Below are 72,089 nucleotides of genomic sequence, written 5' to 3' on the forward strand. Positions count from 1 at the left end.
GCGAGATTACCCCCCCCCACCGCGGTGTCAGAGGCATCCACCTCCACAATGAACGGAGCCTCTGTGTCGTGACGGATCAGTACAGGGGCGGAGGTAAATCGACGTTTGAGGTCGCAGAAGGCCGACTCTGCCCTAGGCGACCATTCAAAGCCAGGGAGAGAGGACTTAGTGAGAGCGGTTAATGGATTGACTAAGGCGCTAAAATTGCGAATAAAGCGCCTGTAAAAATGTGCAAAGCCCAAAAAACGTTGTAACTCCTTGAGCGACGAAGGCCGTGGCCAATCCAAGACTGCACTCACCTTGGCTGGATCCATGCGAAGATCGCCCTTCGTCAACACAAAGCCCAGGAAGGAAACGGTGTCAGTGTGAAACACACACTTCTCAGCCTTAACAAACAGTTGATGCTTAAGGAGACGTTAAAGCACCTCACGAACGTGCAGTTGGTGTTGCACCATATCGCGAGAAAAAATAAACAATATACAAACACTGACACCCCAATTAGATCCCGCAGCACGTCGTTGACCAGGACTTGGAAAACTGCTGGAGCATTAGCTAAACCAAAAGGCATGACCAAATACTCATAATGCCCATTAGGAGTATTAAATGCAGTTTTCCACTCGTCCCCTTCTCTAATCCTGACCAAGTTGTATGCATTACGTAAGTCAAGTTTAGAAAAGACCTGTGCCCCCTGTAAGCACTCAAAGGCGGTGTCCATGAGCGGTAAAGGATAACGGTTCTTGATGGAAACGTCATTCAACCCCCTATAATCTATGCACGGCCGCTGATCACCATCTTTTTTAGCCACAAAAAAGAAGCCAGCGCCTGCAGGGGATGTGGACGGTCGGATATGCCCCGCGGACAATGCCTCTCGAATGTAAGTGTTCATGGACACTGTCTCAGGGCGGGAGAGAGAGAACATCCGTCGGAGAAGCGCCGGGTAGAAGATCAATGGTGCAGTCGTAAGGTCTATGAGGCGGTAGTGCTTTAGCACGCGTTTTACTAAAAACGTCCGCCAGGTCACAATAGACCGCAGGAACACCTGCCAAATCGGGGTTGGGGGATAATAAAGAATCTGCAACGTCCACCGTCAACCTGGAGAGAGACAAAAGAGGGAGGGGGGGAGGGACGGATGAACTCACGCCAGCGTCAGCGCTGACGCCGCTTCCCATGGAGAGTTCACCCGTAGCCCAATTAATACGAGGATTATGCAGCACAAGCCAGGGGTGGCCTAAAACAATGTCGGAATGAGAAGACATAACAACAAAAAAATTCAAATATTCCCCCTCGCTACCTGCCACCCGAACCCACAGTTTCCCGGTGCGCTGGGTAATAAATCCACAACCAAGCGGTCGGCCGTCCAGCGAACGGACAGGGATGGGCACCTCTAGTGTCTCTAAAGGAAACCCCCCATTCTAGAGCCACCCCCACATGAATCAAGTTGCCCGCAGCCCCCGAATCCACTAAAGCCTTGGCCGTTTTAGAAGAATCCCCCCACCTGACAGTGACATCAAAAAAAGTATGTGAGTCGTGAACGTTTATGACCGGAGAGACATGCCCACCTGCTAGCACCTTCCCCAGGCCTAGCGGGCTCCTGCGTTTCCCGAGCCACGACAGGCGGCGAAGCGATGCCCCGTGCGGCCACAATGAAAACAGCGCTTCTCGTTGACCCGCCTCTGCTTCTCCGCTTCAGAGAGGTTCAACGCTCCCAGCTGCATGGGCTCGTCATCGCCCCGGTGCTCTCTCATTGGCTGGTATGCTGGCCGATCGACACTAGGAGAGGGACGGAAGAGTACCTGTGACGAAGCCTCCCTCTCGCGTCCCCTCTCCCGGTGACGATTATCCAACCGAATGGCCATGTTAATCAACAGATCCAGGCGTTCGGGTAGCTCCCGCGTAGCCAGCTCGTCCTGCATGCGAGTGGAGAGACCATGCAAAAAATGGACACAGCAGGGAGCCTCATGCCAGTCCGTCTCTCGAGCCACAATACGGAAATCAATGGCGTAGTCTGCTACGGCGCGAATGCCCTGCCGGCAGGACATAAGTCGACTGCCGGCCTCGTAAATGGAAATCACCCTGGAGGTATCGAATACACGACGTAACTCCAGGGTGAAGGCATCCGCGTCGCGGCAGACCACAGACCCACTCTCCCACTCCGCTGTGGCCCAAGAGAGAGCACGATCCGTAAGGAGAGTTATAATATAGGCTACCCGAGCCACATCACTGGGGAAAGTACGCGGCTGCAGTTGAAAAATGAGAGAGCACTGGGCGATAAACTCACGGCAGCCGGTTGGAGCCCCTCCATAGCGCTCCGGCGCCGGCAGACGTGGCTCTCGGTAGTCCTCCCGATCCACCGGATACCTCCGCTCGCCTTCCCCGCCGATCGATGATGCTCCGGCTGCGGATATCCTCGTTGATGTCGTCTCAGCGGCCGCAGATCGGGCCTGGTTCACCGCCGCCAACGCTGTCTCCGCCGTCTCCTGAGAAGCCAGGGAAACATCTCCCAGTCGACCCAGCTCGACACCGACTGCCATCTGCCGCTCCATCATGATCCTGAGCTGGTCCCGTAGGCTCACCATCTCGTCCCGTATCTCCTCGTTGGAAGTCATGATGGCTAGAGCTTCTGTTACGAACGGGTAAGTGACTTCCAAGTTGTCGAGAAGAAGAACGAGACGGAGAATGTTTTACTATTCCAAAACAGCTGTACTGTTTATTAACAGGGAAAAGCATACACTATAAACAGGGAGAAGACAATAGGTCTGTGCTTGTCCAGCTGTAGGTACGTCCGTAGGATTAGGTGAAGCTCTAGCAAAGAACAAGGAATAGAGCAAATGTTAAATAGGTCACATACTCAACATTCCACGCTGTCAATAAGTGACAGCAGTCTGACAGCCAATGACAGCACCCAGGTGTGACAGACAATTAGTGATGACAGCAATCAGTGGTGACATACAAGGTGAACCATAACAACAGGAGTGACCCAGGTAGACAGTGGGATACAATCCTAAGGATGATAGTCTCCCGAACGTTACAGCGTTTATTTGAAAATGATTCATAAATCAGCCGAAAAATTACAACGAGTTTTGTGTATTCCACTAAAGGGTTATTATCGCGTCTTTCTCTGGAATTACTAGAAATCTCCAAAATTATACTCGTATTCAAAACGGTATAAAGCGGAAATGTACTGATGAAAAAACAATCGGTTTTGTACATGTTGACTACAAGCCCTAATTTGGTAATATCCGGCCGGCTCTGAATGTGTTAATGGAATACATACAAACAGAAATAAACAACATTGCTCACCGCTTTGTAGCTGAGGTGCTGGAGATAAGAAACAATCAAGTATAGGCGGGAAATACTTTCTGACACAACTCTTTGCAAAAAAAATAGCTTTCTCCATTCAATGAATGCATAATGGATTATGAATCCTATACCATATTATTGTCCCACTAAATGTGTTTACCTACAGTATATATACCCACTTTGTACATATCAGTGTTAATTTTGGCAGCTATTTTCATTTTAGTTTTAGTCTTAGTCATGTGTCAAGTGCTCCTTTTTCGTTTTCATCATATTTAGTCATCTTCATTTATTTTTCGTTTAGTCAGTTTTAGTCAACTAAATGTCTGAGCATTTTAGTCTTAGTCAGTTTTTGTCTCAATTTTGTCTTTTTTGTTTTAGTCTAGATTTAGTCGACGAAAACGGATGACATTTTTGTCTATTTTTAGTTAATGTACAAAAAAAAGATTATATTATATAAATTATAAAACTTTTTTTTCTTTTCTTTTTTACAGCTACTGTTTTATATATACTGTTTTTTAGTAATAATTAGAAAGTAATGGTATTTATTCAACAACAGGTGACTGTATAGATTAGTATTAGTATCATTAAATGACAACTATGCTCAACTATGCTTCACCTATGGAAAGGTTGTTGGCACATTGGTTCCACATGGACATTATACGTTGTTGCACTTGCTTCCAGAAGGCTCCGTTTAGGTTAGCTTGTAGCAGAGGCTCTGTTGTGATTTTAAATGCACAATAAATATTCAACATTCTGTTTTGAGACTCCGCCTCAGACTCTTATCATTTGGTACTAAAAGCTAAACATTGTCACCGGTATGGCTGTCCGCAACATGTCATTAATTGTGTGCGAGAGGTCGATCAGTTAGCCACATTAGCGTGAGCTAGGTTAGCCACTAGTTAACGCAAGCTAGATGGAAATACAAACAATGTAACGTTACTGGTGAAAAAGTGATTTACCTTGGAATACTCCTTTGCCAACTTGCTGTACTTTGCTTGCAGGTCTGCAGCTGGATTATGAATAGTCCCAACTTTAGCCAAGGTAACGTTAAGCTAAAACTAGCTTTTCAAATAGCTCTTCAGCTAATGCTAATAACAGAGCTCCCCGTCACACTGCTCTACTCGGGACAAGGGCATTAAGAAAAGTTATAATTATTTTGTCTCGTCTTGTTTTAGTCAACAATATCAACATACATGAAGAGAAATTTCGTCCTGGTTTTTGTAAATTACATTTTTGTGTCCTCAGTTGTGGTCAACTATATTTGATAAACTATTTAGTCTCGTTAGCGTCACATGGTCTTCAATAACGTGACGTGTCTTGTTGTCGTCATGAATTTTTTTTAACACTGGTACATATGTACACCCCTGTCTCCCTATTCTTGCTTATTTCATTGTCAGAAAAAACAAAATTTTCCATAAGGGCAGCTTTTAGCCTTGTGGTTCCCTATTCTTAAATAATTTCACCTATAAACGAAATATAGATCTGTTTTACTGTAGTGTTTACAAGCATTTCCAGTGCAAACAAACCTTTTACCCCCACTAAATAAAGTGAATACAATTAGAACCTCATATTTAACTACTGTCTCTAGTGTTAGTCCTCCTCGTAGCAAGAGCTCAGTGAATCAACTAGACCAGTGGTTCCCAAACTGTGGAGCGCCCTCTAGGTGGTGCGTGACATGAAAAGGCTAATGGTGTAGTAAAAATATTGATTTTTTTTTTTTTTACAATAAAATGTCATCAAAATCTTAGTCAAACCTTTAGTATTATGGATATTAAACATGCTGGCAGAGTACATGCATCCATGTTGTCGTGAACATTTTAATTAAATAAAGAAATTCCCTATCCATAGTCACCGTGGGAAGAGATAAAATAAAAAATAAAATCTGTGCACGGAGACCAGCAACAATTGGGGGGTGCGTCAGCTAGGTCGGGAGGTGACAGGGGGTGCACGGCCAAAAAAGTTTGGGAACCGCTGTACTAGACAAACATGTCTCCATTCCTGTTGCCACCCGTTTGTTTCAATTTGGTCACCGATTGGGCCTTTATTAAATTGTGGGATGTACACACCGGCCATTCGTTCCCTCCTTCTTCTGTTGCTGAACTGAAACGGAAATGACAAAGAGAGGGCAAAACAGAACAAAACACAATAACCTCTCTGTGCTCTCCTTCTCTCTCCAGATGCCCCGCAGCCACACGTTATACAAAATGTGAAAAATAAAAAAATAAATAAAAAAACACACAACTAAGCGGTAAAAATGAGAAATGACATAATAGAGTGATTCTATTAAAAAGCAATCTGAACGTTAATAAAAGTAATGGTTTGATCGTAACATCCTATCTGAGACCCAGAGGTGCATGTTAAAATAGTTTTTATTTGTATGTCGCTCCGTTGTTAGCGGGGGGATGGGGGGGGGTGGATGAAAGAGTAGCGCAGGCAGGGTGGGAGAGAGGAAACATAAAAAACAATTTTCCCATCTCTGACTTAATGAGATTTGGTCCCCGTTGTTGATGTGTCCGAGGAAAATGCATTATTTGTTGTTGGAAATGATGGGGAGACGGGATAAAAAAACATCTCGGCACAGAGCGCCAGTGTTTTTCACATATTGTACAACCTCGCCTTCTTTCTCACTTAGCTTCATTTCCTCTCCTCGTGTGTTTGTGTGGAAACACTGTGGGCTAGGTACAAATATGTTTGATGGGTTCCATTCATATGTATAAAAGTATAAAATAAGTATAGCAGGTATAAAATAGAAGTCAAGTACGTGGACAAAAGTGTTCAATATATACATATATACAATGTACAATGCAGAGTAGAAGTAAGTGAGTTACAATACAATATACTATACAGTGCAAAGCAGAAATGGGATGAGGTACAATTTAGGTCCTAACCCAGTTGTACAGTAAATGACCAAGTATGGCCTTGTCAGTATTCCAATGTACAGTGTACAGTGTCCCCCACCCACCCCCTACCCAACCCCCCCCCCCCCCACGTACAGTCCCCCCAACCCCACCCCACCTACCCAACCTCCTCCAATGTACAGTTTCTACGTCAAATGTATATACACTCTTTTCTGGACACTTTTTGTATCACAAACAGTACTGTATTTGCAAATCTGGTATGTCATAAATGTATAGATGTAGCAGTACTGTCTATCTGTATGTCGTGTGTGTCATATATGTTATGATGAATTGAAAATGGGGGACCCTGATGTAAACAAGACGAAAGTCTTGCTCTGGTCTGCATCCCCTTAACAATTGTATGTATTTTGAGCTGTACTGTACTGTACCCATTCTGCAATCTGTTAATAAACTTTTCAATCAATAAATCAATCAATCAATCAATCAATCAATCAATCAATCAATCAATCAATCAATCAATCAATCAATCAATCAATCAATCAATCATTCAATCAATCAATCAATTAATCAGGTACAATTTACAGTAAGGTGTAATGAGGTATGGGTTGTAGTGCAAATTCTTTACCAATAAATATAAAGTGTGTTTAGGTGTTCTAAAGTGGGTAAAGTGGGTGCTGCAGTGAGTTGTTTGTTTAAAGTGAGTGTGTGCGTGTGGATGTGTGTGCTGTGCGTGCATTTGATGGTTGTTACATAGTGTTATTGTCATTTAGCATTCTGATGGCCTGAGGATAGAAGCTTCTTCTGAGTCTCTCTGTGCATGCCATGAGACTCCGGTATCGCTTGCCTGACCGCAGCAGTTCAAAGAGGCAGTTGTTTGGGTGGCTGGAGTCTTTGATAATTCTCTTAGCCTTACCCATGCACCGCTTGTTGTAAATGTCCTGGAGAGTGGGAAGCCCCCCTCCAATTGTGCGTTCGGCTGAACGGGCCACTCTCTGTAGTCTGCTACGGTCTTGTGCGGTGCTATTCCCAAACCAGGAGGTGATATTGCCAGTCAGGATGCTCTCTATTGTGCATGAGTAGAAGTTCTTAAGGATCTTCTGACTGACTTGGAACTTCCTTAGGCGCCTGAGGAAGTAGAGGCGTGCCTTATTCACAACACTGTCAATGTGTGTGGTCCATGTCAAGTCCTCGGATATGTGGACTCCGAGGTACTTGAAACTGTTCACTCTCTCAACCGGTGCCCCGTCGATGCTGAGGGGGCTGACCCCGACCTCCTGAAGTCCACAATCATCTCTTTTGTTTTGCTGACGTTCAGGGTGAGGCAGTTCTCCTGACACCACTGCGACAGATTCTCTACCTCTTCCAGGTAGGCCCTCTCGTCGTTGGCAAAGATCAGGCCCACCACTACTGTGTCATCAGCAAATTTGATGATTGTGTTGTTGTTCCGCTGTGCCACACAGTCATGTGTGTACAGGGAGTAGAGGAGGGGATTCAGAACACAGCCCTGGGGGGCCCCTATGTTGAGTGTGATGGATGAGGAGGTGCAGTTGCCTGCTCTCACCACCTGGGGTCTACCCGTCAGGAAGTCCAAGACCCACTGGCAGAGGTCATAGTTCAAGCCCAGGTCCCTGACAGTATATATAACGGATACAACTTTGCTACTTACTCTATTGTTCAGTATTTGTAAAGGACAGATGGATGAAAACATTGCATTTCCAAAAGAGTCAGAAGAGTTAAGAAAAACAACCTACAGTAATTTTCCGATTGACATCTGTGTATTATTTACTATACATTGGGTTTTGAATAGATTTAATGTTTATGTTTATGTTTATTTAGGATCCCCATTAGCTTTTGCACTTGACAAAGGCTATTCTTCCTGGGGTCCGGCACACACAACGATACAACAATATTCAATACATTACATTACATCATTATCAACATCAACATCAATTACATCATCAATTACATCATTATCAATATCAGTTAGGATGATATTGTACAAGATATTTATTAGTCAAATGGGGCTGAGTGTCACAGCACAACTTGCTTACAACATAGAGAATAATGTAAACGTTCAATTCAAATTAGAATGGGTGCTTGTTGGACCACATAATGTCTGCGGCATACCCCCAATGAATGAAGGACTTTTGGCATACACATGTGTCTCTTTTTGGTCTTTTCAGGATGTGTGTGAGTCACAAGTGCTTTCTTGCAGTTTGTGGTTTTCATTGAGATTGATGTGCCTTTAGCATACAATTGTTTCTGATTAAAAAAAATAGCATTTACGTTAGGTAGTCCACAATTCGAAAATGAAAATGCAACTGGGTAACACTTGCTGGTTACTGGAAATGTCATAATCATTGCCCCAAGCTGTTGCCAGGTAAAAAAATTGGGCTGTTGATGAGATCGCATTGGGTGAGGCTTGGCCATTGCACTTTGGTTGTGCCGATCCCTGTGAATGCCGAGCAAAAGCCATTGTTGGGAAAGCCTCCACATCCATCACTCTCAACACAGGGGCCCCCCAGGGCTATGTTCTGAGCCCCCTCCTCTACTCGCTGTATACACATGACTGTGTAGCACAGCGGAACAACAACACAATTATCAAGTTTGCTGACAACACAGTCATGGGTGGGCCTGATCTCTGCAAACGACGAGAGGGCCTACCTGGAAGAGGTAGAGGATGTGGCGCGGTGGTGTCGGGAGAACAGCCTCTCCCTGAACATCAGCTAAATTAAAGAGATGATTGTGGACTTTAGGAGGTCGGGGCCAGGGACTACAGCCCCCTCAGCACCGGTTGAGATAGTGAACAGTTTTAAGTACCTCGGAGTCCACATATCCGAGGACTTGACATGGACCACACTAGGGCTGACCCCTATTAGTCGAATAGTCGACTAATCGATCGAAAGGAGCCGTAGTCGACTGCCAACCTCTTAGTAAAAAAAAATATATATATATATATATATATATATTTTTTTTTTTTATCATTATTTCCAAAAGAAAATAGGCCTAATGGCATGCATACCAGATGCTAACTGCCTAAGAAAACAGGCACAGAGGCACTGAAAGAGGATTTCACCCATCTAATGAACACACTAGACTAGACAAATATCAAGATGTATCCATCAGTGGACCAATTGCATGCTTTTGCAGAGGACAAGAAGCCTTCCGTTGAGTCCTTCAGACATTAACACAATGGCGCCCGACCACGGAGAACTCCGTGTTTCGATTCCACCTGGTGTGGACAGAAGGACGGATATATCCGTGGCAAGTTGTTTTGACTTTTATTCCATTTTAATAACCTATTCAAGGTCGCCGAGCTGCAATGCAGATGTACCCTACTCTTTGAATTCGCCAAAGTGCAATACCGGCCAGATCCTCTTAGGGGCGCTATCGCGATAATAGAGTGTTCCCTGTGGCATAAGTTGCCTTTTTTTTTGGATCTCTAATGTAGTTTTCTACTCATCTGAAGCAATAGCTATTGTCTGTTGCACAGGATACATTTTGGATTGCGGATTTCACTATGCAATAAGGGGATTTATCATCAGCCAATGGACATATCGATCTACCAGATGGCGATCGATAATGGGGAAATGCCGGGGGGATCCAACCGGCTCATGGTAAGATCTTTTTCACGTAAATTACATGCTGATCAAAGCTTGCTATTGTGAGGATTGGTTCATTCCCCGCCACACGCTTCTTAAGGTACTGTGATGATTGGTCCGTTGCCTAACGCACACTTCTAGGTCAAGTATCAATTACCATCACGCACCTGATGTGTGTTCTAATCAGCGCTCCAGAGGCTTCATATACTCGGACCTTCTGTCATTCGAGGTCGGGTCGTTTTGAGTATTACTGCTTTGAATACTTCTGTTTCTGCCTGTTGTTCCCCATTGCTGTGCCTCGTCTACTCTCCCTCCAGGACATCTGTGGATTGCCGCTGGTGAAGACCTTGTCCCCCCATTTTGAGCTGCGCCTCGTTACCCGCTTTACTCTTGCGCTTTGGTGAGTTTGAACCAAACCCCTTTTTGGACTATTCTGTTTTGTGTGTTTTGAAGAACACTGAAGAGTTCTATTTTTGCTTACACTTGACTCAGCTACGTTGTGTGTTAAAGGAGACACTGAAGATTATCATTTTGCTTGCACTGGACTCAGCTGGGGTGTGTGTTTAGAAGAGACACTGAAGATTATCGTTTTTGTTTTGCACTGACCCTCAGCTAAATTGTGTGTTGTGGTGAACACTGAAGATATCGTTTTGTTTGTTCTGGACTCAGCTAAGGGAGGAGGAGACCGCACTGCCTCTGTGTGATGTGGACTGTTATTGATCTCTCTCTCTCTCTCTTTTCCACCTCGAGTTGAAGCTGGGAGTATCTGCAGAGCCGCTTCGGCGTCAACACCGTTTCCTCACCTCGAACACCAAGATGATCTGCAGAGCCGCAGATAACTCTGCTGAAGGCAGTTTCCCTTTGTTTCAAGATTGTTACTTGCTCCTTTTTGACTCTGAAAATAAATACGCCCTAGTATTTGGCTAACTCTGAACTACCTGTCTGTGCCGTGTGTTTGAGGTAGAGATCAAGGTCAAACCCTAACATTACGACCCGACCATGACGACCTCAGCCGACACAGACAGGGTCAGGGCAGCGTTGGCGGTCCAGATCGAGTTGGTCAACGACCACACCCAACAGTTGGGTGCGGCTGCGGCTGCTTTACAGGACCTCCGGGCCGAGGTCCAGCTTATTCTGGATGCCATTGACACTCTGGCCACCCAGCAGACTACCCAGGGGTATCAGCAGGCTGTTGTTCTGCACCAGCTACAGGCTCTCAGTACAGCATTAAACACTCTGCTTTTAACCCCACCTGTCCCAGGAGTCTCAGCCAGCTCACCACCCGCGGCAGACCTCGCACCTCGGGAGCCCCATCTCTCCGAACCACGTCTGTTCGAGGGTAACTTCGAGGAGTGTGCCACATTCATCATGCAGTGTGAGTTGGTCTTCCTTCATCAACCCAGCCGTTTTTCGTCAGAGGGAGCCCGAGTAGCCTACATGACTAACCTGCTCACGGGCCGAGCAGCACAGTGGGTCACTGCTTCCTGGGCTATGAGGGCTGATTTTTGTTTCTCCTACCCAGACTTCGTGGCAGAGCTCCGAAGGGTTTTCCACCACCCGGCTCGTGGCCAGGACCCAGGAGCTCGGTTGGGCACCTTCCGGCAGGACAGTGGCAGTGTCAGAGACTACGCGCTGGAGTTCAGACTGGCCGCAACGGAGAGCGGTTGGAACGATCAAGCGCTTCGTCTCACCTTCCTGAGGGGGCTCAACGACGCAGTAAGGGACCAGCTCGCGACCCAAGAGGAGCCCGATTCTCTCGAGGGCCTGATCAGCCTCGCTATCCGCATCGACGGACGCCTCCGGGAGAGAAGGCGTGAGCGAGCACGACTAGGACCCCCAGACGTTCCCCAGACCCCCCGTCCTCGGGACCGTTCTGCTGACCGTCCTGCCCCCTCCGTGACTGGTGGGTTTTTTCCCTCCCGGGCTGTGACCGAGGAGGAACCCATGCAGCTTGGACACACCCGCCTTAGCCCGGCCGAACGGGAGTCCAGGCTCAGGTCCGGCCTTTGCCTCTACTGCGGCCGGGATGGACACCGTGTCTCCAATTGCCCTACCCGGCCAAGAAGACCAGGCTCGCCGGGACCCCGGGAGATCCTGGTGAGACGTTTTTCCTGTTCCCCCACCCGTGCACCACCTAACCGTCTGACGAACGTCACCCTAGCCTGGGCGGACCAGCGGGCGACGGTGGGTGCACTCATTGACTCTGGTGCTGATGGGAGTTTCCTGGACGTTGAGTTTGCCACCCGGGCCAACATTCCACTTGAGGACCTCGAGAGGCCCTTGGAGGTCTTCGCGCTGGATCATCGCCGCCTGGCTGACATCACTCAATGCACCTGTCCTGTCCTCCTCACCGTGGCTGGTAACCACGTTGAGAGACTCCAGTTTTTCATTACCAGATCCCCTCTTGTCCCGGTAGTCCTGGGTCGGCCCTGGCTCGCGCTGCATGAGCCCCACATCGCCTGGTCCTCCGGCACCATCAGGGGGTGGAGCCCCTCCTGTCATGCCCAGTGTCTTCAGGCGGCGTCCAGTCCTCCGCCCCGGGGTTCCCCTTGTGTCCCTGTCTCTAGCCCCCTCTCCGGGCCTCTGTCTCCGTCTCCGGCCTCCCTCGCCGGTTCCCTGTCCCTTTCTCCGGCCCCCCTCACCGGGTCCCTGTCCCCGTCTCCAGCCTCCCTCACCGGTCCTCTGTCCCCGTCTCTGGTCCCCCTATCCGGGCCTCTGTCTCTGTCCCCCTCTCCAGTGCCCCTGATCGCCGGCTTCCTTCGGTCCCATCCGGGCAGGCCGGGGCCGAGTGGGTCGCCGGGTGGCTCCCGTGGAGGGGGGGGGGGTACTGTGAGGATTGGTTCATTCCCCGCCACACGCTTCTTAAGGTACTGTGATGATTGGTCCGTTGCCTAACGCACACTTCTAGGTCAAGTATCAATTACCATCACGCACCTGATGAGTGTTCTAATCAGCGCTCCAGAGGCTTGATATATTCGGACCTTCTGTCATTCGAGGTCGGGTCGTTTTGAGTATTACTGCTTTGAATACTTCTGTTTCTGCCTGTTGTTCCCCGTTGCTGTGCCTCGTCTACTCTCCCTCCAGGACATCTGTGGATTGCCGCTGGTGAAGACCTTGTCCCCCCGTTTTGAGCTGCGCCTCGTTACCTGCTTTACTCTTGCGCTTTGGTGAGTTTGAACCAAACCCCTTTTTGGACTATTCTGTTTTGTGTGTTTTGAAGAACACTGAAGAGTTCTATTTTTGCTTACACTTGACTCAGCTAAGTTGGGTGTTAAAGGAGACACTGAAGATTATCATTTACAGTAGCTTGCACTGGACTCAGCTGGGGTGTGTGTTTAGAAGAGACACTGAAGATTATCGTTTTTGTTTTGCACTGACCCTCAGCTAAATTGTGTGTTGTGGTGAACACTGAAGATATCGTTTTGTTTGTTCTGGACTCAGCTAAGGGAGGAGGAGACCGCACTGCCTCTGTGTGATGTTGACTGTTATTGATCTCTTTCTCTCTCTCTCTTTTCCACCTCGAGTTGAAGCTGGGAGTATCTGCAGAGCCGCTTCGGCGTCAACACCGTTTCCTCACCTCGAACACCAAGAGGATCTGCAGAGCCGCAGATAACTCTGCTGAAGGCAGTCTCCCTTTGTTTCAAGATTGTTACTTGCTCCTTTTTGACTCTGAAAATAAATACGCCCTAGTATTTGGCTAACTCTGAACTACCTGTCGTTTGAGGTCGGTTTCAAACCCTAACAGCTATGATACTCAACCAGCCGACCAGCGTATGTGGCTACTTAGACGAACACGGTTATTGGTAATCAATAATCAGAAACGTCCCCCGCCCCCCCCTTTCATGCATATATGCTTGAGGATCATACCGATCATATGCAGTTTGAGTTTTAACTGTAGCTTTTGTATAACGGAAATGCCATTGTATATAACGTTAGTAGCTATTAGCCCTTTATCTCGTCTTCCAGGAAATATACTAGACCAAATGCCGTATAACGCTTATATTCTCTGCTCTATAAAATGAGAACGTATTGATGACATTTTTTTTTCTTTAATCCATTTTGAAGGGACGGTTTATGGTCCCAATTGACAATGAGAATGGACAGATAGCAATAATATAAAGTATAGATTTAGCTCTACAAACAGCCCCAAGTCTGTTTACATTTGCTGGTCCTCTAGAGATTTATTAGATGCATCCCAATGGCCCTGAATGTGTTAAGCACCCCCCACAGCCCAAATGGAATAAAAAAAATTTAAATAAAAATTATACTTAGTCGGGGACAGCCCTAGACCACACACATTGACAGTCTAGTGAAGAAGGCACGGCAACGCCTCTACTTCCTTAGGTGCCTAAGGAAGTTCAAAGTGAGTCAGAAGATCCTTACCTCAATGGACGCCATACCCGAATAAAGTCGGGTTAACTCGCCGACGCTTGAGCGCCAAACCTGGGAAAAGTCGGGTTTTCATCGTTATTTCTTTTATTCGATATTTCCATTCATTATCCATCCAGGGAGCCTGGTTTTATCATAGGGAATGAGTCTGAGATTGCAAACGTGCAATACCAGCCGCATCCTACCAGGCGACGGTATCGAGCACCCTTTGAAACACTGTGTCTTGGGCTGTGCGTTGATCTAACGTCTCCGGTCAGATTTTTCCATGTCGTGCAAGGGGAGCGGTTGTCCCGATCGGCTTGAGAAGCGTCAAATGCTCCAGATGGATGATGTGTGGCGGATTATGTTGGAGACACGATCGACACCTATACTGGGACTCGCGATAAGATAATTGGAATATTCTTTTTGGGGCTCATTCTAGTCAAGGTAAGGGCTATATAATATCAATCTTGCGTTGATCAAAGCATAACTTCATTGCGATCCGAGCGTATGTGTGTAACGCTAGTCCATAACGTATTCCGTTGGTGATGATCAAAGCATTATTATTGTAGCGTGTGTAGGGACAGAACACCAATGCATTTAGTATAATAGAGGTTGCGGGCTATTACCAGCCTCCCATGAATTACCTAGACCGCTCTAAAACCATACTTATATTCACCACGGTATAAAACGGGAATTATTAAAAAAAATTTAATCTTTTTCACATATTGAACGATAGATACTCGATGTCAAATGGGCCATAGTATTGCATCCATAGCTATAATATATAATATAGTTACAGCCCTGCAAACACTGCCACGTATTCTACTTTAGAACACTGGCCTTTTAACCACACATTACACATATCCCTCTGGCGCTGATTGAGTTAAGAACTTCTACTTGTGCATAATAGAGAGCATCCTGACTGGTAACATCACCTCCTGGTTTGGGAATAGCACCGCACAAGACCGCACCGCACAAGACCGGACTGATTGGCCCTGTAGTTTGTGAGATATTGCACGGATTCACACACACACACACACACACTCGCACACACACACACACACACACACACACACGCACGCACGCACGCACGCACGCACGCACGCACGCACGCACGCACGCACGCACGCACGCACGCACGCACACACACACACACACACACACACACACACACACACACACACACACACACACACACACACACACACGCTACCAAATCATAATGTCCTAGTACTACTAGCCTACCGCGGACATAATAACGTTTTTTTTCAAAGCATCTTAAGTTTTACATCAAAGGTTTTAAGATATCGAGTAACTTCAACAATATTCAGTGGTCAATTTGTCTTTCATGGAAGTAATCGTTTTATGAGAGTTACATTTGAGTGACACAGTCACAACTGACACCAGACCAAAGTGCTCTCAGCCATTTACATTCCCAGTGCCCACAGGATATCATTGTGGCTGTGGGTGTCAATTAGCCCACTGACACCCGTGACAGACGCCCACGGATACACTCCTGTCTCCCATCAGGATGTGGTGGAAGTGTGTGTGTGTGTGTGTGTGTGTGTGTGTGTGTGTGTGTGTGTGTGTGTGTGTGTGTGTGTGTGTGTGTGTGTGTGTGTGTGTGTGTGTGTGTGTGTGTGTGTGTGTGTGTGTGTGTGTGTGTATGTACTGCATCGCTGCTGTCGGATAACAACCACTTATGTCCAGTTTTGGTAATCTTTTTTATTTTATAATTTATTTTTTTACTGGGAATTAATGTTTACATGGTTTTCTGTCACGTGAGCCAGTTTCATGATCATAGGGCCTACGAAACACATTGAAAACTCAATTTATGACTCTATTTTTCTGAATTCCTTAAAAAGTACACTGTTTTTATCCAACAGCAACAGTATGTGGGTAGTTATATTAATAAATGGGCCAGAGTGACATTATGGTAAAATATTTTAGGTGATTTAAAACGGATACAATTATGTTCATGAGGTAGTTCAGAGTATTTTGACATTTATTTTATGCAAATGTAAACTACATGGTGCTCAAATGAGATGTGTTTACATCATACCCATAATCCATGTCATTTAGCTGTCTGTGTATCTATCCAGAGCTCATTTCGCCAACTACAAGGCCATGGTGGATGAAACTTGGCACACAGGCTGACAGCAGGCCAGGAACGTGACTCGGATTTTTTTTTAAATCGGTCAACGACAAGTATTTTATTTTAATGAATTTGTATCGTTGTCCTTTCAACTATATATTCAGTATAAAGTTACACATTTTGAACACAAGATGGCAATACTATACAGGTTCGCTGCTCAGAGACTCAGGTAATCAACTCGCTGGTCCCTGTTTACAACATGGAATTGCCATAGTGAACCTATTTGAACTGCAACTTCTGTATGAAAAGTGGTATACAAATAAAGTTATTATTATTATTATTATTATTATTATTATTATTATTATTATTATTATTATTATTATTATTATTATTATTATTATTATTATTATTATTATTATTATTATTATTATTATTATTATTATTATTATTTTATTATTATTATTATTATTATTATTATTATTATTATTATTATTATTATTATTATTATTATTATTATTATTATTATTATTATTATTATTATTATTGTCATTGCTATACTTATGCATTAACCTCTTAACCTCCGCCCGTGCTGTCTCTGTTCTTCATGCACGCCTGGTGATACTTAGAAAATAAAGGTTAAATAAATCCAAATTGAACTCAAATTGCATGGGTCCGGATGGCAGAATTCAGTACTGTATCTACAAAACCTTCTGTTTAATCATCTTCCCTTTATTCATTTCCTTAGATTTCACACTGTGAAATAGACACAATATTTCTGACACTGGGAATACATTCACTGAGGTCCATAGATGTCCGTAGATACCAAGAACATGCAAATGGACCTTGTGGAAGTGGAGCAATATTCCATTATAGAGAAACAGAGGTTTGAACACACTGAAATTAAATATTTGCTCCTTACTTTTGTGTTGACTTGTTGCCAGATGCCTGTTTTTAGGTTCCAGCTGAGAGGTAGGAGCTGGAAAACTTAACAGTTCCATAACCTGAATTCGTATAGTCATACCGGCCAAAGTTTATAAAAATACCACAGAAAATTTGTGTTTTACAAAGGTTTTTGTAATGTGTGTACTGCAACAATTCAGCATGATTATCGAAAATGGCCGCCCACTTCCATTCATTCAGACGTGCGAGTCAAAACAAAGAACTTGTTGGTCTTCTTCTGCTCCCTTCTCGTTGCAATCAGCGCTCATCTGGGATCGCTTTCGGAGCAGACGCTCCTTGGCTACAACGGTGGTCAATCATTTTCGCCATCGTTCGACTGTATGAGGGCCGTTGAACGTTAAGAGGTTGCCAATTACGTTATCTTACCTTTCTCCCGTCTTCCAATCATATGACTCCTTGACAGCTGTTCAGATGCGCTGCTGTCATCACGCATGGCTGCTGTCAACTTGCATAGAACGTCATGTCAGAAGATAGCAGTCCTTCACAGGGCCCGGCAGTTAACTTTACCCCACGGGAGTTTTCCCATTTCAATCCTTCACCGCCCGTCGGCTGCTTGCGTTTCCATGGCTTTCTCTCTCTTCTAGCCCCAGCAGCCCATGCCTTCTCTGAATCTCTCCTCTGCTCTTGCCCTCCTCAAACGCTTCAGCCACAACTGCCATAGCAGCCGCTCCCCAGAGCCTCTATGCGGCCGAGATACATAGAGACATACCACTTGCTTTCACTGATTCTCTGGCGTGCTTCCTGTCAATTTCCTATAGCAGCATACAGCTTATGGTAGCATTGCAGCTCCAGTGTGGTCAACATTGTTTCATGACCACAGGTTGCCACACACACCATGGTTGATGACCACAGGTCGCCGCACACACCCCCGCTCACCGACCATGGGTTGACACCACCCTTTCGGTCTTCAATAGCCTAGCCTCGGAGGGGAGCCAGCCAACATGGGCCGTGGTGGCCTCAGGCCGGTGCCACCCGCAGGGTGGATCAGCCAACCAGATGTTGGAGATCTCGGGCTGATGCCACCCTGCCTTATACACGCCAAATCAGCCTTCATAACGTGATCCCATAAACCAGTCATCATCCTGCCTGATGTCAGTTGATGACTAAAAGCTCAAAGATTTAGAGGCATACCTGGCCTGGCGGTCTGCAGAGGTTGCAGACATGGACATCCAAAGCCTGGTTAAACTATTGCCTATTTGTGATTGACAGCTACAAATGAGATGTTGAAGGTATAGTAGGAATTCATTTTTAGTTAACTTCTCTTTTCCAAAATGAAAGGCTGTACTGGAAATACCTTTGAGAAAGTAAGAAATATACCTCTCTACATATTCCCTTGATGCAGACAAGCTGTTTTAGAAGGCATTGTTGCTTCTGACGTATGAGAAAGTGCAATTACTTTCTGGATTATCTTACTGTGTAGAATAGCTGTGGTTCCTTTAAGATAACTACAAGATTGCTGCAATGTAAACAATTTAAAAAGAAAATGCAATTTATCTGCCAGTGAGAAGTCTAAACACAACATAAATATGATCCATCGCTCTAACTTTGTGCAGTCTATCATAGTGTTTTTATTCAAATAAATCGCATATTTTATATTCATTCAAACCTTTATTTAAACTCAAAAAGATCACTGAGGTTGTCCTCATTTACAGCGATGTCGAGTGACAGACAAAAATACTTACACAATAGACAAGTAAGTAAGAAAATCAGCTGAAACAGTTACACACTGATACTCAAGAGTTTTATGATCATGGTTTTGAACTGTTCATTGTTTGGGATAGTATCCATTCTCTGCTCACCAAAATGGGCATAAGTGCAAATACCAGGAGACAAACATTAATGTCAATGCTACATCTCCATCAGTACAAGTTCTAGTACTAGAAGCGAATATAAGTCAAAGACAGTCACATGACCTCTCTCTCTGTGGAAGACTTTGCCATATTCTTTGAGAAAAAGGTAGAGAACATCCGCAGCTGCAGAGTTCTCACAACCCCCAGTGCCCCACCCATTCCAAATGCTGCATCAAGAGCCTCATATTTTACTCTGTCATCTTTCTCTCCCATTACAGACGCCGAAACGTTGACACTGGTAACGTCAAACCATCCCACTACATGCCAGCTGGACCTGATACCCTCCCCAATCCTAGACCATAGAATCAGACATCCTCCCATTTCTAACGGCAACCATAAACTCCTCTCTCAACTCTGGGGTGGTTCCCACCTCTCTAACACAAGCCAGAGTCACACCGCTCATCAACAAACCAACCTTGAACCCCACAATCATAGATAACTATCGCCCTGTCTCTCTTCTCTCCTTCCTCTCTAAATCACTTGAATATGCTGTATCAAACCAACTCACTGATTATCTATTACAGAACGACCACCTCCTAGACCCTAATCAGTCAGGCTTCATGACTGGTCACTCCACGGAGACGGCCCTCATAGTGGTCACAGAGGCTCTTCATTCAGCAAGAGTGAAAGGCCTCTCCACTATCCTGATTCTCCTGGACCTGTCAGCAGCCTTCGACACAGTCAACCACCAGATCCTCCTTGCATCCCTCACAGGATGCCATCCTACCTTGACAACTACTCCTATCAAGTATCCTACAATGTAAAAAATAAATGTTTTTTCACGGGAAATTCACTGTATTATTTTACAGATTACTTTTGTTTTTCTACTTTAAGTGTAAATGCCATAACAATACAGTAAATTACCTTCTATCAAAATATTAGCCATTAAATAAAGGTTGTAATCTGTAAATGTATTTGATTTTACTGTAATTTGACAGTAAGTATTTGGCAACCATTGATGCCAGACATTTAGCGTTTTCTTGCAGCTTTTTTTTCTTACAGTGCAACGTCAGAAGGATCCGCCCCTTCCTGACAAAAGAAACCACTCAACTCCTGCTGCAATCAACAGTCATGTCTCGTCTCGACTACTGCAATGCACTGCTAGCTGGCCTACCGACAGAACACAGCGGCCCGCCTGATCTCTAACCTACCAAAGTCAGCCCATGTTACCCCACTTCTTAGAGAGCTGCTCTGGCTTCCCACCACAGTCAGGACAGCCGAAATGATCCGTTGTCGACTAAAAACACACGTCTTCAATCAATATCTGAAATGTATTATTATTTTCTTTTTAATACTAACCTTACCATACTGTATTTTACTAGTATGCACTCTGCTACTAAGGAATATACCTTGCCTATATTATTACCTACTATGCTACTATGCACTCAACTCAAGTCTGTAGCACTCAAGTTCGACACTGTTTGACAAACAATGTTATTTACCCTTAGCTGCCAGAGTTGTACCCTCCCTGCTGACTTGTTGTACAGAACTTGAAAGTTGCTTTGGATAAAAGCGTCAACTAAATGTAAATGTAAAATAGCGATAGCATAATCACATGATAATTTATGTAGCCACACCTTGTGAATCATTATCTAGGTTCCACATATAGGCTACAGTATTTATAAAGAGGATTATGTAGCATACCATTTTTTTTATAAATAGGTTTCATCTTTATATCAACATAGAATCTCTGTCAAAACAGTTGCATGTCTAAAGACAAAAGTTAGTTTAGTACAGAAAAGTACAGATATATTGATTGTGTTGCACTTGCACACCTATTCATTGATTATACCTTACATAACACATCACCCATCAATTATTGCACATGGGCAAAAGCATACTACTGGTGGTAAACACATCATCCATGAATACAGCACACTACAATGGTAACTAAATGAACTCAATGGTAACTAAATTCAGTTCCCTTAGTCTCCTACTAGCCAGCAGTTTCCAGTTCCACCTGCTAGCACAGCCTCCACTGCTACCACAGCCTCTACTGCTAGCAAGACTTTTACTGCTAGCACAGCTTTTACTGCTAGCACAGCCTCTACTGCAAACATGGCCTCTACTGCTAGCACAGCTTCAACTGTTAGCACAGCATCTACTGCTAGCATAGCTTATAGTCTCATATTCCTAATAATTCACAGCAATGATCATGCAAAGTATTTTAGAATGTCCCTTTAAAACACATGTGGGGGGGGGGGGGGGGGGGGAACTACCCTGTGCCTATATCCGGCCCCTGTCCTCCCCCACGCCCTGTTAGAACACACAAACACGTTAGAACACTTTCCCCCGTCAACTGGAAAGAAAACAAAAACAAACCAATCAATATAGTAATGGATAAATACAGTACAGTCCACTCACACACAGACCATACTAGAGTCTTTATCCAGTCCAGAGGGAGGAATAGTGAGAGAGACCTGTGCGCATAGTCTGTATAGTCCCGTGTGCCACCGCTTGTGGACAGACAAGGAAGCCGACTAAAGTCTTGTTGCCCACCTCAGTCGAAGCTATGAAACGGGAAGTGTCACGGGTTGACAGGACTCTGCTCCCCTATGTTGACCAGTACGGTTTATGTGCATAAAGAATTTTTTTGGGAACATTTTGGATTTCTATACAGATTACCCCTTTTCCCCTCTAAACCATGACTGTAGTAACTAGGACTGATGGTTGACTATTTAGAAAGATGGTTGTGCACAGCTGAACATGTGATACACATGACCCATCCTTCTACGTGTGATACACAATTTTTTGGGGAGCTCATTTGTCCTACTGTGCGCTATGGCGCCAATTTCATCAACTAGTGGCCAAACACATCATTGGATACCTTAACCTCTTAACAGGCGGCCACATTTATCAGAAAGCGCCTGAAAAAGTAATCTGCAATTTATTATACTTTATATTAGGTGAAAAAAAGGCCTTCTCCCAGTAACCTACTGGTGTGAGAATTTGACTCTAGATATGGCATCCTGCAGCTGTCCACACCACGATGTAGGCAGTCTGCGCATCTCACAATTTGTCCCTGCACCTGAGCAGTGAGCATACATTTAAAAACTGTGATTCTTTGTTTTTGTATATACTGTATATATATATATATTAGTGCTGTCAAACGATTAAAATATTTAACTCGATTAATCACATGATTGTCCATAGTTAACTCGCGATTAATCGCAAATTAATATTTTTTTTTTTATTACCTTAAACAGATCTTTTTCAAGTTCCAAGTTTTAATACTCTTATCAACATGCGAGTCAACAAATGCTTGCTTTGTGCAGCCATTTAACACAAAAGGATGACCCTCATGCATTGCAAATTTGCATCAAATTCAAAACAGAGTGATGCACAAAATAACTTAAAAGAAAATAATAATTTAAAACAATGAATAAAGTGTGCATGAAATAATAGGGGAAAGAAAACGTTAGGAACTTGTTACATTCACACACACAAGGGCTGATTAATCACACACCCCCCTCTCTCCCTCACACACACACTCTCCCAGCTCTTTTTCTCTTTTGCCCCTTCCTCATCTCCTCACCCCCCTCTCTCTCTATATCTCACACACACACACACACACACACACACACACACACACACACACACACACACACACACACACACACACACACACACACACACACACACACACACACACACACACACACACACACACACACACACACACTTCAGAAACAAACATAGTATCAATGAGAGCATCAATAATACACCTGAGTGAAGTCTAGTAAAAAAAAAAAAAAAAAAATGTTTTTAGTTAATCTTGAGTTAAAAAAATTTGTGGCATTAATAGAATCGGGAGTTAACGCGATATTAACGCGATATATTTGACAGCCTTAATATATATATATATATATATATATATATATATATATATATATATATATATATATATATATATATATATATATATATATATATATATATATATATATAATTTTTTGGACTTCTTGTATTAAACATTTCCTGCCTCTTAACACCTTGCATTTGGGTTTGATCACCACCCCACATCATAGCATAATGGACCAGCTCGGTATGAACTCACAATTGGTGAGGCAAGGCACCATATCCAGTTTGTTCTATGACACCGCCTCCTTTAGAGGAGAAGATTATTTTCCTTCATGAAAAGAAGGCCTGATTAAGCAATTTTGATGTGACATTTTCAATCGTAACAGAATTTGAAAACAAGTTGTTTTTGTGGCCTGTGATTGTACCCCACGTGTAAGTGCAGATCTTTAGCAGAATAAATGATTTGTTAATGGTTTTGGTTCATTTAAATTATGGATAAACATCATGGCATTGTACCCTGATTTTCATGTATTTGCTGACAAAGATCAAAGCACCCAGAACTGTGCGAAAGATGGGTAAGCAGACGGCCAGGGTTTATAGGCTTACGCCAGTTTCCTTTCGGTGCCCATGTTAACCAATTGTACCGCTCAGACCGGCCCTGCACTGTGAGCGCCTATACGTGTGATTGGAGCAGCAACTGTGACGGTGGTAAATTGCTTAAATTTATTTACTGTAGGCTTAAAAAATGGCTTATAAAGAGCTCATGAAGCCTTAGAGTTTAGACACTATTTGTTTTAACATAGCCCAGGGACTAGTTGTGATCCAGGTAAGTTGTTGTGCATTATCTGAATTGGGTGTCCCCTGCCATAGCAAGCATGGCTATTTTGCTTAATATGACTGCATTTTAAAAATATGATATATATTTGTGATTTTGAGGTGTTTGTAATTGTAATAATCTTTTAAATCACCCGAGCTAAACTCCATAACAATTTCCAATCCCTCTTGAGCAGGTTATTTATATGGTGAGATTTAGAAATGTAATGTGGAGAAGATGATATCTAAAAGATGAGAGAATTGCACAAGCATTAAATTGGATGCAGTCATACCATTGGATGTTTTTGGAGTTGGTTGTTTGTCACTGACTTTCCGGGCTACACCCATAAAGGCCTGCTTCGTTTGAAATTCAACAGCGTTTATTTTCTCTGGAAATCCGGATTTGCAAGTCTATTTTTCACTCTGTGCGTCTCTTGAAAGCCATGGGACGAGATAAAAGGTATAGAAACTTGTTTCAAATTTGATGAGCCAAACTAAATGTATTCCTGAGGTGTCTTTGTGATAGAAAACAAAGGAATTGAGATTAAAGTCAAGCTCTGGAACATGACTGAGTGTGTAGTTTGAAGCTAAATTTGGTCAAATGTGGAGACACACTGCTTGGTGTTTGCCACCCTCAGAATGCTGCAGCTTGGCATGTTTGTTGAACATGTCACAAAAAACACACAATGAGTCTTCAAAAGTCTCAAATATAAAAACAAGTCATGCTACTGCAAGACCTGTGGCAAGCCTAGTTAAAAATCCATATGTCCATTCCTCGATGGTAGACAAAAAGAAGTGTAATTACATCAAGGTTCTGGGGCCTAACGTGGAATTGATTTGGCAATGTAACTTCAGGACATCCTTGAACTAGATACTTAAAAATGAATAGAAGAACAGTGCCTTAAGTGAATTTAAAAATGCAGGAATAATTACACATATATTGCAAACTAATTAACAAGTAGTGAACTATGTGCCCCTCATTCCTTCTCTCAGTGATTAGGAATCATATTTCAGACGTCCCACTAGTAATTGCTAATTTCTCTGTTGCAAATGTACTGGAACGACAAAACTCTTCATCCAGGAGACAAAATGGACCTATGACATCAGAGGCGAAAAAGAAGTTCACTGTGGTTACTATTTCAAAGTCATCGTTATTCATTGGAAAAAAAAGATGAAAAAAAGATCTGTCCAGTAAGAATCATGGATATTTTTATAATTCAATGGCTGTAATTTATATCTGTAGTAATGTGGCCTTAACTCTGCTGGGAGAATGGAAGCATCCGCTGTAAAGAATGATGGGTCTTTATGGAAATTACAACCAGCCCCTGGGAGTACAGTATCACTAAAGAATTAGCCCACTCCTTTCCCCCCTTCACAGCACCAAGTATGACAACCAAGTATGTATGACATTGCAACAGCTGGCAACAACAAAATCAACAAGAAATAATAACAAATGTAGTGAAACATATAAAGATTATAAAAAAAAAATATATATACTGTAAACATAAATTCTTTACTACATTGGCTTTTTTGCTTTTTTTGTTGTTGCCAGCTGTATACGGTAGCTATATATTTAAAATAGGAATACAAATGTACTGACTTGTCCCAAAGTGACACATGATGGCAGATGCTTTCACAAAATGACTGGTCTGTGAAAACCTAGACTCCTGAGTTTCGGGATTTTCTGTATGGAGTGGAGTTACGCTGGAAGCGACAGTGTGGAATGACTGGCATGTCTTTGTCATCAACTAGCCTGAAATGATGCTAAGCAATGCTTCTAGGGAGCTAGAAGCAGAAAACATTGACATCATCTGAAATGATCGTTGAACTTGTAGTAACAATTTATGTTCATATGGCCAATAGATTTGACATTATAGTGTATTTTTGATTGATTAGTAATAGTTATTTCAACAGTATCATAGCATTGTTCAGACAGTGGCGAATCCTTATGGAAGCCAACGGAAGCCAGGCCTCCCTATTAAAATATGAATTAATATCAAATATGAAATATGAAAAAAAAAATATATATATATATATATATATTTTTTTTTAATATAGTTTACATTCTTTTTCATCTGTATAATTTTTTTTTTTTTAATGTCTCCCTCTTCTCCTTCTCACTCCCTCTAACACACTGTCAGACTCACTGTGCTCACTGCAGCTATAGAGGAGAGGAGGCAGGGGGTAGGTCTCTTTCTCCAGCCTCAACCATGTGATTCATGTATCTAGAGTCCAAAACCGATCCTAGCCAATCAGATTCGAGCTGACTGCCACACCCTAAAAGTTTAAAACGGGGCTGTGAGAAGAATCATGAGTGTGGAATCCCCTCTGCACACCTCCCCTCTGCACTCTGAACATTGTATTAACCCGTGACTGCTCCCACGGGCCGAATATTGCCCCGATCCTCGCGAGATTAAATCCACGGGTACGTCTCGGCGTGCCGAAGCTTTTCCTAAATCACTTCCATCATCGAAAACGAGGGGAAAAGGTCGGCTCGCGACCCTGAAAATGTCGCGTGATTTTAAAAACGCTGTATTAAGTGAGCCTATTATGGGATCCACGCGAGCTTTCTATCGTGGAAACATCTGGGTGTCCCGCAACCTTTACTCATTCACATGTAGCCCCGAAAATGCTTAGAAAAGGAAAGCCGCAAGCATGGAATAAACTCGCCGAAACGGAAAAGTGTTCCACGGGCGCGCCGTGATTCCGATCCGCGTGAAAATATTCACGGCCATAGAGGAGACCGTGGGACACCTTTTTGCAACCGAATATGTGTCTCGAATTTGCTCCCACGCGGCGCGCGAAATCGTGCAAGGAAAAATCGGACCAAAAATGAACCAATGCTCCAGCAGTATTAATGACCCTGATGTAAACAAGACAAACGTCTTTCTCTGGTCTGCATCCCCTTATACAATTGTGTGTATTGAGCCGTACTGTATTGTACCCATTCTGCAATCTGTTAAATAAATAAAAAGAAAGTTTGACTGGCCGCCGAGCCATACTGTAGTGTACATGGTGACTGCTTGACTTAAAAAAAAAAAAAAAAAAAAAAAAATTAATACAAATATTTAATAATTTTTTTTTTATAATTTTTTTTTGGCTTCCCCTGTTATTTTACCCACGCAACGCCACTGTTCAGAACAGTTCAGAATGGCTAAGTTGACCACGGTTTGGCTTGACCTTTGTAAAACCTGATTGGGTTGACACACACACACACAAACAAACACACAAACACACTCGTTCAGTGACATTTCAGTGACCACTGTCTAGACTGGCAAGACGGACTGGTTAGGTTGAGTGGACCACACACACATCGTCCCAGCTTGATGAATGACACACACACTCACACACACCCAGTAATGCATGTGACAGAGATTAAGACTCACACACCAGGTATAATGTCATTAACATTTGAGTGACAGAAACCCCCATCCCAGAGACACACACATATACACACACACTAGATTAATGTAACACCCACTTATACACACACACACTCTGTTCCATGCGTCCTCCCAGAGACCAATGTCTGAACCAGCACAGGACACACAGGTTTTTTTTAGAGCAATCTGATCAAACACACCCCCATGACCAATTGATAGACGACTCACACACTTTAAGCCATCAGAAACCCACCCATCCAGTTGGCCAGTAGTGGTAGCCAATTACAGAACAGAATTAGATTTGGGTTGAGCACATAATATAAGGCAGTCATATTGAACAGAAAAGACTCACTCGACAGAACCAAGTTGTCTGTGTCAGGGATGGACCTCTGTTGCTGTGTAACCTATGCTTGTATGCTGAATTAAATCACCTTTTTCATCAACTGAGCCATTGCCTCTGAAGACCATCTCCAGTCTGAATTCTTCTTGAAACCAGCGCTCACACTCAAAGAATCTACTTCAAACTCTTAATGATTTTCAAGACTAAATGATGGTTGAATGAATGAATGAAATAATCCACACAAAATTTGCCTTATTCACTTCACTGCCATCTTTAATCAAGATGAGGCTTGGGTGGGAAGAGCAGAAGAACCACAGTGTTTTCTTGGCTCCAAAAAGCACAGCTAATTGATTAATGAAAGCTAATTTCTCCATTATGTCCCAATTGTGACATCACACAGTCAAAATTGTTTCCCCACAGCAGCAGGGGCGGATTTACGATTGTAGGAGATCCGGGGCTTAGCTCAGATAGATTTCTTTGACTTCGACACCACAACCTTTAACTTATACCACCACCTTAAAGCGGACAAAAGGCACTAGAGAACACTTAAATTCACACCCTTTAATTAATGAAGCAAACTATAATAATTTATTATAATAATAATAATAATAATAATAACAACAACAACAACAACAACAATAACAATAACAATAACAATAACAATAATACTAATAATAATAATAATTATTATTATTATTATTATTACAGCCATATTACAGCCATTATTATTAATAATAATAATAATAATAATAATAATAATAATAATAATAATAATAATAATAATAATAATAATAATAATAATAATAATAATAATAATAATAATAATAATAATAATAATAATAATAATAATAATACACTGTTTGTATAGCACCTTTCATACAAGAATTGCAGCTCAAAGTGCTTCACAGCAGTACAAAAAGACAGGCATAAAATGAGTACAACATTGGCAGATCAAGAGCAATGCATAAAGTGCAGACATAAAGCATAAAATAGATAGCAGTAAAATAGACAAAGTCAAGGTAAGACATAGAACATTAAATCACATCGTCTTTCATATTAGGATCTAAGATCTAGGGTTAACTCGCCGAACATTGAGCACCAGGACCCCCGAAAACCAGAGTATAGTCGGGTTTTCATCATTGTTTCTTTTATTCGATATTTCCATTCATAAAGACATGCCGGCAGCCTGTGTTATCACTGGGGATGGGTCTGAGATCTCAAAAGTCTAATACCGCCGCCTAACACCTTGTGGCCGCTATTGCACTCTGTTGTGAAGGGCCAGATTAAACCGAATATATATATTTATTATATATATATATTTAATTGTATTTGTATATTCTCTAATATTCCTTGATATCCCTTGTATATTCCTTGTACAATATGCATTGAATATCCATTCTAGCCTACTGAACATCCCATAATAGTCTCCATTCTACTATTGGTCGAGACCTTGGTGCCAGGCTGCCATACCCCCCAGACCCAGTTCAAACGTACCGCTCAACATGTACGAACAAGTCCTAGTTCCGCGTAGGAATCTGGCTACCGCACCACTAACGGTACTATTTGTTCATAGTGCGTATATATACTGCGCTACTAAAGTAGGACTTCCTTTTTCAGTCCAGTTTCTTACCCTCCAATAGAGTCACAGACGTAAAGCCTCCCCGCGACGCCACGTGTGGGAGTAAGGCCAAGTTCGGCCTACCATCGGTATTGAGACATCGTGTATATTAATATTTGAATAGTCATATTTGGCACTATATCGTCGAGTTGGACGTAGTCTATTAAGCTAATAATAGTCTATTCATATGTAGTGCTTCGTGCGGTGAGAATACTATCGTAGTCAGTACCCCATCGTTTCGGGCAGAGAACTGGCTGCTTATCCAGGATGGTCGACCCCATGTGAGACTGCATCCGAGGAGCCCCAGAGCCGACGAGCGAGTGGACCTGCATACCGGATTATTCTACCGACGACAGCCCGCCTTCCCAGGCACGGATTATGCTTTGTGTACAGTGATTATTCCATGGATAAAGACCCCCGACACTGCCGTGTGTTGGAAACCCCCCCCCTGGAGAGGACGCAAGGTGAGGAGGCGCTCTGCAAGACGAGGTCGCTTCACGTCTCTCCCCCGTGGACCGGAGAGAGCCGGCTCACAGAGAGTCCAACTGCTTTCATCTGTGGTCCAAGGATCGCTGGCGCATTGAACTGCACTACTGTGGGTTCACCCAGGATACCCTTAGCCGGACGAGGCAGCCAGACTCTGTCCCCCCCCCCTCCTACTCCTGTTGTCTTACAAGCGACCGGATTAACCCCCCTAGTGTATCCAGTCTTATAATCATTAAAGTATCATTGCTGTTATTCCTTAACTATTCCAGGTCGTATATTTACCACCTGCGCCATCAGAGATTGGACATTCTCTATTGATATACCGACGAATACTCTTTGCCATAAAAGTGCATACTATTTCAATTCATAAATGTAATTAAGTGATTAAGTGCTTGCTCTACACACCATTGCTGTGTAGGAATAAATACATACTTCGACTTCGTACATTTGTGTTGGATCCGTTTCATCTACGTGAGAGTGTTTATCATAATATATTTATGCCGAGTACTGGGTGGCCGAATATTAAGTACAAAGGTAGTGGTAGTAAGTATCATATCTAGTAATACAGTCAGGGAATTGTACCCCTCAGTTACACACTCCATTTGAAACGATGTGGCTTGGTGTCTGTCATTTTGGAAATGACACCAGACCACCCTGAAACTACACTCATATTCACGACGGTATAAAACGGAAATGTATGGATGGAAAAATAATCTGTTTTTTGCATCTTGACCGGAAGAAACTCAATGACAATCGACTATATTATTAGATCCATAGCTATAATAATATAGCTTTAGGCCTGCAAACACAGCCATGTATCCCCATGTTAAGGCGCTGGCCTTTCAACAGTAACAGTAAACAGCGCCATCTGGCGCTGAAAGTGTTAATATGCATCTTTGTTTACGGTTTGATTATCACTGATACAAAGTAAAATAGTGCAGTGCAATAAAATAGTTAGTAAAATAGAATAAAATAATGCAATAGTGCATTGCAATAAAATAGTTATCATCGTATTTTTTCGGGAGGCCGGTAAGGAGTGCATTACAGTAGTCGAGTCGGCTTGAGATAAAGGCATGGATCTGGTTTTCAGCGTCCTTTTGATTTATAAATGGCCGTACTTTAGCTATGTTTCTAAGGTGGAAGAATTATGTTTTTGTCAACTTGTTGATTGTGATTTAAAGCTTAGGTCTGAGTCTACCATAACACCAAGACATAACTCACTCAAATACAGTTAGCAGCTGGATCGACTACAGATGAAAATTAGCTTCTGCTAAATCTGGTGCAAACATATTTGCATGTAACAATGATTAATTGTCCCAAAAAAAGAAAAAAAAAGATTTTAATTTAAATTTTTTTTAAATAGATTCAGGGCTTTTCAGAAAACATTCAGGGCTTGAGCCCAAGTAGCCACCTCCTAGCCCCGCCCCTGCACAGCAGTCCCAACACTAAACACCCTGGCCCGCCCCCCCTTGCACAGACGGGCAAGCATCCGTCACTGACTGACACTGTTACATGTGACTGTCCTGTATGTATTTATGTATTTATTGTGGGGATTGGGAGATGGGAGGGGGGCGTTTGATGTCTGATGTTTCATGTTGATGTCCCAGTGCTTAACAAACTGTACCGCAAACAATTACCACCAACCATCGTTGTGTGGCATTAAAGTATCTTGTATCTTGTGGCAGTAGCTACCACAGGATAAGGCTAATCCCCGGCGGCCAATGAGTTAACAACAACAACAAACAGCACAATATCAACATCAACAGTAACAACAACAATAATAATAATAATAATAATAATAATAATAATAATAATAATAATAATAATAATAATAATAATAATAATAATAATAATAATAATAATAATAATAATAATAATAATAATAATAATAATAATAATAATGACAAAACAATAAGAAAATATACAGACCTAAACTTAACTAATAAATACAAATTACAAATATACCAAATAAAAATAAAAACAAAAAACACACCACAAACTCAAAGGACATTAGACAAACATCCCCCCCCCCCCCCAAGACCGCCGGATTCCCGAGGACCAACACCCTACCCCCACTCCACTCTACATGGAGCTTTTGACCAACTCGGCCACCGCATTCCACATTTCAATACCCGCCTGTCCCACCCCAACCACCTGAGCAGTCGATCTCTCCAAATAAATAACATCCAGCAATGTCAGGGACCAGTGAATTATGTGAGATTCTCAGGTTCGTTCCATCTCATAGCGATACGTTTTTTGGCTGCTGTAACGCCTGCCAGAATAATTATTTTCTGTTGTATGGATGTTGGTAATAAAGATATATCGTTTAGAAGTAATGTTGCTGCCGTGAGTGGAATTGATATATTACAGATGCTTGATAGTTTAGTTGCTATAGATTTCCAAAAATGGGCTACTGGTGGGCAATTCCAGACCATATTATTAAACTTGATGTTTTCTAAAATGAGAGAATATCTTGTTACAGACATGATCATAGATAGATAGGATGTTTATATTATGAGAATTATTGTGAAATAGGCCTATCACAAAGACTTTCTACATTACCTTCAGACTGCCAATTAAAATGTTAATCTATAACTTTTTTACGTGATAGAGTACTCGACTACTAAATTACTCAGGATTCCCATCCCAACCGCAAATCAAATTTTTCTATAACCACACATCTCAGAGTGTATTATCCTGCTTATATCATGGTCACATGCCAAAGATGAAACATAATGCTGTTTACTTATCATTCTGCTTGGCATCCACCTGTCACTTGACGTGTGCCAGTGATGCTAAACAGAAGCCTGCAAGCTAACGTTATGCTAGCAAGCCTTACTGTCCATAATGTTGCCTATGGTTGACAATGAATAATGATCAGACAGTATGTTTGACAACAATACTGACTAGCTATACAATCAGCATTTTCACAAACTGTACATGTACTGTCAGTGATAGCCTTAATTAGAGTTATTGAGGACACAATGTACAATCATTGTTTATGTTAAGGTATTATGTAAATTGGCCATGTGCTCTCTCTTGCAAACATGCCATTGTTTACCCAAGAGGCTACTGGGTAGATTTGCTGATGCGAGAGGGTCACCGATCAATGTGCATTTCATTGAAGTTAGGTGGATTTGTAACGTTGTGACAGTGCATTGTTACTTTCAAGGAGGAATGATTTCAGTAAGTTTTCATTACTTTTGCATTCATGTCAGTTGCCATATATATATAGGACACATATTGATAGCTTATTAACTTTGAACTGTGATAAGGCTCCAGCTCTGCCGTTATCTGAAATGAATCAACATCCCTCCAGCCAATTAGAGTTGAGTATTTATGCAGGCCATGGTATAGACCTGTTTGCTTTATACAAACCATGTTCGAGCCAATCAGCAATACCAACTGACTCACATGACTAGGTTAACTATAGGACATGCGCAAGCTGTTGCACTAAAAGAGCTTGGTCAGCCTTCTTGTGATAGCCGACGTATGTCTAGAATGAAAGAGACGTGATAGTTTCTTCGCACACAGAACGATGTAAAAACTAATATGCAGCCTCCTCGACCATCAAGAACTCTTCAGAAAGTCTGTAAAAATAATAATTCATCACAGAAGCAACATAGCAAAGATGCTCATGGGAAATGTATGGAACACACCACGACAGTACCACATGCACACTGTCGCTTTAAGCAGATTTAGAGGTACAAAACATGATGTGTATCTACATACTAGGACATAGGTAAATGTCATATACAATACTCTTTATTTGCTAATTATAGCACTTAAAATGATCTGGCATGTCTGCAGTGACTGACACATTCATACCTTAGACACATTATCATTACATTAAAACTTAGTCTGCCTTAGTTTCCACTTTGCCCTGAAACATCCGCTGCAGACTGCATGACCAAAAGCAACCTCCTTTGTGAGCAATCCAAGTACAAGTGACATTTCAATTACCAGTGTTCTTGTTCACCACATGGACATGTTACATTTGTTAAAAGACTAAAGTTGTTTTTCCGGTTAATTCTTGTTTTTCCTACTACACTCAGTAGTTTGAAAAGGAGAGTTCACTTCTCTGACATGAATATTCATGTAGGAACTGATTGGCTGTGCACTTTCACTGTTGACAGTTCATTGGCTGATTTCAATGGATCAGTGACATCACCTAGAGACCTGTATGACAACTGCAGTGCCACACAGGGAGTGCACCTTGTTTTCCCATATTATTCAAAAGGCAATATCTCAGAGATGAATTGAGTATCATACTTGGAATTTAGGGACTATTATAATATTCTCGCTGATTGCCACTTGAACCGCTTTGATTTCAGTTGGACACGCCGAGATAAACAGCCTATCGTTTCTTAACCAATCAATTATGCTCAGTGGCTTTCCATTGTCGGCCATACCTAGACTTGACGTAAAAGATGATTACAGATGCAGTATTTGAAAGAAGTCACAATGGCTCCACTGTTATTTAGCTTCAAGCTGTTCTATAAATGTAATCATATATTTAATAGTGGTTTTGGTCATGCCACCTGCCTCCCACTGAATCTCCTTTCATCTCTAAATTGTATTTTCAATATGGAGCACTATGGACATGCTTAAGATATTTTCCTTTATCTTTTTTTTTTATCCACTTTTTCTCCCATTTTCTATATTTTCTCCCATCCCAATTTCGTATTGTCCAATTCAACCCTCCCCTGTCACGAACGCTGTTTCTTGCCTCCCACAAGCCGGCTGCAATGTGGACTAAGTCATACATAGCACGAGTCCCCTCCGATACTTGAGGTAACAGCAGTCGCATCTTTTCACCTGCGCAGCTCGATCTCTCAGTGGCGAGGAGTAACGCGTGGGAGGCTCACGCTGCCCCCGACACTTCCTGATTCTACTGCGCAGGCACACCAACTGACCTGTAGGAGTCGCTGTCCACAACGCCCGATCCCCACCCATCAGTTTCCCACCCCCTAATACGGCCAATGTGTATTAGTACGGACGACCAGCTAAACTGAAAGCAATGTGGAGCGCTGGGCTCGAACAGGCGAGCCCAGCGTCTCCAGTATTCGTGGCGAGCGCCTTGCCCACTACGCCACGTAGCCGCCCATATTTTCCTTTATCTTAAGTGTTTAAGAAAGGAGGCCCTTGGGCTATCCGTGCATACTTATGTAAAATGAGTATAAGAGCCTACTGGCCTTAAAGCATACTATTAACATATTAATAAGGAGGTGGATACTTGTTGGATTCAGCATAAGGGTGTAATAGACTGGAAAAGGCACCAAAAGGTCTCCTGCAAAAAGGCAGGCATATATATAATGAATTCCAAGAAGTTCAAGTTCAACAACAATAATTAACAACTACCTCTCTGTGTTCAACTTCAATCCCATTATTTTCAAACATCCTCACTAAGAAGTTCATTTTCAGTGCACGGTCAATTATTGAATGGAAATACTGTGGTGAGATGAACACATCAAGGCGTGACGTGATTTCTGGCTCACCTCAGTCGACCTCTCGTTCTTTAGGGTTATGCAACAAGCTGGTGCAGAGTTGGCTTGAAGGACAGCTAGACGTGGGAGGAGATTGGGGCCCCGCTGACTAGCACAGCTCCCCCCCTGGACTCCACTGATTCTCCTTATGGCACTGTCACCACAGAGGAGGGAGGGGCTTCTGTTAGCAATACTTGAAACTGCCATTTTATCGTGTATTTTTTTTAACTCTCTCTATCTCTCTCTCTCTCTCTCTCTCTCTCTCTCTCTCTCTCTCTCTCTCTCTCTCTCTCTCTCTCTCTCTCTCTCTCTCTCTCTCTCTCTCTCTCTCTCTCTATAGAGGCATGAGCAAATGGAGACACTAATACACATTGATGAATGCTTTCATGAACATACACACACACTAAAAGCTCCAAACACTCTATCCGACTGAGGCTCTTCCGCTCCCTCACAGCTGAAGAAGCGATCCAGCTCTAGTAATTGCGTGTGCTGCCTGCTTTCATGGAAAAACACTTGGGTCCTTTATTCTCTTCAGATGCTGTGTTGTCTCATCAACCTTATACCCTTCATTAACTTCCCCCCAAAGCAGTCAACGAGGCACAAGGGCAGATACTAAAGAGATTGAATAGACATGAAAAAAGGCACTTATTCCAAAGCTATGTGAAGTCTAAAACGCCCCCAAACAGCTGTTCACCACCCGTTCCCCTCTTTGTGCATCTCAATGGGTGCTGTAATCTGCCCATGATTTTCCACTGATTCCATTCTGCACCTCTGTGCAACTCCGATTACGCTTTAAAAAATCCAATAAAAGGCGACTTCCGGCTAGCGACGGCCTAGGGTGAGTGAGACGTGCTTTGCGGAGCAGGTAAAACATTGAGAAATAATGTGTGAAACGTGGAGATGGGATATTTGAATCGATTTGGAAGAAGAGATGCCTAGAAAGCCGAGGGGAAGGAGGAGGAGGAGGAGAAGGTGGAGGAGGAGGAGGAGGAGGAGGAGGAGGAGGAGGAGGAGGAGGAGGAGGAGGAAGAGGAGGAGGAGGAGAAGCACGAAGGGGGCCAAGGGACGGGCCAAGAGCCACCATCTCCCGCTGTCGACGAGCCCAGAGAAGATGTGAGAGGGTAGAGTGAGAGGCGGGTGAGCAAGCTTTATTAGATCGGATGAAGAAACTGGCGTTATCGGCATAGAGGGACATAGTATGATACTGACGAGTGAATTTTTAGCATGTTAAGGGTGGCGACCAAAATAGCTCTCACAAGGAAGCGGATGAGTCAGGTGGTGCCGAAGGAAGGAGGATGGATGGACGTGATCCATGAGATCTATGTGATGTAAACGTTGATGTATGCAGTGAGACAACAGAGGGAAAGGTTTGAGGAGAAAAGGAGGAGATGGTGTGAATTGAGGAGGCCCACGAGGCCAGACGGTGTGTGAAATAGGGATGGAAGAGATCGGTGAACGGCCCTTTTAGTTTTTTGTCATTTTTATTTATTTTGTTTTCATTTTCACAAGTGTTGTGTTTGTATTGGTAAAAACAAGAATTTATGAGAAACACAAAACAAAACGTTTGGCTTTCATTCAAACAAACTGTATTCTCTGTGTTCACTCATTCAATTGAAGACAAGGCTGACTTTATGTGCACAACGTCTCTTTCTACACAGACCATCTCTTTCAGTGCGGGGACATTAAATTAAGTGGATGGGGCTGCACTGCAACAGGGACATGGAAAGGTTGTGTCTGAGTCAGCTCTTTTGTGTAGCACATCAAAAGGGAAGCCATTAGGACCACTTGTCCCACCATTCAGTTTAGTGGGTTGAACCAGAGGGGAAATAAAGTTCAAAACAGCTGGGCCAAAATATAGTACATTGGCCATGCCGGCCTTATTACTTTTATCTGAAACTAATACACATATTTTTTTAAGGTGTATGGTTTCTCAGTGTATGAAGCATTATTATGGAGGTTATATCCCCAATAGCCTACTTTGCTTTAGTCTTTACAGTATACAGAATCTTTATATCCTACAGTATTGTACTGTATTGTATTTATCATGAAAGAGGCAAAGAACAGACGGCAGAGCTTTTCAAACTCCGGACAAATCAATGCAGACCGGATCTTGTCACATTAGACATTAGGTAATAAATGAAGGAATATATTTTCTTGTGTCCGACACGTTGTGTGATTGATTGATTGATTGATTGATTGATTGATTGCATATTTACTTGTGTGGACAAGTAACAGTTAACCATCTTTGACTTTGACTTCCACCGAGCCGCTTGTTGGCTTGTGTGCATTTGTGTGTGCGCCTGTCATCAGTTTCTGCGGGTACGTTCACTCTGGTACAATGTCAAAATCTTTCCGTGCGCTGGTGTGATCAACTCACCAGTGATTCTGATGAGCTGCCACTGTGTGAGTCAGTCAGAACCCCACCGCCAATGTCCGACATCACTGAAATATGTCAAAATATAAATATAAAGATATATATTTGTTGCCATTAAACAGCTATTTACATTGTAGAACAGAATAAAAACCTCAAGATTGGCCCTCACTTGACATACATTCACATATAAATGAAATATCACTGTACCAGAATAGGTACACATCTACTATACATATACACATTAGCTCCACAACAGTGGGCAGCAGCCGGAGACCTAGCGGCAGCAGAACTCGATAACTACTAGGAATGTCACTGAGTGTGTCTGACTCCCACCTAAACGGACTACAACGTATAACGTTTATCACACCATACATACCTTAGGTATACTGCATCTGTGTATACTTACTTACTCATAGTATATATTTAGATTCTAGTGTCTATTGTAACCATATTTATTGTAATGCACCTTGATTACACTGCCTACTTGCTCATATGTGTATAATCAGAGTTAATTATATTGTTATCTTGTTTACACTGCCTATTTTAACTTTTCTACTGTACTATAATTGTATTACCTGTATTATGTCTTCTACTATTACCATGTGCCTGTACCCCCCCCCCCCCCCCAATGCTGCTATGATGCCTACATTTCCCCAAGGGGATCAATAAAGGAATATGTTATCTTATACACATACACACATGCATATACATATACATACACATATCTAGAATAAATATATATGAAAACAATGGGGTACAAGATTCCTAACCATGGTAGTTAATAACTGCTATCCATCTCCTTTAAAATTATGTATTTTTAATTGTAGCTGGGCAGTCATGTGTTCCATCATGTAGACATGTTTAACCGTATGTAACCATTGAGCCATTGTGGGGGGGTTAGGCTTCATCCAATTAATAGTAATTATTTGTCTTGCAACCATCAACAAAATATGTAGTACTGTACAGATCCAGCACTGAAAAATCAAACCTCTACTGCTCCTCTACCACTGCTCCACCACTCCACTCCAAACTGATTTTGTGACTCCTATTGTTCTGGACCGGGCCACGTGTAGTCTTTTACCAACAAACTTGCAGTTCCGCGTTCGGGTTCTGCGATCTGATTGGCCACTGACGTATGCTCTCTCTACACCCAAACAGCGTGTTACGCTAGTTCTGCCTCTAACCTCTAACAGCCTGCAGCCTGCTAGCATTATCCAATTCATATCAATCGAAATAACGTATTGTTTTCATCTCTCTATTGACCGCCAAAAACGGCTTACGACGTTTTTGCTGGCCATGCTAATTCTGCCAGACCACGCTGTACGACGTTATTGAGATCATATTTAATTTTTTCGCCATGGCATTCATAATTCCGCCACCCAGCCTCTGCTGATACAGTGGGACTCTGCACAACAGTGCAACGCCTCAATACCGCCGCTTGGTGGATGATCGGGCGAGTTACAACCGGAAGTGGATCTGGTGATCTCGGTGCATTCTTGGAAATCCGTCCGGCAGTCACATATCGTTGCGGGACTACAGACACACACTGGCGTGCATATGGATCGCTGCCATAACTCAATAATCAATATGATTTGGGCGTTTATTGCGCCATACAAACCGGAAATGGATCTAGTAGATCGACGTCAAATAAGTGGGATCTTTTTCCTCCAGTCTCATCGGCGAACGGTAAGAGGACAGTAACGTTACTTTCAGCTTGATTGTTTATTCTTTTCACTGCAAACCGCTCTGATCAATATATCACCCATTCTACATAAAGCATTTACTGACGATCACGGAATTATAAATGACCCCCCCCCCCTTTCATCCGTGCATGATGAATCATAACATATACGATCATGTACAGTTAAATTTTTTAATATAGCGTGTATCGGCAATAAACGGCAGTTGATAATCTATATATGCGTTTATGCCTATAACTCACGTTCTATGAATTACTGCAGAAAACGATAAAAACATACTTATATTCTAGAAGGTATTTTTGGAAGAATCTATGAATGAAAAAGTATAACGTTCCTACATCCTGAAGGATAGATAATCGATGTTGAATGGGCCATAGTAATGTCAATTTAGCAATGCAATTAAAAAAGGTATAGCCCTGCAAAGAAGGTGAACATCTCAATAGGCTTAGACTGGTGGCAGTGAGCCTACATTGATGGATAGAAGCGTGGCAGGGAATGTGTTAACTTGATTCCATCAACACAACATAAATGTTCAAAACACGACCTCATTATTGCGCGATCTTGCAGTGGTGGACGGATATCGCACCATTCAAAAACGTCCTGTCGTTCTCGCCTCGGCCTCGCAACTCAAGACAGTTTGCATCACTTCCCACGGTTCTCAGCACTTATTCTACCGGTAGTGCGGTAGTTGTTGCCACGGTATTGGGTCTTTGGGTGAATACTTCATTGGCGGGGAAGAAGAACACTGATAGCGGTGTGTGGACCGTCGTGCGAGCCCCAGGCCACCGTCCCGCGAGCCCCAGACCACCGGCCCGCGAGCCCCAGGCCTCCGTCCCGCGAGCCCCAGGCCACCGTCCCGCGAGCCCCAGACCACCGCCCGCGAGCCCCAGACCACCGTCCCGTGAGCCCCAGACCACCGTCCCGCGAGCCCCAGACCACCGTCCCGCGAAATGGTGCGATATCCGTCCACCACTGCAAGATCGCGCAATAATGAGGTTGTGTTTTGAACATTTATGTTGTGTTGATGGAATCACGTTAACCCATTCTCCGCCAATCACGTGTTAAGGCGGCTTTTTGCGTTGTCTGCCAATAACCCTTGGCTGATGCTGTAGGACTCCGCACAACTCTGCAACGCTTCAATAATGCCACCTGGTGGCCGATCGGCGAGTTGCAACCGGAAGTCGATAATTGTGACCCCGGTGTGTGTCCCTATTCCGTCCGGCCACTCGTTTATCGTCCCGGGACTCAATCCACACACCGTGGACAATGGATCGTTGCCATAACTCAATAAACTACATGATTTGGGCGTATATTAGTATTATACAAACCGGAACTGGATCGCCTCGATCAACATCATATAATTGGGATCTGTTTGCTCCACTCTCATCGCCCAACGCTATGAGGAGACTGACGTGAGTTTCAGCGTTTTTCTTTATCATTTTCGATACAAACTGCTCTGATCAATATATCACCTATACTACATAAATCATTTAACGTCGGTCATTGAATTATAAACGACCCCCCCCCCCCCCCCTCCGTTCACCCGCAGATGATCAGTCATGACGTTTAGGACCATGTACAGTTGACATTTTTAATATAGCACGGATCGGTATCAAACTGCATTTGATAATCTAATATATGCATTAATGCCTATATCTCACGTTCTATGAAATACTGCAGAAAACGATAAAAAACATATTTATACTCTAGACGGTATTTTAGTAGGAATGTGTGAATGAAAAAGTAAAACGTTCCTACATCCTGAACGATAGATAATTGATGTTGAATGGGCCATAGTAATGTCAATGTAGCAATACAATTAAAAAAGTTATAGCCCTGCAAATAAGGTGAACATCTCCATAGACAAATAGCGCTGGCAGAGGATGGTTTAGAATGATCAAAGTGGTGGCAGAGAATGGGTTAATATAGAGAGATGAAAACAATATGTTATTTCGATTGATATGAATTGGATAATGCTAGCAGGCTGCAGGCTGTTATAGGTTAGAGGCAGAACTAGCGGAACGCGCTGTTTGGGCATAGAGAGAGCGTACGTCAGTGGCCAATCAGATCGCAGAACCCGAACGCGGAACTGCAAGTTTGTTGGTAAAAGACTACCGGGCCAGATTTCACACCTCCACTGCCTCCCACAGGCTGGGGAGATTTTCATCTTAAATTTGTATCCGTCCCAAATGCCCCAGCTCCATCCGATTCCTTCGCTTTTTTCACTGTTTACTTATCATGCATTGCAACACTAATATATGGGCAGTACCCCAAGTCAGACTGCCCCGAATCCACTTATTAAAAATGATCTTGGGGGTCTGAGGGCAGTAGCCCCCGACCCCCTCTCTGGGAGAACACTTGAGTAAAGTTCTCTTGGGGGTCAGCTCAGTCACCCCCAAAATATAACACCTGAGAAGTGGTAGATGGGTGGTACAGGAGCAGTAGAAGGGAACTGAATCTGGAGTGCTGCATCTGCCACTGATCCGTGTTAAACAATCATTCAGGTTGTATTTCCAATAAAAACAATAGTGGGTTCAGGGGAATGTCAGGATTTATTTTTTCCAAAATGTCTGTATTTTAGCATTCGCTTTTTGTACATATTTGATAGATATTAGGTCTCTATATTGGTTGGTTCTTTTAAGACTAATTTATTTTGTGCGGTTTTGTGGGATCTTTGCAAAATAGTGAAGAATGCAGCGGCTACAGGCAAACAGTGCCATTTGTCCCACTAGTTCAAGCCACCATACTGTACCACTGAACGTGTGTAATATAAGATAAGATATTCCTTTATTGATCCCCTTGAGGAAATGCAGGCGTCATAGCAGCACAAAGGAGGGGAGGTACAGGTATTGTCACGGTAATCGAAAGATGTTATGGATGTTTTTTTTGTTTTTTTTACTACCATTGTTCCCAGACTATTGACTTTGTATAAAATCAATAAGTGGACCTTTAATACAAAATAAAAGAGAGTTTGAGTACCCCTGGACTACAGCGTCAATGTTTAGACAACTGCTGTAATATCATCAAAAGGCACTCAGTACAGTACAACCCCTTCACTTTATCTCTTTCCCGATCCTCTTCTATTTTATAGGGTGAACTCAAACACCCTCTGAATTGGGAAAGTAATTGTGTAGACATTGAGTATTTTTTTCTTCTCATCTTACTGAATTTTAATTAGCGATACATTGTTGAAGATCCTCATTTTAATGAACAAAACTGTGCGCATTCCGGCCTCGCTTATCGAGGCACTGATCACATCCCCATCAGACATGAGAAAAGGAGACATAATTAAAAAGATATCACAAAAGGCTGTCGGGCTAAAGTCGTCTTTTCAATTACATTTTCTTTGTAGGTTTAAACCACTCAATCAGCAATATCGGGGCATTCTTCAGGCGACATCCTTTCAATATTCTCATGCCTGACTGCAGCTGTCCAAAATGTTAGTATCAATATTTTTCTCCACAATGTCCATTTAGTGTGTGTATGAATACAAATTATGAGTGTGAGGTGTGAACTCATTTGCTTGCTGGCTCACTGGGAAAGGGGAGATATTTCGTTTCAACGTTTAAGCTTAGAAAGCCGGTTTAAAGAATTAGAGGGCAAAGAAAAGAAAATAATCTGCTGACACGTCAGAAGCTTTCAGAAGCTCTTCTAGGTCTCTACATTAGGGCTACAGTGAATATGTAGATACCAGTGTTGTAGTTGAGTCACTAAATCTTGAGTGTTCAAGTCCGAGTCACCAAAGAAGAGCCTGAGTCGAGTCCCCATTACCCTAGTCCGAGTCCAAGTCCAAGTCATCAAGGTTGAGTCCACTCCACTCTGGCAGTCAAAGAGCTGACATACAAATAAAAAAAGGTCTACATTAAACAGAAATGACACAGTGGTCACCATTTCAAAGGGAGTTTATTTACTTTGTGACACAATAGCTAAACAAATGCACTAGCCATCAATATCTTATGCCAAATGATTAGGGCCTATTAAAAAAAAAAAAAAAACGGTATTTATCAATTAACAACTAACAAGTCAGAGTCCGATTCTGCACCTTCCGAGTGTGAATGCAGTCAATGCTTGAATCCAAATCCAAGTCCGAGTCATCAGTGCTCAAGTCCAAGTCGAGTCACAAGTCCTTAAAATCAGTCCAGGACTCGGACTTGAGTACTAAAACACTGGTAGATACCCTCTGAAACTAGGGACCCTGCAGAATCTAGGAGTACCAGCCAGTCTATGTCAACTTACTGGGAAGTAAATTCTGCTCCAAATGTGAACTGTAGCTGTAGCACAGGTGATGCAACCGACACTACTAGTCTTTCAGAGGCTGTTCTGCTCCATTCTAAAGTGTGAGTGAAGATATCAACTGAAACTGTAGACCTTGAGGAATCTGTTGATATCTGAAATCTCGCAGAGGCTGCCAAATGTAACAGTGCCGGCCGGCCCTGCAATGTTTAACTTTTAGGTAATTGAGATCCAATGCTTCCATAACCCTAAGGTTTAACACCATTATTAGTTTAACACCATTGTTACAAAGGGTCAGATTAAACCGAATATATATATTTATTACTTGAGATATATTGTATAGTATTTGTATATCGTCTGATATCCCTTGTATATTCTTTGTACATATACACGGAATATCCCTTTACCTAGTACAGGCCAGACCATAATATTCGCTCTCCTATTGGACAGCGATCCCCTAGGCGCCACGGCCATACCCCCCAATGTCTAGTTCAAAGTCACCGCTGAGACATGCCTGGACATGCCCGGTTCTGCGCAAGAATACGAGACAGAAATAAGGCTGGTACTAGGTTGTTCACCTTACGTATAAATACGTCGCAGGTGGATACAGCAGTTAGTTACCCAATAAGTTGAAGCCTCACACCACGATACAACGTGCTGTGAAGTGGGCCCGTTTTGCCCCGAAATAGAGCCTTGAGACCGCGTGCGAATTGATAGCTGAAGTGTCAGAGTTTAACGCTGGATCGTCGAGTTCGACCTATTCTATTATTAAGTAATAGTCTATTATGTATAGTGTATCGTGCAGCTACCGTTCTACAGTGACCAGCATTACCAACGTTTCATCGTACCGAGCTAGTGTGCTTATCCAGGCTGGGCGGCCTAACCTGGTGCCGTCATCCGAGGAGCCCTAGACGAGAACCGTGTGGATATATATGTACACTGGATAACCTACCCGATGACTACAGAGCCCTTTTCGGCTTGATTATATTTGCTTTGGTCCTGTAGCTGTTGGAGTGGAGAATCGTCTACACCCACTGTTGTGTGGGATTTACCCTGTGAGGAGCACTGTCGAGCCCGCCTCTAGTACTCTGAGGCTGGCTAGCTTTCCTCCATGCGGCACTGCATACCGGATAATAGCTGTTGTTCGTCTATGGATCAAGGGATTATTGCACTGTCTCCTGTACCTGGAGTCTCCTTATTCCTCGTTGACCCAGACTTTCTGCTACCAACAAATCCTCTCCCCTGCTGGCTTACAACCGAAGGGACCCCTTTAGTATCTCCAGCTGATCTACTAGTGTACCATATATAATTCTTATGATACAGGTGGTATTAATTATCTCCTGCGTAATATGCTCATGGACTTACGCTCTTCACCTATTCATGCACATTCTTCGCCTTACAAGCGCAACTCTCAATCTTGATAAGTAATGTAAGATAATCTTCGTGCTGCTAATAAATATTCTTCTAAACAGTATTTCTTGTGAAGCCGTGTTATTGTGGGTGTGTTCATCTCATATACCTGTGTACTGTATGGCCAGTAGTAATGTACATAACTCAGTAGTGGTTTAATGATACCATACTTATTCAATACAGTCAGGGAATTGTACCCCTCAGTTACAACCATGTTTGCACAATTGTTTTCTGAAGTTATTCAAATTATCTTCTCTATTGGGAGCCTTGTGGAATGGTTAATTGCTCCGCCACTGAAACTGCCTGATCACACATCTAGTAAAAAACGATTGAGGGTACACCCCATGCCGAGGGCAGACATTTAAGCTGGGCAAGATTTCAAATTAAAAAACCAAAAGATCGGTGGCAGCCTTTTAGGCAAATTCCCTCTCATTTCCTTCAGTCAGTTCTTTCTAATGCCACTGTGCACGGCTGAGATGAGAGGCGTTAGGAGAGTGGTGTATCAATATGCGGAGCTTCGCCCATGCAAGGGTAGTAGCTACTTATATCCCCCCAAACAGATCTGACTGTCATTTACACACTGAATAACTAAAATAGCTGCTTTTCAACTCCCCTCTCAGATGTGCTGAGATTACAGAGAGATGGGAGAGGGAGGAGAGAAAAGTAGAGAGACACTGGATGATGTGCCACTTTCAAACATCTCTGCCCAAAGAGGAAGTAAACTAAACTACTTATACCTACCTATAGTATTTTCCCTTAATATATTGAATACAATTTATATTATATAATTGTTCCTCCCCACATTATTTTAGTCTCTTTTATAAATAAGAACTACATTTTTCTTTTTTAAGAAAAAATTTACAGCATCTGTGCAGCCTTGTTTATTCACTGTGTCCATGGAAAGGACAATGAACACAGCCATAAAGGTATGGTTTCCTTATGTGTCACAGGTTAATAGGACCTTGCTCCCTTATGTGGATATGTGCTGTGTTATTTTTGTGGATTAACCCTGTTTTGCCTCTTAACGTGTTGGATTATTTGTGGATTATGTTTTATGCCCTGCGCCACGGCTGTGCTGATTAAGACTAGAGACTAATTGACAATGTAATCAGTTCTGCATCATAGTAGCTCTCGCTCGGCGTCACTCATGCACTGTCCTCGCACACGTGCACGCGCACTGAATAAAATTCCACAATGTACCTTTATCCCAGTATTCGTCTGACCACACCCCTCGTTAGCTTACCTTCATAAGCAGGTGTGTGGCCATCTGCTCTCCTCCTTCTCGCTTTCACCACAAGGAGTGCCTTCGGTAGATCCCCACTTGACGTGTTGTTAGTTGAAAAGAGTTGAGAGGTGTTTACATTGTGCTTAGTTTTTTCTTCTCTCATAACTATTCAAAAAGAAAAAGCTAAGTCATAATGTCTACCTCGGAGAGTAGACCCACTCTTCACCAGCGGTTCTCCATTCCCGCCTCTGTCGTGCATGCTGGTGCGGGGCTGCTGCCACTTTCGTGGTTGCCAACCCAGCCCAGGAGACAGCCGATGGATAGTTTGCCTCTCCGAGGAGCCGGTGCATCGGTGCCGTCGCCACGGCGGTGGCCTGATCTCGACTCTGGTTCCTCTGGTTCCAGGGAATCGTCCGTTGTTGAGCGGCCGGTTCTTTTGGTTCCGGAGGATTTGCGACGCAAGCTTTTCACGTCTGCCCGTTCACGTCGCAAGATGGTGGCCTGCAGACGCGAACGGCCTGGGTTTGGGGAATTGCTGGAGACCAGCGAGGATGCGTCGGTCTCTGCATGTCCGATGGAAACTGAGGATTTCATGGAAGAGTCGGACGGATTCTTGTTTGAAGGCCCTGTGGAGGCGAGTATCCCTCCCGTCCAGGAAACACCGGAGGGGGGAGAAATGTCTCCTTGGGGCGCCTTGTTCGAGGATGTCGGGGAACCACCTCGGCCTCTTCGGCAGGATGCCCTGGTATCAGCCACATCAGACTGTGGCTCCTCAACCGGTCGAAGCCTGCTGCATGTGAGGGATGCGGGTTCGGTGGAGGAAAGTCAGCAGGGGGAACTGCGGGCTTTGTTTCCCGAGCTCATGGCGGTAGCTGCCACTGCAAACGGCGTGCCGCTGCCGCAGCCATTGCCTGCTCCTGCCCCCGATGATCTCATAGGTCATCTCTGGCAGCGTCGCCCGGTGAGAGGGGTGGACATTGTCTACCCATTTTTCCCCTCAATGGGGGCCTATGTTTGTTGGGGCCAGGCGGTGTCTCACATCATGGGACTTACTCCCGCCTACGTACCAGTTACGCGGGTGTCGGGGTTGGTCAAAGGTATGAGAGAGGGCGTGCCACGGCTTGATAGGCCGATGGCCGCTCTCCTCTGTCCGGATGTGGTGTGGGAGCCATTATGCAAGCCGGTTCTCCATGGAAGATCGGCTAGGCGATTGGCATATTGGGGTGACCAGTCATTTATCGCTGGTACACAGTCGCTGGCTGCGGCTTCTAACATCGCGCAGCTGGCTAGATTTGTATCGGGGATAATGACGGGCGGCACGGGTCTGACCGAGGTAAAATGCGATCAGATCACCCAGGCGGCAGGAGCTGTCCTGCATCTTACCCAGGTGCAGGCCATAGCCTTGGGGAAGATGCGCGCCCTGACCACCCTGACCCAGCGCCACCTTTGGCTGGAGCAGGCTCGAGTGCCAGAGAAAAAGAGAGCCCCTCTTCTGACGGCCGACCTCTCCGATGCTGGATTATTCGGGAAGGCCCTGCAGCTGATGACCTCAACGTGCAGAGAGATGGCAGAGGAGCGGTCCATGCTCCAGCCCCATTTTCCGCCTCCCGTTCTTGCCGGTGGAGTCAGAAGGCTTCCACGACGTTGAGCTCCCTCCGCCGTGCCTACCACTGCCTCCACCGCCACTACTGGCCCCTCCAAGAAGGCCAGGAGGAGAGACGGCGATTCTGCTGCCGCCGGCCCATCCACGACCGGAGGAGACGGTAGGGAACGACGTGATCAGCAGCCGATCCACTACCGTCCCTCCGGGGCTTCTCAGGGTGGCAAAACTCGAGCGGCTCGAGGCGGCAGACGCCGCTAAAGTGACTTTTCCCCCTGTGGTCCCCTCTACACCCTCCCCGGCCCCCTCATGATTTTGTGCCGTAAAAATAAATAAAAAGTTCCCTAAAAAGGGGACTATATTATTGGCCAAACAGACTGTGTGTTTCTTCACCAATACATATGATGGGGTTGCGAAATGTGAATCTGCATTATTACATTGAGAGATGAGTCGTGTTGTGTTACGAGATTAAGCAAGGTCTGCAAACATACACTCAGTCATAGAAAGGTTCTATTAGCCTGACGCTCCACATGCAGGTAGAAGCTGGTGGTATGTTCCGTTGCTTGAGCAAAGTAATGTTGATCCACAACACTGTTGTGTTAGTTGCAGTAATACTCATACACACGCGTTCCACGGCCTGGCCGTTACTCTCTGTCAGTGTTTTTGCTATGTACGACATAGAAAGCGGGTGTAGGATTCACACAGGCTTGTCCTGGCACGACTCCTATTACAAACAGGAGTCGTGTACAGGGTTTCCCCCCGTCATAGCATATACGTTGCTATGGCGACGGCTTCTGTGAGTTCAGATCTTTACGTAAGGTTTGTGGTGTTAAAGTGTCGGGTTAGAGCGTAGGGCTTACGGGTCTGCTACGCTCGATTTTATGTGTAAACTTGAGTCAGTTGGTCACGTGACTCACAGTTGACATGTCTTTTTCATAACTACGACTCATGTGGGAAGGCTTCTGGGAAAGTTCGGTCTATACTCTTTGACAAAAGGAGTGACTGGATGTAAAAATGTAAACAGTTTTACTCCCAGCTGTGCAGTTTTGGTTTATGCTGTTGATGCTTCTTCTTTATTAATATAAAGAGTTGGAGTTGGTTGCATCTCACCCCTCTTGTCGTTCCCCTGGGCGCCTTGGGGATTCAATGAAAGGTCTAAATAGCCTATTTATTGATGTGGATATACCCGACGCACACATAGTGCTAGTTCGGGATGTTCTGTTGGACATTAAGCAACTGACTGGCGCGCCTTGGTTGCTTGGGGTTAAAACAGCGTTTTTATAAAGCAACTGGGATGGGGGTTTTCCTCTTCCGACGACCTGTGTGGTTGTCGACGGATTCTTGTTCATATCGGGGGATGATGACGGAATGGATCTGAACATACATAGAAGGGTTTCACACTCTGGGGGTGGGCCGCCGGACGCGGTTTGCACCGAACGTCTGGGTGGCGCCTTCTTTTCATGTCTAAGATCAACACGCATGTCTGCCCCTTCTCCTGGAGTTGGCAGGTCGGCGTGGTTAGGGCACGGGACTGGTTCTGGTCACGCTGGTCCGGATCAGTTGCACCCGTTGTCCGTCGGGGATGCAGATCTGCTGTTCTGGTACCCTGAGGGATTTGGGCTTTTTTCAGGGGGAAAACTGCCAGGTCGGTCCGGGTGTCACAGGGTTAAGCACTATGGAGCCCTTGTTGGGTACATTGTATTCTACACTGTCGTAATGGCTTACGGCCGTGCCAACCTGTACACGCCCGATCTCGTCAGATCTCGGCCGCAACGCAGGTTGGTCTTGGTTAGTACTTGGTTGGGTGACCTCCTGGGAATACCAAGTACGGGGTGCTTGGGGCTGGTTCTCCATTTCTTTCGCTCTTCTCTTTTACGCGTGGCGAAGAGGGGCCTGTTGGGGTGGTCTTTGACCTCCTCGGGGGACCCTGTGCTCCCCGTATCGCCGGGCCCGGTCCGAAGTAATGTTTTCGTTGACCCGTAGGCCCGGGATAACCCTGTTGGAAACTGAAACACGGGTACTGCGGTGGTGCCGCAGGTACGTTTTGGAGTTTTTTTCCTGAGGGGTTATGGGACCGACCACCGCATAGGGTAATGCCTGGGTGGTTGGTTCTCTGGTGTGTCGGTGCAGTGTCAGCTCCCGGGTTGCCCGGTTGAGTGTGCCCCTGCACGTTCGTGACATCTGCCAATTATGTCAGCCTTCGCTTTGAGGGAGGTTTGTCATGGTGACGACAACGCCAGCATACGCCCCTTCCGCCGGGGTTGCTGTGTTCAGCTGACCCCTCTGGTGCCTGTCTTGTCCGCAGTCTCCAGGCTCGGGTTAACAGCCTGTTGCCTGGTTTTTTCCCCGGTGCACTGCCTGCTTCAGTGGTAAGCCTTGTTATTACGGCCGTGCTGACTGCCTGTACTGCAGGGTCAGTGTGCCAGGCGGTGTACTATTGGGGGGACAGGGCCCGCTCGGCTGAGGGGCCTTTGTCCGAATACGCTGGCGATGTGGGGGGCGGGGTCACTAAGTGCCCACCTGGTAGGGTCTTGATGCTGGCACCATGGACTTCTCCGGGCCCCCGTTCCAGGGGGTCCAGTCCCTTTGGTGGGTCTGGGCCTTCCTTCGCGCTCCGCTGCTATGGCCTTGCCACGGGGTTGGGTTGCCCTTGACCCCATGATTCTGGGGGCAGTAACGAGGTTGTTCCCTCCATTCGTTCCCGGGTGGCATGCGGGTTGTGTGTGTGTGTAGTCGTGGGGTCAGGCCACGGTCTGCTCACCCTGTGCGTTGAGTTGCTTGAGTGCCTCTTCGCACGGTCGGGTCCGTCGCCCTCCCGGGAACCTCCAATAGGGGGGGTGCCCTCCATTAGGGGGGGTCGGGGGGGCTCGGCCCTCCCTGTTCTGATGGTTGTGGGGGGCCTTCAGCGGGGTGTATTTGTCGGCCGATGGCTCTCGCTCGGCCTCCCTTGTGCATGAGTGACGCAGAGCGAGAGCCACTATGATGCAGAACGTTAGGTTATGAATATAACCAAGTTCTGTTAATAGTGGTGACGCTCGGCGTCCGACGCCGCTGCAGCCCTTGATCTCACCTTGTGGTGAAAGCTTGGGAGGGAGGAGAGCAGATGGCCACACACCTGCTTATGAAGGTAAGCTAACGAGGGGTGTGGTCAGACGAATACTGGGATAAAGGTACATTGTGGAATGTTATTCAGTGCGCGTGCAATGTGTGCGAGGACAGTGCATGAGTGACGCCGAGCGTCACCACTATTAACAGAACTTGGTTATATTCATAACCTAACGATAAGCATGCTGAGCTGTGGGCAATGCAAACTAATCATTGAGAGACCTGAGACGACTGCCTTCCGCGGTGGATTGCTTTATCAGGGGCCCAGGTCTGCCCCTATGTTTCCTCCCCCGCTGTTCTCCAAGTGTCTCCAAGGAGCGTGTTGATGTCATGGCTGAACACCTGGGCTTATACAGTAATAGCAGGTGAGCTCCAAGATGGCAGACTACTTCAGGCGGAGGTCTCATGACAGAGTGCTGTCTGTTCCACCCGGTATCTACAGTACAACGTTGGATCCCCCTATCATCAACAGCCTGACATCTTTCCCTAAACTAAGTGACATTCTTTGGTTGCCCATTAAGTTCGGATGTTAAGCTGTGAACAAACACGCCACTGATTGGATTTTCCTCTGCTAGGTGGGTTAACCCTGCTGTACTACCTAAGAAGAGTGACTGAAACGATAGTTTCTTTGTGAATGAATGTTGCTTGCTGTTTCTCGACACCATCATTCCCCTGAAAGTCAGTATTAGTGGGTTAGTTGCAGCAGCTACTTGGCACAGTATATTGTCTGCCAACCCAGGGTCAGCGGCCACAGTGCCCCTCTCTAGTGTACTGCTCCCCTGTGTATGTACCTTCCCCATCCCCCACCTTTCTTGTTTTTAGATTAGGTAAATATAAAGCAGGTATTTTTAATCCTGTGTTTTCCCCCTCCTGCCTTAGCAGTCACTGGTAGAGTGTGTATTGTGCATGATCTAGTACAGGTCACAGAGTATGTGTTAGCTGGCCTGTTAGCAGCATTAGCTTGTGTGGTTTGCAGCGCTTTAGTGTAGTTACCGTAAATTGGCTTCTGTGTTGAGCGTGTGAGTAAACGGTGAATGTAAAAGTGCACCATTATCAATAATGTGTCACAGAACTTGGCCTTTTGGCTTTATAGTAAGTAATAATATGTTGATATTTGTAGTGTGTGATAGCCTCAACCATTTTGGCACTAGCCACAGTGAAGCTGTAGAGATAGCCAGGTAGGTCCCCTTCCCTCTATCTCCATGTGACCCTGGAGAGAGAGAGAGAGAGAGAGAGAGAGAGAGAGAGAGAGAGAGAGAGAGAGAGAGAGAGAGAGAGAGAGAGAGAGAGAGAGAGAGAGAGAGAGAGAGAGAGAGAGAGAGAGAGATGGATGGATGGATGGATGGATGGATGGATGGATGGATGGATGGATGGATGGATGGATGGATGGATGGATGGATGGATGGATGGGTTGATTTATTTGTCCTAAGGAGGAAAGACATACAGAATTAAACTAAAACTGGCCAGAGGGAAGGGGGGTAGAGTGGGTCGTCTGGGTCATAAATGATTGTGACTGGCTCAATAATGCCACAGTACAGGAGGAGAAGAAGATGGTGTTGCACAGACAGGTGTCTTAGTCTACGGATGGCTGTGAGTATCTGTTGACAACGTTTGTAAATGTCCATGGTATGCTGATCGAAGCTGAGGTTATTGTCCAGTGTGATGTCAAGGTATCTGACGGACTCCACCACCTCTACTTTATTTCTCTTGATGTGAGACAGGGGGGATGGACTGGTATTTTGGGGCTAATTGTTACATTCTGGACACCGACTGAGGTCGGTGACTACCCACATTCCTGGCATATGTCACCTGTCCTTTCCCTGTCAATTAGTGCTGTCACTTAGGGGTGGTTCCTGATTGGCTGTCACGGGGGTGTGTGTGGAATGTTGGTATTTGGTGTCTATGTAACCTTCCTGTCTTCTGCTTGTTCATTGTCAGGTCTTCACTAATTGCGTTCGGGGATAACGCGGACGGTTCAACTCTGGACCTCCAATAAGCTCCTTATTCCTGCCTATGCTATTTAGCATTTGTCTCTCTTAGAATTTACTCTGTGTTCTTACTATTAAAGTCGAACCTGTTCAAGAGTAAACACTCTCCGTCTCTGTGATTGCCTTCACCCATTGGAATTCACCTACCTCCATTCCTGACAGAAGACCTGACCATCAGAGTTCCATGTAGGCCATCATGGAGATGCTCCAGGCGCAGGGAGCGGCCCAGACACGGATGGAAGAACATCAACAGCTGGTCAGCGCCGAGTTAGTCCGACTCAACGGGATCGTCGGCTCATCCCAAGCGGTGGCGCGGTCGGCGTTGGCCACAGCCCGACAAGCCCAAGAAGGAGTGGCTGTAGTTCAGTCGGCGACGGGAGAAGCAGCGGTCCACGCAGAGGAGAGTCGGGGGGTGTTCGGGGTCCAGGAACGGTCCCACGAGCCACGACTGCAGGCGCCCGCTCGCTATGATGGATCACCGGATGGTTGTCGGGAATTCATCACCCAGTGTCTACTCGTTTTCCGGCTGCAACCACGATCATTTCCATCGGAGACAGCACAGGTAGCGTATATTATCACACTGCTCACCGGTCAAGCTCTCTCCTGGGCTACGGCGGAATTAGAAGCGGGAGCGATAATCTGCGACAGTCTGGACGCCTTTACCCGGGAGTTGAGAAGAGTAGCACTCTGACCAGTGTGAGAAGAGCTTCAGTACCTCTGCAGAATTAAAGAGTCCAATCCGATCCAAAATGGCGGATATCCATTATAAGAATGGAACTCTACTTACAGTAAATTTCATTCTCAGTTATTGCTGCACGCCTGGTGATACTAAATCCAGATTGAACTTTGTCACTGGAAAGAGATTTGGGCCAATCCATAGATGTGCGAATTGGCTATAATATGGTCATTTATAGGCCTGATATTCTATATTCTATAATAATATTTCAAATTGCCTGTGTCCGGATGGCATAATTCAGTACTGTATCTACAAAACCTTCTGTTTAATCATCTTCCCTTTATTCATTTCCTTAGATTTATTTGTACAGGTGATCTCAAGAAGGTGCTGAACGAGCTCAGTGGCCATTTTTCATGTCTGGTAATTTTTAGCATGGTGTTATTCACTGTCAAAGATGCTAAGAAAAATCATAATTTATATTGTCCTTTGTTGCATCACAATTTACTCAAGCCTAGTAACAGACACAATATACCTGAATACATTCCCTGAGATCCATAGATGTCCCTAGATATTAAAAATAAAAAGATAAATAAAATATGTCTAACCCTAACTAACCTTACTGTCATGCACTTGTCCTAATAAACTAACCTACACGGTATCACACAACACTTTGATGAACATTGTTACTCAGCTGATAGAGCTGTACCCTTCCTGATGACTTGTCGTACAGAACTTGTAAGTCGCTTTGGATAAAAGCGTCAGCTAAATCACTAAATGTAAATGTAAATGTAAATGTATTCGATACTTCCCGGGTACTCTCGATCTTCGAGGCTGGCGGTCGTCTTCTCGACTGCCGGCAGGGCCTCCGCACGGTCGCAGCTTACGCTATCAATTTTCGGATCTTGGCTCGGGAGACAGCTTGGGCGGAGAACGTCTGCGTGGTTCTGTTCGTCAGGGGACTCTCAGCACAGATGCGAGATGCGCTCTCCGCGCGTGAGATCCCTGAGCAGCTGGAAGTGCTGATCAACACCGCCATCAAGATGGACAATCGGCATCAGGAGAGGAAGAAGGAGCGTGTCAACAACACCCAGGTATGTTTTCCTTCTTCTCCTGGTGTTGATACTTCCATGCATTATACGAGTGGGCCACTGGGTGATGAATCCATGCAGCTTGGAGCGCTGTCGCTCTCGGACGATGAGAGGCAGCGCTTCATCAAAGAGCGACGCTGCTTCCGGTGCGGTCGCACCGGTCACCGCTTCGGCAGCTGTCGGGTCCAGGCTGTATCGGCTCGGCGCCAGTCGGGAATAGACGGTGCGCCGTCAGGCTTCGAGAAAGCGCCAGCAGGTGGGCTCATTCCTGCCAAACCCACTGATTCACGTACATTTTTTGAGGTGGCGATCAACTGTGGGGGTGACATTAGGGGAACTAAGGCTCTCATTGACTCAGGGGCGGCGGGCAATTTTATTCACGTGGGATTGGTGAAGGAGTGGGGAACCCCAGTGGAGGATTTAGGGGTTCCCTTACCGGTTTACGCCCTGGACGGTCGGCCCCTGGGCAGTGGGAGCGTCACCCAGCGCACGGTTCCATTACACATCCGGGTGGCGGGTGGGGAGTGGGAATGGGTTACATTTTTTGTCATCTTTTCCCCCTATTCTGTCATGGTGTTGGGTCATCCCTGGTTGTCGTCATGTGTTCATATCATTAATTGGAGCACGGGCGAACTCTCAACGGCGGCCGACATCAAGTCGATCGTCAGCGGGAGTTTGCCCAAACCCTTGTCTTCCCCCCCCTCTTCCCTTTTGTCTCCCCCCTCTTTCTCCAGGATAGTGGGGAGCGTGGCAGATTCTGATCTACCCTCTAATCCCGATTTGATAGGGGTGCCTGAGATCTATTGGGACCTGGCGGACGTTTTTAGCAAGACGCGTGCTAAAGCACTTCCGCCTCATAGATCATACGACTGTCCCATTAATCTTCTACCAGGTACCTCCCCGCCTCGCGGGCGAATGTTCTCTCTCTCACGCCCCGAAACCTTGGCCATGAACACCTACATAGAGGAGGCATTGCTTGCGGGGGCACATACGCCCGTCCACTTCCCCTGCCGGCGCTGGCTTCTTCTTTGTTGATAAGAAAGATGGGGATCAGCGCCCATGCGTTGATTATAGGGGATTGAATGACGTTTCCATCAAGAACCGATATCCTTTACCTCTCATGGACACGGCCTTTGAGTGCTTACAGGGGGCACAGGTCTTTTCTAAACTTGACTTACGTAATGCATACAATCTGGTCAGGATTAGAGAGGGAGACGAGTGGAAGACTGCATTTAACACACCCAATGGGCACTATGAGTATTTGGTCATGCCCTTTGGTTTGGCTAATGCTCCGGCAGTCTTCCAAGCCCTGGTTAACGACGTGCTGCGAGACTTGATTGGGGTGTCGGTGTTTGTCTACTTAGATGATATCCTGATTTTTTCTCGCGATATGGTGCAACACCAAATGCACGTTGGGGAGGTGCTAGACCATCTCCTCAAGCATCAACTATTCGTTAAGGCTGAGAAGTGTGTGTTTCACACGGACACCGTGTCCTTCCTGGGCTTTGTGTTGACGAAGGGCGATCTGCGCATGGATCCAGCCAAGGTGAGTGCAGTTTTGGACTGGCCACGGCCTTCGTCGCTCAAGGGGTTACAACGGTTTTTGGGCTTTGCAAATTTTTACAGACGCTTTATTCGCAACTTTAGCGCCTTAGCCAATCCATTAACAGCTCTCACTAAGGCCTCTCTCCCTGGCTTTGAATGGTCGCCTAGGGCTGAGTCGGCCTTCTGCGATCTTAAACGTCGTTTTACATCCGCTCCTGTATTGATCCGCCATGACGCAGAGGTTCCGTTCATAGTGGAGGTGGATGCCTCTGACATCGCGGTGGGGGGGGGGGTGCTCTCTCAGAGATGCTTAAAGGATGGGAAAGTGCACCCGTGTGCTTTTTTTACTCGCTGTCTGTCACCAGCTGAGCGTAATTACGACGTGGGTAATCGGGAGTTATTGGCGATCAAATTGGCACTGGAGGAGTGGAGACATTGGTTAGAGGGGGCGACACATCCTTTCATTGTTTGGACTGATCATAAGAACTTGGCTTACATCCAAGGGGCTAAACGCCTTAACGCTCGCCAGGCCAGGTGGACGTTGTTCTTCACACGATTTCGATTTACCATCTCCTATAGACCCGGCTCCAAGAATATCAAACCTGACGCTTTGTCGCGCCAGTTTGATCTTCCTGGTCGGGAGGAGCAGCCCCATCCCGTTATTCCACCGGCCTTGATTTTGGCACCCGTGTCTTGGGGCATAGAGAGGGTGGTAAGGTCGGCGCTAACGCGGGAGCCCGATCCAGGTGGGGGTCCTCCGGGACGGTCGTATGTTCCCAAGGTGGCGCGCTCACGCTTGCTACAGTGGGCACATGCGTCATCCCTCACCAGCCACCCAGGGGCAACCAGGACCCTGGAATTTATCCGTAGGAGGTTCTGGTGGCCGACAGTGGAGGGGGATACGCGTTCCTTTGTGGCGGCCTGTCCGGTGTGCGCACGTAGTAAGACCTCTCGACGGGCACCGGCGGGTCTCCTCCGACCACTTCCTATTCCTAAACGACCCTGGTCACACATATCTCTGGACTTTATTTCTGGTCTTCCCCTTTCGGACGGGTTCACCACCATTTTGGTGGTGGTGGATCGGTTCTCTAAGGCGGCTCACTTTGTCCCTCTCCCCAAGCTCCCCAATCGGCCCGGGAGACTGCTGATTTAGTTATACAGCATGTCTTTCGGGTTCACGGGCTGCCAGTGGATATCGTGTCGGACCGGGGTCCTCAGTTCGCCTCCAGGTTCTGGAAGGCGTTTGCCGCCGGCCTCGGCGCCTCTGTCAGTCTGTTGTCTGGGTTCCATCCGCAGTCGAACGGGCAGACGGAGCGGGTCAACCAGGATTTGGAGGGGGTAGTCCGGCAACGTGGAGTAGGAGGTTGGCTTGTGCTGAGTACGCGCATAATACCCTTCTCTCCTCTTCTACCGGTATGTCTCCCTTTCAGTGCCAATATGGTTTTCAACCTCCTCTGTTTCCCGAGCAGGAGCAGGAGGCGGAGGTGCCCTCGGCCCAGGCACATGTGGCTCGCTGTCGCAGGACGTGGAAACAGGTTCGGAAGGCGCTACAGAAGGTTTTGGTTAGTACACAACGGCAAGCTAACCGTAAGCGTCGTCCGGCTCCAGTTTACCGTCCAGGGCAGCGGGTTTGGCTTTCCACCCGGGATCTCCCTCTCCGGGTGGAATCCAAGAAGCTGGCTCCTCGCTTTATCGGACCATTTAAAGTGATTCATCGGGTTAATCCAGTGGCTTACAAGCTACGACTTCCGAGCTCTATGATGGTTCATCCGACGTTTCATGTGTCCCTGTTGAAGCCATTCCTCTCATCGCCCTTGGCCCCGCCACTGCCTGTGGTTCCTCCGCCCCGGTTTATTGGCGGTCAACCCATTTACACGGTGCGGAGGATACTGGGTTGTAGGCGGAGGGGTAGGGGGTTTCAGTTCTTGGTGGATTGGGAGGGGTACGGGATAGAAGAGCGTTCTTGGGTGCCTCAAAGGGATATTTTAGATCCCAGCCTGATCGTTGATTTCCGGCGGCTGAATCCCGAGGCCCCTAGGTGAACGTCTGGTGCCGTTCGTCAGGGAAGGGTACTGTTACGTTCTGGACACCGACTGAGGTCGGTGACCACCCACATTCCTGTCATATGTCACTGGGCTTGTCACCTGTCCTTTCCCTGTCAATTAGTGCTGTCACTTAGGGGTGGTTCCTGATTGGCTGTCACGGGGGGGTGTGTGGAATGTTGGTATTTGGTGTCTATGTAACCTTCCTGTCTTCTGCTTGTTCATTGTCAGGTCTTCACTAATTGCGTTCGGGGATAACGCGGACGGTTCAACTCTGGACCTCCAATAAGCTCCTATTTACCTTATTCCTGCCTATGCTATTTAGCATTTGTCTCTCTTAGAATTTACTCTGTGTTCTTACTATTAAAGTCGAACCTGTTCAAGAGTAAACACTCTCCGTCTCTGTGATTGCCTTCACCCATTGGAATTCACCTACCTCCATTCCTGACAGCTAATGAGCAGTTATTTTGACATGTTGTAGTTTATTGATTGCCTGATGGTGCTGGATTGTGATAAAGGTGGAGCTAAAGTCAATGAAAACAAGTCTGGGATAGTTTCCGGGGGTGTCCAGGTGTTGGATCAGAGGGTGTGTCCAGTGCAGGAGAGAGGCCACTGCATCATCTGTACCTCTCCTTTGCTTATATTATGTAGATTGGAGGGGATCCAAGAATGGTGATACACATGGAAGGATGATGTATTGGACCAGTTTCCCGAAGCATTTCATAATAACAGATGTTAGAGCTACAGAATGGTTTAGCTGTGATGGGTGTTTTTTTTTTTTAGGTATGATAGTTGATGTCTTCCATATAACTGGGATTGTTGAAGGGCAGAGGGATCTGAGGAAGAGAGTGAACAATGGGTGTTAATTCCAGGGTGCAATTTTTTCAGGACTCGACCTGGGATTCCATCGTGCGAGAATGGTCGCAGATGAAATGTCACTCTGCGCTTGACCCATCCCGTCATCTTTCCCACCAAGGGCAGCTGGGAGCAGTTATAGGCTGCGGTGTGAGCCGCGCCCGGGGACCAATCCAAGTGCTCCTGTCCGTCTTCGCCAGGGACACGACAGCGTTAGCGATCTATTCTGCATGTTATTCCATTGGGTTTATCTCTTTTTCTGGAGGGGAAACCCTGGTCACCAAGCAGGATTCAAACCCAGGACCTTCTTCTTGTAAGGCGACAGTGTTAACCACTGCACCACAGTGTCGAGACTCATAATCCAGCTCATGGAAGGGCAACGAGTCTAAGAGGCATTCACACTCTGCTGAGAAATCAGAGGTATCGGTAACACTTTATAATAACACTCAGTTATAAGACCTTTATAAGGTATTTGTAGATAATGAACTAATTATGAACAGATCATTTATATACATTCGTAAATTATTATTAAATCATTTGTAACTATATTTGTATAACATTTACAAATTAGTCCTACATTATTTATAACTCATTATCAACATTGTTTGTACGGTATGTGATGATATGTTCTCTCTCTCACGCCCCGAAACCTTGGCCATGAACACCTACATAGAGGAGGCATTGCTTGCGGGGGCACATACGCCCGTCCACTTCCCCTGCCGGCGCTGGCTTCTTCTTTGTTGATAAGAAAGATGGGGATCAGCGCCCATGCGTTGATTATAGGGGATTGAATGACGTTTCCATCAAGAACCGATATCCTTTACCTCTCATGGACACGGCCTTTGAGTGCTTACAGGGGGCACAGGTCTTTTCTAAACTTGACTTACGTAATGCATACAATCTGGTCAGGATTAGAGAGGGAGACGAGTGGAAGACTGCATTTAACACACCCAATGGGCACTATGAGTATTTGGTCATGCCCTTTGGTTTGGCTAATGCTCCGGCAGTCTTCCAAGCCCTGGTTAACGACGTGCTGCGAGACTTGATTGGGGTGTCGGTGTTTGTCTACTTAGATGATATCCTGATTTTTTCTCGCGATATGGTGCAACACCAAATGCACGTTGGGGAGGTGCTAGACCATCTCCTCAAGCATCAACTATTCGTTAAGGCTGAGAAGTGTGTGTTTCACACGGACACCGTGTCCTTCCTGGGCTTTGTGTTGACGAAGGGCGATCTGCGCATGGATCCAGCCAAGGTGAGTGCAGTTTTGGACTGGCCACGGCCTTCGTCGCTCAAGGGGTTACAACGGTTTTTGGGCTTTGCAAATTTTTACAGACGCTTTATTCGCAACTTTAGCGCCTTAGCCAATCCATTAACAGCTCTCACTAAGGCCTCTCTCCCTGGCTTTGAATGGTCGCCTAGGGCTGAGTCGGCCTTCTGCGATCTTAAACGTCGTTTTACATCCGCTCCTGTATTGATCCGCCATGACGCAGAGGTTCCGTTCATAGTGGAGGTGGATGCCTCTGACATCGCGGTGGGGGGGGGGGTGCTCTCTCAGAGATGCTTAAAGGATGGGAAAGTGCACCCGTGTGCTTTTTTTACTCGCTGTCTGTCACCAGCTGAGCGTAATTACGACGTGGGTAATCGGGAGTTATTGGCGATCAAATTGGCACTGGAGGAGTGGAGACATTGGTTAGAGGGGGCGACACATCCTTTCATTGTTTGGACTGATCATAAGAACTTGGCTTACATCCAAGGGGCTAAACGCCTTAACGCTCGCCAGGCCAGGTGGACGTTGTTCTTCACACGATTTCGATTTACCATCTCCTATAGACCCGGCTCCAAGAATATCAAACCTGACGCTTTGTCGCGCCAGTTTGATCTTCCTGGTCGGGAGGAGCAGCCCCATCCCGTTATTCCACCGGCCTTGATTTTGGCACCCGTGTCTTGGGGCATAGAGAGGGTGGTAAGGTCGGCGCTAACGCGGGAGCCCGATCCAGGTGGGGGTCCTCCGGGACGGTCGTATGTTCCCAAGGTGGCGCGCTCACGCTTGCTACAGTGGGCACATGCGTCATCCCTCACCAGCCACCCAGGGGCAACCAGGACCCTGGAATTTATCCGTAGGAGGTTCTGGTGGCCGACAGTGGAGGGGGATACGCGTTCCTTTGTGGCGGCCTGTCCGGTGTGCGCACGTAGTAAGACCTCTCGACGGGCACCGGCGGGTCTCCTCCGACCACTTCCTATTCCTAAACGACCCTGGTCACACATATCTCTGGACTTTATTTCTGGTCTTCCCCTTTCGGACGGGTTCACCACCATTTTGGTGGTGGTGGATCGGTTCTCTAAGGCGGCTCACTTTGTCCCTCTCCCCAAGCTCCCCAATCGGCCCGGGAGACTGCTGATTTAGTTATACAGCATGTCTTTCGGGTTCACGGGCTGCCAGTGGATATCGTGTCGGACCGGGGTCCTCAGTTCGCCTCCAGGTTCTGGAAGGCGTTTGCCGCCGGCCTCGGCGCCTCTGTCAGTCTGTTGTCTGGGTTCCATCCGCAGTCGAACGGGCAGACGGAGCGGGTCAACCAGGATTTGGAGGGGGTAGTCCGGCAACGTGGAGTAGGAGGTTGGCTTGTGCTGAGTACGCGCATAATACCCTTCTCTCCTCTTCTACCGGTATGTCTCCCTTTCAGTGCCAATATGGTTTTCAACCTCCTCTGTTTCCCGAGCAGGAGCAGGAGGCGGAGGTGCCCTCGGCCCAGGCACATGTGGCTCGCTGTCGCAGGACGTGGAAACAGGTTCGGAAGGCGCTACAGAAGGTTTTGGTTAGTACACAACGGCAAGCTAACCGTAAGCGTCGTCCGGCTCCAGTTTACCGTCCAGGGCAGCGGGTTTGGCTTTCCACCCGGGATCTCCCTCTCCGGGTGGAATCCAAGAAGCTGGCTCCTCGCTTTATCGGACCATTTAAAGTGATTCATCGGGTTAATCCAGTGGCTTACAAGCTACGACTTCCGAGCTCTATGATGGTTCATCCGACGTTTCATGTGTCCCTGTTGAAGCCATTCCTCTCATCGCCCTTGGCCCCGCCACTGCCTGTGGTTCCTCCGCCCCGGTTTATTGGCGGTCAACCCATTTACACGGTGCGGAGGATACTGGGTTGTAGGCGGAGGGGTAGGGGGTTTCAGTTCTTGGTGGATTGGGAGGGGTACGGGATAGAAGAGCGTTCTTGGGTGCCTCAAAGGGATATTTTAGATCCCAGCCTGATCGTTGATTTCCGGCGGCTGAATCCCGAGGCCCCTAGGTGAACGTCTGGTGCCGTTCGTCAGGGAAGGGTACTGTTACGTTCTGGACACCGACTGAGGTCGGTGACCACCCACATTCCTGTCATATGTCACTGGGCTTGTCACCTGTCCTTTCCCTGTCAATTAGTGCTGTCACTTAGGGGTGGTTCCTGATTGGCTGTCACGGGGGGGTGTGTGGAATGTTGGTATTTGGTGTCTATGTAACCTTCCTGTCTTCTGCTTGTTCATTGTCAGGTCTTCACTAATTGCGTTCGGGGATAACGCGGACGGTTCAACTCTGGACCTCCAATAAGCTCCTATTTACCTTATTCCTGCCTATGCTATTTAGCATTTGTCTCTCTTAGAATTTACTCTGTGTTCTTACTATTAAAGTCGAACCTGTTCAAGAGTAAACACTCTCCGTCTCTGTGATTGCCTTCACCCATTGGAATTCACCTACCTCCATTCCTGACAGCTAATGAGCAGTTATTTTGACATGTTGTAGTTTATTGATTGCCTGATGGTGCTGGATTGTGATAAAGGTGGAGCTAAAGTCAATGAAAACAAGTCTGGGATAGTTTCCGGGGGTGTCCAGGTGTTGGATCAGAGGGTGTGTCCAGTGCAGGAGAGAGGCCACTGCATCATCTGTACCTCTCCTTTGCTTATATTATGTAGATTGGAGGGGATCCAAGAATGGTGATACACATGGAAGGATGATGTATTGGACCAGTTTCCCGAAGCATTTCATAATAACAGATGTTAGAGCTACAGAATGGTTTAGCTGTGATGGGTGTTTTTTTTTTTTAGGTATGATAGTTGATGTCTTCCATATAACTGGGATTGTTGAAGGGCAGAGGGATCTGAGGAAGAGAGTGAACAATGGGTGTTAATTCCAGGGTGCAATTTTTTCAGGACTCGACCTGGGATTCCATCGTGCGAGAATGGTCGCAGATGAAATGTCACTCTGCGCTTGACCCATCCCGTCATCTTTCCCACCAAGGGCAGCTGGGAGCAGTTATAGGCTGCGGTGTGAGCCGCGCCCGGGGACCAATCCAAGTGCTCCTGTCCGTCTTCGCCAGGGACACGACAGCGTTAGCGATCTATTCTGCATGTTATTCCATTGGGTTTATCTCTTTTTCTGGAGGGGAAACCCTGGTCACCAAGCAGGATTCAAACCCAGGACCTTCTTCTTGTAAGGCGACAGTGTTAACCACTGCACCACAGTGTCGAGACTCATAATCCAGCTCATGGAAGGGCAACGAGTCTAAGAGGCATTCACACTCTGCTGAGAAATCAGAGGTATCGGTAACACTTTATAATAACACTCAGTTATAAGACCTTTATAAGGTATTTGTAGATAATGAACTAATTATGAACAGATCATTTATATACATTCGTAAATTATTATTAAATCATTTGTAACTATATTTGTATAACATTTACAAATTAGTCCTACATTATTTATAACTCATTATCAACATTGTTTGTACGGTATGTGATGATGACACAAGGGTAATAATTATTTGTATTTCCAGGCTGTGTAGGCGCCGATACAGCCTGAAAAAACAAATAATTATTACCCTTGTGTCATCATCACATACCGCAATATACTGAGCACACATTAGGAACAAACACATAATTCAAATGTAACGTTAGTGCCCACCACATCAAGTATGTCTACACAACATATAAGAGTTGTAGGTCGGAAATGATGGAATAAATGTACCAACAAAAAAGATGTTTAGCCTGCTCATACCTTAAAAGCGTGGGGCAGCACGAATAACTTGGCTCTGCTAATGTATCGTGCTTCCATTTAACAGATGGCAACACACACAAAGTCAAGTCTCACTTGCGTGATACTTCCTCTACATACTCTGTCAATACCTGGCCAGGGTAGTCCTGGGTCCTAGTGCCCCCCAGTTACACTATATGTTATGCACATGTATTTTACATGTTAATACAATTGCATTTCTCTATAGTCCTAATTCTGTCACTGTTTGAAGTCACAAAGAAGGGTGTATCCGAAAGCTGTCTACAACATTTGTAACAGGTGATGAAAAAGTTTATAAATAATTAACTGTATTAGACATTTGTTAATGATGAATAGGCTTCACTTCAGATTAGGGCACACAATAGCATCTGCAAATGAGTTATAGATATTTTATGAATGTGTTAACAAATCATTTGTTGAACATGAACAAATAAATGGAGGTACAGTATAGTAGTTTTTTCATATCCATTTTTCAAAGCATCTACAAATGTGTTACTACACATTAAACAACATTATTTAATGATAAACAAATCAAGTACAAACAATGTTGATAATGAGTTATAAATAATGTAGAACTAATTTGTAAATGTTATACAAATATAGTTATAAATGATTTAATAATAATTTACGAATGTATATGAATGATTTGTTCATGATTAGTTAATTATCTACAAATACCTTATAAAGGTCTTATAACTTATTGTGTTATTATAAAGTGTTACCCAGATACCAAATTGGGCGTATAAATTGTTGATATTGTTGGCAAAGGTGATGGGGTTTGGTGGTCTGCTTGGTGGCTTGTCCAGTGAGAGTCCTGGCTTGCTGGCTTGTTAGGTGTTGATATTAGCAAATTCCTGTTCCAGTTTATTTTTGAATATATTTCAGTTTGACCAATTTGTCTGTTTTTAGGAACCTGCTACTAATAGTCTGGGTCAATCTTCTCGGCCTGTGACATATGCAGAACATATTATATTAAGAGAGGGAGGCTTTATAAAGCAATATACTGTGGCAAGACAAAGGATGCCACTCATATCTGCAGGAGTGAAGACATCAGCCTCCCCTCATCCACAGCACAGAGGAGACGGTTCACCTTGTCAGCCGCAGGTCTGACGTGTTTGATGATACATTCTAAGGGTTAAATTAGCAAATCAAGGCAGAAAAATTTTCCTCATGCTACTGTACATTGTCTTTTTTCCGGATATGCCTGCAGTGTGATGTTCAAGTAAAATTCTAATAAAAGGCAAGATGAGCAAGGGAAGGAAGGAGACAGATAGGAGGAGAAAACCTTGAGAATGAAAGCTGATTTTTAGTATGCCCGGGAGCGGAGATCCCACCTCTTCAGCGTGGGGCTTGATGTCACAGAGCTGCTGCCTCTTACAGGGGAGAATCTCATTTCAGGGCCGACTAATTTCTCCATTATAGGTGCACAATTATCCCAGTGTGACTGCAAATGCAGATATGGGAATCAAAAAAGTAAGAGAAGAAATAACAAAGGCCTTATTACTGAGAGAAGAGCGTGAGGGGGTGGGGTGACGGTGGGCAGACAAGGAAAAGGTTTCAAACTAATGTGTTTTAGAAGTTTCTCAACTCTTAATTGCTATCAGTGCGGAGTGTTAAGCACAGATTAGTCTTCTCAAGGACATCGGCTGTGGCCATTGTGTTTTATGTTCTCTCGCAGACTCTGTCTCTCCGTCTCTCCATCTCTCTCTCTCTCTCTCTTCTCTCTCTCTCTCTCTCTCTCTCTCTCTCTCTCTCTCTCTCTCTCTCTCTCTCTCTCTCTCTCTCTCTCTCTCTCTCTCTCTCTCTCTCTCTCTCTCTCTCTCTCTCAGTATCCTTCTAAGGCACAGAAGGAATTTGTGTTAATAAATGAAGAGGCTAACATTTTTGTTTACTTTTTAGATCACAAACTACTGTATAATGTAAACTTGTCCCCCACCGTTCTAGAATACACAAAAAAAAACAATATGGTTTCAGCTGTAATACCTTTTTTGTATCTGCTATTTATACAGAGACACTTTGCTGAGCACATTGCCTTGCTATAGACTCATCCAGTTCCACACCTTCACTCCTGGGAGCTGCCCAGTATATGACCCCTACGCAGCAACACCCCCATGGTTTGGGGTTCAGTGCCTTGCTAAAGGGCACTTCGACAAGTTGTTGAGGGAGGAGAGAGCGATTTCCCTGTTGTTCAGAGAATTCAAACCCGCTGTCTTATGGTTACACCTTTAACATTTAGCCTACTTGCTTCCCTGAACAAGTTCCTCATTTTGACCCAAGCCACCGAGCCTCCATTTCTGCAAACTACGCCAGTTCTTGATAAATCAAAGTATGCACATTAAATTAAATACAAAGGAAATGTGCAGACGCTGGGGATGGAACGTATTGATACAATGTTGTGCTTTTGTTATTTCTCTGCACTTTTGTCTATGGTGGATACCATAGCTTCAGGCTTCTCCCAGGCTTTAGCAAAAGGAAGATTTGCTAAACTGAAACTTCTAGGCGGCGGAAATAGTTTGATGTTGCATTTTGCTGAGTTCAATGTTTTTAAAGGAAGCACAGCTCTGCAGGTTTCAAGGCAGGTACGTGACTTGTGGGTCCAGGCTGCTGTCTCTTTGTTGACTTAACTGTTCTTAGTGGATGACATATTTAGCTGAATAGCTGAGCTCCAGGTATTTAAGGAGAGCGTAGTTTCTGAAGAGTACAATTCAGCCCATAGTGCTTCCAAAACCTCCTTTGCAATACTTTAACCGTTTCCTTGGCTATGTCTCCAATTAGGGGAGCTCTCCCAGGATGCAATGCAATATTTGTCTCTATTAATAATGTAGGCTATAAGGAGGGCTCAGTGTTCTGGTCACCCCCGATGAAAATTCTCTGAGCTCTCATACGGAGATCCAATTACAATGGCGCAGAAGAAAGTTAGTATGCACTCAAATGCTGTGTTAGAATGGAGGGATTACTCAGAATACTTATGCTATAAAAGAAACAACACGACTTAGTATATTTCAGCAAACACAATACATCCTAATGCCCAAGCATCAGTAATTAATTATGCTATAAAAGAAACAACATTACTTAGTATATTTCAGCAAACACAATACATCCTAATGCCCAAGCATCAGTAATTAATTATTAAATTCTAGATTATCCTGAGTGATCTCGCCGTATTTGTCTTATTTCGCTTTCAGTCTTACTTCTGCTTGCTTAGCTTTGTGGCAAACATACTAGAGATGTATCTGTTCATTTGGATATTCCTGAACCAAAAAAGGAAAAACAACTGTCCTTGTAAAGTTTGAAAGACAATGGTTAATCTATCCTTTCTAGGTACCTGTGTTGCAGATGGGAAGAAGACAACAAGCTGGCGGCGCCCCTTGTTGCCTAGTCGAATACTGTACAGGCATGTTGCCCTTACATCATCAGTAGTGTGTGTGTGTGTGTGTGTGTGTGTGTGTGTGTGTGTGTGTGTGTGTGTGTGCGTGTGCGTTCGTGCGTGTGTGTGTGTGTGTGTGTGTGTGTGTGTGTGTGTGTGTGTGCGTGTGGGTGTGTGGGTGTGTGTGAGCACATTTCTGACCACCCATTGCCTCAAAATTACGACCCCCTTCCTTTCATGACAGACTGCTCACTTCATCCACCAGCTGACATTTTCACACTCTCCTGGTCAAAGACAAACAAGATAATAAGGACAAAGCACCAATTGGCAGTCCCCGGCTTTAATCCTCCTATCTCCCACACCAGTCGCAAATTTGAACTGATAGCATCACATTGCGCCTCATCCATGCATGTTAAATCCATTGTGAAGCATATTTTGGGATACCCCGTTTATTGGATTATTGAATCTTCATTGTTCAGTCTCATTTGGATTCTGCAGGAAATGTGTTCACCGTGACCATATTGTGTTATCTGAAATCCGCAAACTTTGCCTCGCAAAGACCAAGCTGTCTTGTTTCATGCTTACCGTCATCCTTCATGTAATTATGTCATAGCTGCCAGTGGTCGGGTGCGAGTCTGGGAGGAAATGGCCTTTTCATCAAAGAGCTTCCTCTGCGCTTCACCTTTGTTTATCAGTGGTTGTCTGATTCCTCTTGTGGCTCTAGTCATAGGAACAGCAAGGTCTTAGAGCACACAGGTTACCCCCTTGACTTTGGATCCCACGTTTATTTAACTAAGTCGGACCTGGAGTCTTATACTTTAACAGAGACTTAATAATAATAATAATAATAATAATAATAATAATAATAAATCTAATTTCTATAGCGCCTTTCAGGAAACCCAAGGTTGCTTCACAATTAAGAGGACTAGGGAAAGGGGCAATAAGGGGGAAAAAGGGATAAGGGCAGGTAAGGGATAATGAAACCTAATCTCATCTAAACTAACTAATGGGGAAAAGGCTTGGTGAAAAGGTGGGTTTTGAGAGCAGTTTTGAAGGTGTCCAGGGTTGGGGCGGATTTCAGGGGGGAGAGAGTTCCAGAGGGTAGGGGACGCCACGCTGAAGGCTCTGTCACCGAAAGTCTGCAACCTGGTGCGAGGGATGGAGAGTAGACCCAGATCAGAGGATCGTAAGTTCCAGGATGGAATACTTCATGGTATCTGTCCAAATGACCCTGATGATCACATTGAATGACTAATACTACATTATTTTTATTCGTATTTGTGATTTGTGATTTTTGACTACCTAAATGTTTATTGTGAGCGATCTGTAGTGCTGAATTTCCCTCGGGATCAATAAAGTACTTCTATTCTATTATAATTTTTTATCAAAACAGAAAAAAAAAAATATATACTATATTGTGGGAAGTTGAAGGAAGAGGCGATACAATAATGCGCGTGACAGGTCCTTCAGTGACTTCCTACTTTATTCATTCACAGAATCAACCCCGTACACACACCTCCACTCCCCTATATCTCCTCCCCTGTGACGCGTCAACTTTGGCGTGAGAGACTCCCTTAATGTGACACCACACAGGCCCCCCCCGAACACCCAGAGTAGACATACCCTGCAACCCCAACCCATACCAAAAAAAAACCCAAAGTACTCAGCCCCTCGTAGGAGGCCTGACTACCCGACCATAACGACTGCGCTTAACAGTCAGGGGGGAAGGGGGAAGGGCACGAGCCGGCGGCCATCCGCGCCGGCGGCGAGGCTTGACTGGGGGAGAGTCCGGGGCTGCTGCCGGGGTAGAGGCAGACACGGGCCGCAAAATTGCGGCAGGAGTGGGGTTGGGTGGACGGCCGCGCCTTCGGGGCTGAGCCAGCTCCACCGGCCCGTCCGGGGCCACATGTGCAGGCTTCAAACGGTCCACCGATATCCGCTCCTGAAGCCCCCCTCTGTCCACCATAAAGCTCTTGGGTCCCGCTTCCAGGACCTGGAAGGGCCCATCGTACGGAGCCTGGAGTGGAGATCGGTGGGCATCGCGGCGGATGAACACGTACGGGGCTGACATCAAGTCCTTGGGGATGTAGGACAGGGGAAAACAGTGATGTGCGGGCACGGGAGCGAAAGTGCTGGCGGCGTCTCGGATGGCCAAGCGATGAGTCGCAGCTGACCAGGGGGCTGTGGCACCTGGGAGGAACTCCCCAGGGACTCTCAGCGACTGACCCAACACGAGCTCAGCCGAAGATGACTGCAGATCCTCCTTTGGGGCCGAGCGCAGGCCTAGCATGACCCACGGCAAACGGTCAACCCAATTACTGTCCGTAAGAGCCGCCCGGAGAGCCGCCTTCATAGTGCGGTGGAAACGCTCACAGAGACCATTTGCCTGCGGGTTGTATGCCACGGTGCGGTGGAGTTTCACCCCCAAACTCTCCGCCACGGCGCTCCACAGCTCTGACGTGAACTGGGGCCCTCTGTCCGAAGTTAGATCCGCAGGGGTACCGAAACGGGCCACCCAGGTGGAGATGAAAGCCAGAGCCATGTCCGCCGATGTAGTGGATGACAGGGGCACAGCCTCCGGCCACCTGGTGGTCCTGTCCACCATGGTCAGCAGGTGAGTGAACCCCTGGGAGGGGGGCAGCGGGCCCACCAGGTCCACGTTAACGTGATCAAAACGTCTCTCCGGGATGAGAAATCGCCCCAGCGGGCCTTAGTGTGCCGATGCACCTTGGCGCGCTGGCACACTACACAAGAGGCAGCCCACCCCTTGACGTCCTTCCTGAGGCTTGGCCAGACGAACCTAGCCCCCACCAGCTTAACTGATGCCTTCACCCCCGGGTGCGACAAAGCATGTATAGCATCGTAAATGCGGCAGCACCAGCCAGCGGGGACCATCAGGCGAGGTCGGCCTGTGGAGACATCGCAGAGGAGCGTGGCCTTACTGTCCTGGAACACCACATACTCCAGTCTCAGTCCTGTCGTGGCCGTCCTGAATGCCTGGATGTCCATGTCTGTGCACTGGTCAACTGCCATGGCTGCATAGTCCACACCCAGGTGCACAGTGTTGACCCGCACTCTGGAGAGGCAGTCAGCCACCAGGTTGTCCTTGCCCGCCACATGCTGCAGGTCCGTGGTGAATTCCGAAATGGCGGACAGTTGGCGCTGCTGCCGTGCCGACCATGGTTCCGTGGTCTTAGCCATGGCAAAGGTCAGAGGCTTGTGGTCCACGAAAGCGGTGAACTCCCGGCCCTCCAACAGGAACCTAAAATGACGTGTGGCGAGGAAAAGGGCCAGCAGCTCCCTGTCAAACGTGCTGTATTTCCTCTCGTTGTCCCGCAGTGTCCTGCTGAAAAAGGCCAGAGGCTGCCAGGCGCCGGCCACCCACTGATCACACACCGCCCCCACAGCATAGTCCGAGGCATCGGTCGTGAGGGCTATTGGAGTGGCCGGGTACGGGTGTGCCAGCATAGTAGCGTTAGCGAGAGCAGCCTTAGCACTATCAAACGCCTGGACCCTCTCAGGGGACCAGTCCACCTCCTGATTGTCCTTCTTGCCCCTTAGTGCCTCGTACAGGGGGTGCATCAAGAGAGCCGCTCCTGGTATGAATCGGTTATAAAAATTTACCATACCGAGGAACTCCTGTAGGGGCTTGATGGTGGGAGGACGTGGGAAGGCAGTGATCGCCTCCACCTTGGTGGGCAGAGGCACAGCTCCCTGTGAAGAGATGTGATGGCCCAGGAAATCTATGTCTGGCCGGCCGAACTGACACTTGGCTGGGTTAACAATCAGCCCATGTTCATTCAGCTGCTGAAACAGCTGTCGGAGGTGCAAACAATGCTCCTCAGCAGATGTGCTGGCCACCAGGATGTCGTCTAAATACACAAACAAAAATGACAACCCTCGCAGCACAGAGTCCATTAACCGCTGGAAGGTCTGCGCTGCCCCCTTGAGTCCGAAAGGCATCCTTAAAAACTCGAAAAGTCCAAACGGGCTAATAACGGCGGTCTTGGGCACGTCTCTGGGATGGACTGGCACCTGGTGGTAGCCCCGCACCCAATCCACCTTGGAGAAAATGGTGGTCCCGGCCAGGTGAACAGAAAAGTCCTGGCTGTGCGGGACAGGGTAGCGGTCATGATCCGTGGCACTATTGAGGCGCCGGAAATCTCCACACGGGCGCCACTTCCCATCAGCCTTCGGAACCATATGCAAAGGCGAGGCCCACGGGCTGTCGGAGCGCCGCACAATGCCGAGCTGCTCCATTGTGTGAAACTCCCCTTTAGCGATGGCCAGTTTAGCGGCGTCAAGGCGGCGTGCGCGCGCGAAAACTGGCGGACCGGCCGTGGGGATATAAAGCTCCACCCCATGTTTTGCGACCATAGCAGAAAACGTGGGCACAGTCAGAGCGGGGAAATCAGCGAGAAGCCGCTGGTACACGTCCCCTGTGGCGAGGATGTTGGCAAGGGCGAGCCAACATATGAATAGGTCAAGAGCGTAAGTCCATGAGCATATTACGATGGGGATAATTAATACCACCTGTAGCATAAGAATTATACAAGGTACACTCGTAGTCGGCTGGAGACACTAAGGGGGTACCCTCCGGTTGTAAGCCAGCAGGGGAGAGGAGTTGTCGCGAGCAAAAGTCTGGATCAACGGGGAATCAATAAGCTCCAGCTACGGGAGGCGGTACATATAATCCCCTCGATCGGCAGACAAAAGCAGCAGCTATAATCCGGTATGCGCGACAGCATGGATAAAGCCAGCCAGCCTCTTCCTAGAGACGGGCTCGAGTGATGCTCCTCACGGGTTGATCCCACACAGTAGTGGGGTAGACGGTTCTCTGCTCCAGCAGCCACAGTACCAAAAGCAATATAATCC

The sequence above is a fragment of the Notolepis coatsorum genome (assembly GCF_963971535.1).
Source record: "Notolepis coatsorum genome assembly, chromosome: 16".
In the NCBI taxonomy this organism is placed as follows: Eukaryota; Metazoa; Chordata; class Actinopteri; order Aulopiformes; family Paralepididae; genus Notolepis; species Notolepis coatsorum.